The sequence below is a fragment of the Malania oleifera genome, chromosome 1 (genome assembly GCF_029873635.1).
Source record: "Malania oleifera isolate guangnan ecotype guangnan chromosome 1, ASM2987363v1, whole genome shotgun sequence".
NCBI lineage: Eukaryota > Viridiplantae > Streptophyta > Magnoliopsida > Santalales > Ximeniaceae > Malania > Malania oleifera.
In genome coordinates this window covers 11,542,352-11,611,626 of record NC_080417.1, presented here as the reverse complement: position 1 = coordinate 11,611,626, position 69,275 = coordinate 11,542,352, and the positions used below count along the sequence as shown (strand labels likewise).

Genomic DNA, 69,275 nt, shown 5'->3' with positions numbered 1-69,275 from the left:
ACAATTCGTACTACTACACATATACTGAATCAGAAACGAAAACTGAGCCTTACCTCGATTTTAGCCCGATGCCCGAAAACCTCCGAAACGAGATTCTAATCCGCTAGAAACGTAGAGAATCTTTTCCTGATCCTCGCAGTATCGTTGAATTTACGAACTGGGCAACGATCGGTAAAGAAAACTAAAGAGAGAGAGTGTAGGGAGAGTTCTAGAGAGAGAGACAGAGAGAGTTTAGGGAAACTTAGTCCCAAAGCAACCCAAAATCTCATTTATAACTTCTTTGACCCGAGTGGATTCGTCGACGAATTGATGTCCTCGTCGACGAGTCGGTGGCCTCGTTAACGAGGCCTCGTTAACGAGCTAGATATTTCAATTTCTCTGAACCTCTCGGCATTCACTCGTCATTGAGCTTCTAAATTTCGTCGATGAAAATCCTTTAACCTTCGTCGACGAATTATGGCCTCATCGACGAATTCTATGCGAATTCCATTTTCACCCCTCTTTGCTTTATAAGTCCATATATCACAGTTCGGGTTCTTACATCATTGCTTTCATAAATTGCTTATTGCTTCTGCTTATATCCACTTGAATGACAATGAAAGTGTTCTATTAGTGAATCGTAGTGAAAACTAGGCTGACTAGTTAAACAAGAGGGTTTTAGCTACCGTTGCATGGTCCTTTCACAAAGGTGTAAAATATTTGGTTCGTGATGCTAAGCATTGCAAAGTAAAAGACTAGTAAACTATAGATAGAGCTTTAGCGTGTACACAAATAAAATCTTTTTTTCTAAGATGAAACATTCCGACCCAATAAACACTTCCTGTCACGCCCCGAACCCCGAAATGGGACCTAAGGGTGAAAATGTAATCTAATTTGTCCCTGTATCCGATCAAATATCCAAAGATATAGTATAATGGATGAGAGTCCACCCCAGTGGGGTTCCCAGGCACCCTAAACACATCCAATCACAAAACATATACGCAGCGGAAAAAAGTCATCTATATATACATATGCAGTACCATACTAGAGTCTATACAAGAGTAAAACATGACTCTACCAAAATGTACAAACTGGGTGCCCAACACATCCCAAAATGGCAACTCATCAAAAAAACAGTCCTAGCACTTACCTAAGCGCTAAACGCAGTACACCGGCCACTACACTCCCTACACCAAGACGCTAGTTCCGGTTACTCGAAGGACCTGTGAAAATGTACATACAGTAGGGGTGAGACACCTCTCAATAAGGAAGAACACAAGTTATATTGGTGTGTGGCATTTAAGTGTTATCATGATACACTAACATGCATGGATCAATAGTCAAAACAATCAAAATAGTTCTAGTATTTTCACAGACCAAGAAATACAATCTGGTGTCCTCACACCCATCAGATCGAAGCCGGATTGTTTGGTGGTATTTCACACCCTTTGGTAAAAACCGACAATTTGGTGATATTTCACACCCTTTGGTAAAAACCGATGATTTGGTGATATTTCACACCCTTCGGCAAACTCCGGTGCCCCCGGTAACCTGGCATAGCATCAGCGTTGAACCGATGCAGATCTGGTGTTCGTACACCCTTCGGCTTGAAAGCTGGCCAATCTAGTGGTATTGCGCACTCTTTAACAAAAGCCGGATTTTCAAACCTAGAACAATTTGGAACTCCATTCCTATTTCACCCAGATACAACATATGCATGCTCATATAACCAAACAAACCACACTCATTTGGTAATCAAAATCATGGTTTTCCAAACAAATACAGTTTAAACAAGTCAAGGCACGAGCATCCCAATAACATAGTATAAATCAACATATACTCACGGTTTTTAACAAAACCAAGGATGCAGCTCGTCGCCCCCTTTTTCCTAAACCTGTAATAATGAAAAACTCATAGTTTTCCACGTTAGATCCCCCCAAATGAGTAGCCAAAACACACAAAAGACTGTGGACCACAGTTCTGCCGAGTCCGATTTCAAAAATAACCAATATAAATATAGTTCCCTTTACCTTTTCCTCGAATACCAAATCCCAAACTCCAAGGCCCCTAAACAGCGAACCGAGTTCCAAAACCTACAAATCACACTACAGTTACCTACAAAACTACTGGATCAGAATTGAAAATCGAGCCTTACCTCGATTTTTTGCAAAGACCCAAAAATCTCTGAAATGAGATTTCGATCCGTAGAAGTTGTAGAGAATCCTTCCACGATCCTTGTGGTAACTTCAGATTCTCGATTCCATCAATGATCGGCGAAGAATTCTAGAGAGAGAGAGAGGGAGAGTTATATAGAGAGAGAGAGAGATAAAATCTAAGTTTCTTAATGAAGAAGTAATGAAAATTCTCTTTATACTACCTTTGACCCGGGCAATTTCATCGATGAAATGGTGTTCTCGTCGACGAATCTTTCACTGACTTCATCGACGAATCGGTGGCCTCGTCGATGAATTTGTGATCACCGATTTTTCCGAGACTCCTCGGCTTCTCCTCGTCGATGAGCCCCTGAATTTCGTTGACGAGAAATGCATGGCCTTCGTTAATGAATTCTGGCTTCGTCTACGAAGCCTGTTTAAATACCAATTTACCCCTCTCTTATTTAGTTAAACCCAGTTTTCATAGTTTGGGTTCTTATAATCTCCCCTCCTTACAAAAATTTCGTCCTCGATATTTGCCATCTCTTATTCATAAAGTCATATCCGGAATACACATATACGAACTACCAACAATAAACTGGCGACTACTACAGTGCAGTCCCATCATACATATACACATACATACCCTCACTTATGGCGAAGGAATACCGTGGTTACATATACAACAGTTTCAGGAGTTCACAATACACACACTCCCGACGACTAACCACCTATCCCAACCCATAGTAGGATCATGTACAAGTGCTCAAAACAACTGTGGATACTTCCGGCGTATTTCCATTTCCAGTTCCCAAGAAGCTTCCTCAACCTCGTGGTTTCGCCACAATACCTTTACTAACGGTATCTCTTTGGTACGAAGTTTTTGAACTTTACGGTTCAGAACCTGAACAGGTACCTCCTCATATGCTAAAGTATCCCTAATTTCCAACTCATCATAACTAATAACATGTGAAGGTTACGTGAAACACATCATGGACCCTCGAAAGTGCTAGAGGTAATGCAACTCTGTAGGCTACCGGACCCACTCGCTCAAGTCAAGTACCTCGAATGGTCCAATATACCTCGGGCTCAACTTACCCTTCCTCCCGAATCTCATCACCCCTTTCATCGGAGCGATACGTAGAAATACCTTACCTCCCACTTGGAACTCTAACTCACGGCGGCGAACATCTGCATAACTCTTCTACCGACTCTGAGCTGATCTTATCCTCTCTCAAATCAAACCCACCTTCTCATACGCCTGCTACACGAGTTTAGGTCCTAACACCTGACGTTCACCAACCTCATCCCAACACAAAGGAGATCGACACCTCCGACCATACAAAGCCTCAAACGGAGCCATCCTGATACTAGATTGGAAGCTATTGTTATAAGCGAACTCTACAAGTGGCATAAACTGTATCCAGCTACGACCAAAGTCTAACACACAAGCTCGCAACATATCTTCCAGTATCTGTATCGTCCTCTCCGACTGTCCGTCAGTCTGGGGGTGGAACGCTGTACTGAAAGTAAGCTTCGTCCCCAATGGACACAATGGAGAAGTAAACCTCGAATCTCGATCTGATACAATGGACACCGGTACCCCGTGCATTCTCACAATCTCATGCACATACAAATCTACTAGCCTACTCAAAGGATAGCCAACTTTCATCGGTATGAAACGAGCAGATTTCGTCAATCTATCCACGATCACCCAAATAGAATTCTGCCCGTGAAGCGCTGGTGGCAAACTGGTCACAAAATTCATGGAAATATGCTCCCATTTCCATATCGGAATAGGCAAAGGCTGCAACGGCCTTACCGGCCTCTGATGTTCAGCTTTAACCTGCTGACACGTCAGACACTGCTCCATGAACTGAGCAATATGCCTCTTCATACCAGACCACCAGAAGGTCTCGCGCAAGTTCCGACACATCTTAGTACTACCAGGATGTACCATATACATAGAACGATGCGCCTCCTCTAGAATCGTACTTCTGACCTCATCATCGTTCGGAACACACAGTCTGGTCCCAAACCTCAACACACCTTCCTCAGAGATGTTAAACTCTATAGTTAGTCCCTGCTGTACCTTTTTCCTAACCTCTGCCAACTCTGCATCACTAGCCTGTGTGGCTTTTATACGCTCAAATAAAGTCGGTTGAACCACCAAGCTAGCAAGATAAGCCTGATGATCACCAACCACCAACTCTATACTTGAGATTTCCAAATCCCGTCTGATGTGACAATGAGTTACAACTGCAGATACAGCCGTAGGCCCTGACTTCTGACTCAACGCATCAGCCACAACATTAGCCTTTCTCGAGTGATAACTGATCGTGCAATTGTAGTCCTTAATCAACTCTAGCCAACGTATCTGCCTCATGTTCAACTCCTTTTTCGTGAAGAAATACCTGAGGCTCTTATGGTTAGTGAAGATCTCACACTACACCCCATACAGATAGTGTCGCCAAATCTTCAATGCATATACCATAGCGGCCAATTCCAAATCATGCGTAGGGTAGTTCTTCTCATACTCTTTCAATTACCGATAAGCATACGCCATTACCTTACCTTACCACATAAGCACACATCCCAAGCCTTTCAGAGACGCGTCGCTATAAATCACAAACCCACCATCCCCTGAAGGAATGGTCAACACTGGAGCAGTAACCAACCGGTGCTTCAACTTCTGAAAGCATTGCTCGCAATCACTGGTCCACTCAAAATGGACTCCCTTCTTCGTCAATCGTGTCAAAGGTTTAGATAATTTAGAGAAACCCTCTACGAATCGACGATAGTAACCCACTAGTCCTAGAAAACTCCGAACCTCCTGTACATTCTTCGGCCTTACCCAGTCGACCACAACATCAATCTTGCTAGGATCAACTAATATACCATCCCCAGTAACCACATGACCTAAAAATGCAATCTGACTCAACCAGAATTCAAACTTCTTCAGCTTAGCATACAACTTCTTCTCCCACAGAATCTATAACACTAACCTCAAATGTTCCACGTGCTCTTCCATACTCCTCGAGTATACCAGAATGTCATCAATGAATACCACTACGAATTGATCTAGGTACCCATGGAAAACCCTGTTCATCAGATCCATGAACACCGTCGGAGCATTAGTCAACCCAAATGGCATGACCAAGAACTCGTAGTGGCCATATCTAGTTCAAAAAGCTATCTTCGCTACCTCCTCTGATTTGACCCTCACCTGATTATATCCTGACCGCAAGTCGATCTTCGAAAAGACCCGTGTCCCCTGCAACAGGTCAAAAGATCATCTATACGAGATAAAGGATAGCGATTTTTCACAGTTACCTTGTTAATCTCATGGTAATCAATGCACATCCACATCGACCCGTCCTTCTTCTTCACAAACAATACTGGAGCTCCCTAGGGTGAAACACTAGGTCGAATGAATCCCCTGTCTAGTAATTCCTGCAACTGCTCCTTCAACTCTCAAAGTTATGTTGGAGCCATCCGGTACGGAGCTTTAGAGATCGGTGCCTTACCAGGCAGCAACTCTATCGCAAACTCCACCTCATGATCTGGAGGTAAACCGGGTAAATCATCTGGAAATACATTCAAAAACTCGCTGACTACCTGAATGTCCTTGAGCGTCAACTCATTCCGCGACATTTCCTACACACAAGCTAGGTACCCCTGACATCCGCCGAAGAGTAGCCTCCTCATCTGTAATGCTGATAGAATCTGTGGCGTTGAACGCACACACGATCCCACGAATTCATATTCCTGCTCCCTAGGTGGTCTAAACATTACTACCTTCCTATGACAGTCGATCACCACGTAACTGGAGAATAACCAATCCATCCCTAGAATAATATCAAACCCCGACATGTAGTATACCACCAGATTCGTTGGTAGTAGCTTTCCTTGAATTTTCACTAGGCAGTCTACCAACATCTTCCTACAGAAAGATACACTCCCAGATGGCATAGTAACATATAACACCTCATCCATATCTCGAGTCTCAACCCCACACCATCCCACAAAATTCACAAATACAAAGGAATGGGTTGCACCCGAATCAATCCAAACAAAAACTTTATTTGAAAGTAATAATAAGGTACTTGTCACCACGTTACCTGCATGCTTAGCGTCCACTAGAGTAAGAGAGTTTACTTTGGTCGGAGCAATATTTGTGTGAACAGTTCCCCGAGGTATCTGATTGCTTCCTTAGTCCCTACTGAATGCAGGCACATCTCGCCTCGGTGCACAACAATCACGAGCCATATGGCCAGGTCGACCACAGTTATAGCAGTTACCCCCAAATGACTGGCACTCACCCTCGTGCCATTTATGGCATCTGGCACAACGTCCACGAGTCTGGCTCCCCTGAGAATCCCGGCGCTTGGTATTTTGGCGGTAATCTGAGCCCTTGCTCCTCTTCTTCCACGATCCTTGACGAGATCCTGTATGAGAACCAGAAGGTACTGTCCTCTTCCTCGATTCCTGATCCGCCTTATCCTCTCGGATACCAGTCTCGATCACCGTGTCCTTATCCACCAACACCAAGAACTCGCGGATCTGAAGCATACCCACTAGTCTGCGGATATCCTTCCTCAAGCCCTTCTCGAACCTCCGAGTCTTCTCATACTTGCTCGAGATCATACATGGTGCAAAGCGGGATAGCTTTATGTACCGAGCCGCATACCCCTGCACCATCAAGCTCCCCTGAGTTAGCGCAGAAAACTCATCTGCCTTCGCTTCACGTATTGAAGCCAGAAAGTATCTGTCAAAGAACACCTCCTTAAATCGGCTCCGCGTCATCTCCTCAGGACCAGCTCTCTGCTTCTCTAGCAGATTCATTGCAGTCCACCATCGACCTGCCTCCCCAGACAGCTGGAAAGTAGCATAGAGGACTCGCTGCCTATTCGTGCAGTGCAAAACCTCCAGAATCCTCTTAGTCTTCTCCACCCAATCCTCTACTATCGTTCGGTCAGGTCCTCCAGAGAACGTCGGAGGATGCATGCGTGTGAACCTCTCAATGGTGCACCCCGCAGTAGTAGGAGAGCGCTCGTGTCTCCTGACACTCCGCCCGATCTCCCGCAATACCTGCCTCGTCAAACCTCGAGGCACAGAAGGAGACTCATCACTCGCAGTCTCCTCGGAGCCACTTCCCAAGTTATTATCCTTGGGCTCCATTCTACAACACAATAGGAATCTATCAATATCCCTACGACACATACAGTTAACACCATGATCTACACTAATCGTGTTAACTATTCCCTATCAGGTCTAGGTCTGTCCTATCACACCGACACGAAAGTCATCAATGATCTGCCCTACTTTTATTGGAATCGTCATCCTAGGAAAAACACGGAATATCATCGACAAATCCCAGTCTAGCAACCGAACAACCCTCAACAAACACTACCCATGTCAACATCCTATACTTTGGTATGTACTCACAACTAAGCCTAACCAAGTCTACAAGATCTAGTAACCTGGTTAGCTCTGATACCAAGCTGTCACGCCCCGAACCCCGTAATGGAACCCAAGGGTGAAAATGTAATCTAACCTGTCCCTGTATCCGATCAAACATCCAAAGATACAGTACAATGGATGAGGGTCCGACCCCGTGGGGTTCCCAGGCACCCTAAACACATCCAATCACAAAACATATACGCAGCGAAAAAAAGTCATCTATATATACATATGCAGTACCATACCAGAGTCTATACAAGAGCAAAACATGGCTCTACCAAAAGGTACAAACTGGGTGCCCAACACATCCCAAAATGGCAACCTATCAACAAACAGTCCTAGCACTTACCTAAGCGCTAAACGCAGTACACCGGCCACTACGCTCCCTACACCAGGACGCTAGTTCCGCTTACTCAAAGGACCTATAAAAATGTATGTACAGCAGGGGTGAGACACCTCTCAGTAAGGAAGAACACAGGTTATATCGGTGTGTGGCATTTGAGTGTTATCATGATACACTAACATGTATCGATCAATAGTCAAAACAATCAAAATAGTTCTAGTATTTTCACAGACCAAGCAATACAATCTGGTGTCGTCACACCCTTCGGCTCGAAGCCGGACTGTCTGGTGGTATTTCACACCCTTCGGTAAAAATCGGTGATCTGGTGATATTTCACACCCTTCAGCCAACGTCGGCAGTCTGGTGATATTTCACACCCTTCGGCAAACGCCGGGGGCCTTGGTAACCTGGCATAGTATCAGCGTTGAACCGGTGTAGATCTGGTGTTCACACACCTTTCGGCTCGAAAGCCGGCCAATCTAGTGGTATTGCGCACTCTTCGGCAAAAGTTGAATTTTCAAACCTATAACAATTTGGAACCCCGTTCCTATTTCACCAAGATATAACATATGCATGCTTATATAACCAAACAAACCACACCAATTTGGTAATCTAAATCATGGTTTTCCAAACAAATACAATTTAAACAAGTCAAGGCACGACCATCCCAATAACACCGTATAAATCAACATATACCCACGGTTTTCAACAAAACCAAGGATGCAGCTCGTCGCCCCATTTTCCCCAAAATTGTAATAATGAAAAACCTGTAGTTTTCCTCGTTAGATCCCTTCAAATGAGTAGCCAAAACACACACAGGATCGTGGACCACAGTTCCGTCAAGTCCGATTTAAAAAATAACCAATATAAACATAATTCCCCTTACCTTTTCCCTGGATACCAAATCTCGAACTCCAAGGCCCCTAAACAGTGAACCGAGTTCCAAAAACTATAAATAATAGTATAGAATATGCTCACAAGACGATTACCGACAAAACTACCAGATCAAAATTGAAAATCGAGCCTTACCTCGATTTTTCGCCAAAACCCAAAAATCTTCGAAATGAGATTCCGATACGTAGAAGTTGTAGAGAATCCTTCCACGATCCTCGTGGTAACTTCAGATTCTCGATTCCATCAACGATCGGCGAAGAAATCTAGAGAGAGAGAGAGTAGGGAGAGTTCTAGAGAGAAAGAGAGATAAAATCTAAGTTTCTTAATGAAGAAGTAATGAAAATTCTATTTATAGTACCTTTGACCCGGACAATTTCGTCGATGAAATGGTGTTCTCGTCGATGAATCTTTCACTGACTTCGTCGACGAATCGGTGGCCTCGTCAATGAATTTGTGATCGCCGGTTTTTCCGAGACTCCTCGGCTTCCCCTCGTCAACGAGGCCCTGAATTTCGTCGATGAGAAATGCATGGCCTTCGTTGACGAATTCTAGCTTCGTCGACAAAGCCTGTTCAAATACCAATTTACCCCTCTCTTATTTATTTAAACCCAGTTTTCATAGTTCGGGTTCTTACACTTCCATCTTACATTTTTGCTTAATTAGGTGAAGGAAAAAACTAGGAGCAAAGATCTTTTCTAATTTTATCCTTTATAAAAATGAGAATGACAAAAATTTCAATACCTAAATGATTAAAATTTTTAAAAAAATAAATTATATTTTTGTATAACAATAAATTATATTTTTATTTATAATTATTGATTAAATATATTGCAAGAAGATATTATTTATATTACATTAAAAGCTTTAACTTATGCAAGTGCTTATTAATTTAATCAAAATACGACAGTATTTTGGAATAATTATAGATAGTTATATGAATAAATATGATATTTGTAATATCAAAGAAGAATAATTATAGGTATTTAAAGGAATACTTTGAGATAATGTGAACCATGATACTGCGTAATCCCTTTATAATATTAAAGATAAGAGATTAGAGATTAGAGATGATATTACTTTTGTCAATAAAAGTTATAATAATTGGTAGTGAACACCTATTACACGTATGCTTGCAAATTTCTTTTTCTAAAAAATTGTAAAAAGTGAAGAGTTTAAAAATATTTTGATTTTTAATTTATATTTATTAAATAACCAATAAATCCAATGTCACGCCCCGAACTCGCAGATGGGTCCTAGGTGTGAGAATAGTAACTTAACCCGTTTCTGTATCAATTAAAACATACATGATACAATACAATAAGAGGGTCTGACCCCGTGGGATACACGAATGCCCTTAAAACATAAACATACGCATCCATACTCATCAAATACACAACAGAATACGGTCTTTCTATACATGTACGGTACCATACCAGAGTTTATACAAAACTAGGATATACATTCCCATAATTACAAACATACCCCGGGTGTCCACAAAAACCATCACAAAAACTCGTACCTAAACAGGCACTAACAGCAACTAACGACAACCCTGCTTCCAAATGATAAGATGCTAATTACGGCTACCTAAAGGACCTGAAAACATTTAACTGTACATTCGGGGTGAGATACCTCTCAATAAATAAGAAAGCAGGTTATATCAGTGTGTGGCATACCAGTGTTATTTTATATAAAACATAACACCATACAATACGATACAAAAAACATTTCCATACAGTTCCAGTATTTTCAAAATTCCATTCCAGTACATACAATACCCAAACATACGATCAGTGTCGTCACACTAATACGTAACTACTCTATGAAACCTGAAGCTTCACAGCGATTACATTGCCAATACAAGCACCCAATATCCCATGGAAACTAAAGCCCCACAGCGATATCGTTGCCACTACGGTGTAGCGCACACCCATCGGTGACCAGTCAGAACACACAGGCGATATTTCAAACCCTCGGATATAGAGCTAGACACTCTCGCCCACAGTTTGGACATCGGTACATGGCACAACATACGGTAATTAGCCACCACATAGCTGTTTCGGCGTACAGTAATTAGCCGCCACTAGTCGATTTCACAAAACCTAGAATCATTTTGAAACTCACGTTTCTATACTCATCAGCGTACAGTAATTAGCTGCTACATAACTGTTTTATAAAATAGTTGGAACAATTACATACAACCATACATTCCACACTCATTTGGTTTACGACAAATCATATCGTTTTCCAATTCAAGCATACAGTTTTATATAAATATGGATAACAGTCATTTTAATAATATAGTTTAAATAAAACAAACGGTTTTCCAAACAAAGCAGAGATGATACCCGAAATCCTCGAATTTTCTCGAAAATCGTAACCCGAAAATCCCGTATTTTACCCGATAGATTTCCCCAAATAAGTTACCAAAACATACATACGATCATAACCTACAGGTTTACCGATCCCGATTTCAAAAAGTAACTGATATAAACTGAATCCCCTTACCTTAACCCGAAATCCAACTACGAACTCTACGGTCCCCACAACTACGAACCGAGACTCCAAAATTTATAAACCACAGTACAATACATGCTTACAACTCATACTACTACACATATTTCGAATTAGAAAAGAAAACTGAACCTTACCTCGATTTTGGCCTGAAACCCGAAACTACTCGAAACGAGATTCCGATCCGCTAAAAACGTAGAGAATCCTCCCCTGATCTATGCGGTAACGTCGGATTTACGAATCAGGCGACGAACGGCAAAGAAACCTAGAGAGAGAGAGTTCTTCAAGTTCTAAAAAGAGAGGGAGAGGATATTTTGAGATTACTTAGTTGCAAAGTAATGGAAACTGATATTTATAGCCCTTGACTCGGCCGTCCTCGTCAAGGAAATGACGCCCTCGTTGACGAGACGGTGACATCGTCGACGAGCCTAAGATTCCCAGTTTTCCGAAATCTCTCGGCTTCTTCTTGTTGACGAGCCTCTAAATTTCGTCAACGAGAACAGAAGGGACTTCATTGACGAACTAGGGCCTCGTCGACGAACTCTGCTCAATTTACCAATTTACCCTTCTTTTACATAATTAATCCATATATCACAGTTCATGTCCTTACATCCAAACTCACCCATTTATTAAACAGAAAATAAATGATTACCTATTAAGTACCTATTTAAAAAAAAAATATATATATATATATTTTAATTTCCTTTTTTTTTTCTCTACCGTTTCACCAAGTTTTAGTCATTTATTTTATTTATTAATATCTTAGCAAAAAACTTAAAGTTTCAAAAACAGTAAATCTCTTTGATTTTTTTTCAAAAAATATGATTTAAAATTTTAAAAACAACGCCAATATAAATATAGTCTGTCACTTATATTGTGCACCATTTTTTCTTCTTTAAATTTTCAATAAATTCAGTTATGTAACTTGTAATTGTAAAATATTATTTATCTCAAAGTCCAAAAATAAAAAATAAAAAATAAAAAAATTAATTTTTAAGAGACAAATAATTGACTCAATGTATTAAATTCAAACCCGTCTAATTCATTTAAGTTGGGTTCGAATTTATCTATTTATAAATGAATTCTCTCCTCCCAAACCTAAACCCAATTTAAAGTGACCGATAACAAATCCCTAATTGCATCTAGACACGTTCGCGTTCTTTTCTGGGCTCCGGCCATCCACCCTACTCCCCCGACCCAAGCCGCAGGGCAAAACTAGGGTTTCTCTTTCTGCTTCCAATTCCTGTTCGATCGATCAGTCAGACATGGGAGGAGGCAATGGCCAGAAGGCCAAGATGGCACGAGAGAAGAACTTGGAGAAGCAGAAGGCGGCCAAGGGTATTTCTCCTGCTCCTACTCCCAGCCACTTTTCCTCTCTCTCTCTCTCTCTCTCTCTCTCTCTCTCTCTCTCTCTCTAATCAGGTTTTGTTTTCCCGTTTGGAAATTTTGGCCCCATAATTTCGCATCATCGTCTTCTTCTTCCTCTTCTTCTTAACCTTGCTTTTTTCACTTTGAAATATTCAGGAAGCCAGCTAGAATCAAACAAAAAAGCCATGACAATCCAGGTACTTTTCGTGTTCATGCTCTCTCTCTCTCTCTCCCTCTTAGATTGATGGACTGTTTGGCCTAGCGTCGTGTAAGTATTTTCCCAGTTTTTAACTCATATAAACTATTGAAATTTTGCTTCTAAGAGCATGACTAACTTGGAAACATCTTAGTTGCTTTTCTTTTTCCTTTTTTTTTTGTTGGGAGTAATCTTTGACAGATTTAGTATGTTTTTTGAGATTGGATGCAAAACTAACTAATTAAGTCTCTGAATGATGTAGGACGGTTCTAAGTAGCCCTAGTCCTACGTTGATCCTCGTTGTAGCACACAAACAATATCACAATCTATGAGAAGAATTGAATTAACCAAACATGAACATCACAAACATATTCTAATGATCACAAGTTATTGAGATTTTGAAAACACATATGATTTGGTTCAAAGCCCTTAGTTGATCATTTCATTCAAGTAATCAAGTTCACTTTAAAAGATGTTATATTAGAAGTCTTAGATTACAAGTCCTAGCGTACATATCAAATATCTCTAAGCATGGTACTAGCAAGCTTGTTCGTGTTGAAAATTAGGAAAATTCAAAGAGATTGAACAAGGTTTTTCAATCAAGGCTTTGGGTAGAGTTTCAATGTTTACAAGGTACTTGTAGGGGCTGTTTTAGATGGTCACAAATAAGGAATTGAAACGAGCTTACCAAAAGGTTTGGAATGTCAAACACAAAGACATGCGAGTACTTGATCACACCACGAACAAGCTTGATGATCCTTAGGAATCTTGAGACAAGAATGAAGCTTGAGGTGGTTGTGACTGTGAGCTATGAAAGAGGTGTGGGTGTGTAGTGTTGATGATGATGTTGATGTTGTGGCCTCTAACCACCAAATCTCCGGCGAGACGGAATGTAGCCTCACACTACTCACTCACAAGGAGAGGAACAAGATTCATAAGTTCAAGTAAAAGCTTCTATTTTTAATTGATAATGCAAGATGCCTTTTACAATACAAGTAATGACATATTTATAGCCTTACATGCACATGTCTTGCTCATGACTTCTTAAAAGATTAAAGAAAATTCAAAAGTAAAATAAAACATTTAAAACATAGGTAATGAGGTTCTTAGGAAATAGTTTGTCATAGGAAATAGGTGCCTAGGAACTAGAATAATTATGATAGTGGATTTTAGGAACTTAAAATGAAACAAATGCTTCTTGAAAACCTAAGACTATTTGACTTGCAAGGTGTCGTCCTCTTTCCAAGCTAGCTTCTAAGAGAAGCTTCAATTGCTGCAAATAAAGTTCACATCAATGGTGGACTTCGGGTGGTCATCCATGTGTCACAATATCCACGAAAGATACTCTAGGTACATGTTGATTCCCATCACTCAACATATTGAATCATTAATTCCATAAATATGAGGTGGTGTTTTAATGTTACACATGGATTTTTTACTTTTATGCAATTATGCCCGAGATTCAATATTGGCGATCTATATCTTTAATGAATGCCCGAAAATTGGCCTTGTAATCATGCTTCTAATCATCACTTTTACTCATGTTTGGCTATTGCATTTTGTGGAATTGGACTACAAAGATTTCATGCGTGTATTAGTTGCATCTATGTTTCTGTGCATTGCAGCCTGTGGATTGATTATTTTGTGCATCGAGATGGAAGTAGGGGAGTGGGGCATGTTTGAAATAAGTCACATTTTCATTCTATGTTTAAATCTAAGTTTTACACATGCCCATGGTAATCTTGAATCTATAAGGGAAGAGATTCTTCTTTATAGAGGAATTTCTCTTTGTAGTTGTGGATGATTCCTAAATATTGATGTTAGGCTAAAAACTCTTGCTAAGATGAAAACACAGGAATGTGATAGACAGGTCAATTTGGATATCAAATAAAATATATGAGATAATGAGGAAAATTAACCAAAAACAGTGGGAGTTCCTACTTCAATTTGATTTGTGACTGAATGTTATTAGTGCATAATTGAAACTTGTAATTAGTAGGTATAATCAAACATTAAACCCTGGATTTTTTTTGGCAGATTATTTTTGATTGACATTCATGGTATCTGCATAAGACTTGGTGTGATAGTTCAAAATCAGTCATTTGTGCAAATTTTGTTTTAAAAATTCTGTTGTTGTTGAGGATTATTTTGCTTTCGACTCTTGGTATGAATTGATTGATTGGCCATGTACCTGTTTTGACATATGCTCATATTTAGTATAGTGTGCATGGGACAATTATTGATTTCATTGTCAATATCACTCTTGTTCTATCAAAATTCAGGACACTTGAGACTTCCTTAATATTATTAGGTGTGATATGCATGTACTCTTCATACAAAAGCACTAGTAAAAAAGCTGTAACAAAGAAAAATAATCAACACCGAATTAGTGTGTTAAGCTATAGGATGGCATATATATAAACATTGTAAATAAGCATCTGTCTGCCTTTTGTAGCCAGTAGTTTTTAATGATTGATCTGAAATGGACCTTCTATGTTTCCATAATTTGTAAGCATGCCTTCTGTTACCTAGTTTCTGTGCTTGATTTGAAATGGCTTTTTGGGTATTCAGAATTTGACTCTGGAAAGCATGAATGAATTTTTCACGAGGACCATTCCCGCAAAGGGAATGATATTTCAGCCATTAGGAATTCTATTCTTTTTTCTTCAGGTGTGATATGTGTTTATTATTATTATGACAATTCTATGGTGTCTCTGCGACACAGTGCAAGGTATGCATGCAGACCTTCATATGCACAACTTCGGAGGTGAAGTGCAAGGAACATGCCGAAGCAAAGCATCCTAAGTCTGAGCTCAACGCATGTTTTCCTCATCTTAAAAAATGATTAGATTTTGTGATTGCCCTGGATGAACTGGTGGTCAATATGCATAGGTCAAAGATTGTGAAGCTGTGTGCCTAAGATGGTTGGTTGTGGATTGATGGAGGCAGTCAGTTTATTATTTATATGATCTATAGTTTTATACTGGTAGATGCTCATGCCCCGCCCCAGGGGTGGGGGTGGTGAATTCATATTAAGAACCTGTATTTCATGAGAATGAATACAAATATATAACGTCGAAAAATTTATTTCGGCTATTTATGTGACTTAGGCTGTTTCGCTGCCTCTGCATGCTAAGAAAAGAATGAATTTTAGGAAGTCTTTGGTTCGCAAGGTTAAACATATTTTCATGCAATGATATTTTGAATGGAATTGCTGTCTCATGGTAATCTTTTGGTAATATTTTTGTAAGATTCCTACCAATGTTTATAGGATTTTTATGTCAATGTTGGATCAATATGACAGTTATTTTGCAATGACTATTAATGTATATATAATTAATATATGAAGAATATTTATATTTTTAATATAAAACTACTAAAAAAATGTGGTTGATTATATCTGTTTTAAAATTTCCAATAATCTTAAATTTCAAAAATTAACATTTAAATAATTAATTAACCAAAATAATCGTGGGAATTATAGTGTGCAAGTATTTACCCTTCTATTGAATTATTAAAATATAACAATTTAAAATTTATATTATTAATAATTTATTATTTTTAATGTAATAATAGTGATAATATATTAGGAGGGGGTTTACGGTTTAACTAGACAAAGTAATGAAGGCAATTTGATTTAAGAAAAAAAAGGATTTCAATGAGAATGTGATTCTTATGAAAACTTATTCATGGGGAGGTTGAGAATAGGATTGCCTTGTTTAGTGGGATTCTTGCCGTGTTAGATTTTGAAGTTAAAACAAATGTTAATGTTTGAATGAATGTTTTTGGACATTATATCATTAGGGATCTTAAAGATGTGAAGAAATAAATGCCCCTATAAATTTGTAATACAACTTATGAAGAAAAATGTGTTATATCATAAATTTAAAGAATGAAATGTTTTTTTGTTAGTCCACCATGGAATAAATTAGACCAACTATTTTTAAATTTAATTGTGGGATTGCCTGTTTCTATATTATTTAATATTTTGATGGAGTGATAATTGTTTTATATTAATGGTCCTTTTTTTTCAATAAATAAATATATTTATATGTAATTTGCATGTTATTCTATTCTACCCATACAAATTGTGATATAAAATGAAATGTAGGATTTAGTGATATGTTTGGTTAATGAGATGTCCTTTTCTAAGAATAAAATTAATCATAACATGATGGTTTGACATCTTATAAGAAAAAATGAAAATACAATTTTTTTTTTATAAATTTAGTTATTTACCATGAGATTGTTTACTATGGATAGAAAATGTAATATTTTATATGGATGGCCTTTTTAATTTTTAAATTACTAATTTTATATAATATTCATTAAAATTTCATTTCATTTCATTTTATTTATAAAAGTACGTTTCAAGAAATCACAATTGTATTACATCCTGTTGGAAAGGATGGGTGTAACTTTAGCAAAACTAATCCACTAAAATTCGCAATTTTTTCCATGCAGATTGTTAACATAAGTATGAGATGTGGGGGGCAAAAAATTCTTGGGTGTGTTGAGTACTATGTATTAAGCACATAAAATACCATTCATTTGGTAGAATCTATCAAATGAATGGTTATTATGAGTTTGCTATATCTAAGTTCAACACAAAGCTAATGGGCACTTGCCTTGTTTTCTATCCAAAATTAACAATGGCTTGGAGGCTCACCTATGAAGTGAGCGAGTGCAATTCAAATTTTAGGAGACATGGGTTGTGCGAGTTAGAAACAATTTGATAATCTTTTTATGTGCGATCTACAACACACTAGAGCATGAGACACTCACATAGAAGTATGTCTCATTTTATGTGTGTTCAAATGCTACCATGACATTGTATGATTGCAACTTCCACCCAAAAAAAAAAAAAAAAAAAAAAAATCACTCATAATTTGTTATTGTTGAAACATTGAAGACTGTAGTATGCTACTAGTCCTAAAACAATACCCAAGAATGAACAACCATGACGAAGCAAACGTCGGAAATATAAGCTAGAGATTTCATTTTAGTGTCCTACTTTTTATTAAACATTGCTTGTGTAAAGTTGTGTAGGATTATTTGATAGCTTCAAATTTTGGAAAGCTAATTTTCAACTTGCTCAAGTGAATGCATAATGGGTTTACATGCACATTAACTTGCTTTTGACCATGAAGCATCGAGTGACATTTTTTTTGGGGGTAATATATACTAACAACTCCTTAGACAATTGATCATTTTTCTCTTGCTAGAGTTCTAACTGCACAAAAAGCTCTATAAGCTCTGTCCTCCTTGGCGCATGTTACACTATGTGAATTTATCATGGCAAGTGCCTTAGGAGCGAACTTAAGACTACCTATGAGGGGCCTCCTATGTTAGAAGCTCTACGAACAATTTTATGAAAGAAAGACCCCTCTCTAGTAAACACCACACATAGGACCAATCATTTGGTCAATATGGTTAATTCAGTATATCAAATTGTCTAATTGAAAATTTCAGTAAAACTTTTTTCCATTAACCAAACCAAATTGAACAAGTTATTGTATCAAATTAAAAAGTAACCAAATTATGACATAATAATTTGATTAATCAAATTGTTTCAACTAATGCTTCAACCTTCAGCTTAAATAAGTGATCTTTACCTCTTCAACTAATCGTTCACAAATTATTATTGTTATTGTTGTTGTTGTTGTTATCTATAAGTTAAAATTTGGTTAACCAAATTATGGGATTGAATGAAGTAGTAATTGAAAACCAAAAAGAAAAAGCGACTTCAATACCAAATTGGTTGAATTTCAAAACTTAACTGAATTGAATTAATCAAATTTGCTTAGTTAATTTGGATAAAATCAAATTATGTTCAGCCCTAACCACATGCTACTAAGTATAACTGCTACATTTGGCATTATCCCATGATATGTCCATTTGTTGGATAGTCCATAATTACTAAAAGTGTCTAGAAAGCTTTGATGAATGAACAAGGCTTAACCCAAGTGTTGAATAATTAGAGAAGTTTAGACTGAGACATGGTAAATTCACCCTTTGGCACCTTGTTAGTCACTTCCACAACTTGGTAAGGGCTAGATCGTGATAATTGGGTACCAAACCTAGTTATGATTGAGGTATTGTAGCAACATTAGTCATTCTTAGTAATGCTGAGGCTTATCAGCCATGAAGATTGGTCCCAACAGATAGAGTTCAAAATTTATCCAAGGACCATTAGAGATTGGTAGGCTTACAAGCCACATCTTGCAAAATATTTCCTTAACCTTAATTTAGTCAAACAACCAAATGTTGTAGGTGTGGATTGGAAAGGCATGACTTGTGCAAACGACGTAACTATTAATGTATATAACACTTGTCCCACATCGATTTGGTAAACATACCTTTCCCTTAGACTAGACTATAAATAGGATACCCTTCTTGTATACAACTCACTCTCTCTCTCTCTCTCTCTCTCTCTCTCTCTCTCTCTCAAATGTTGTAGGTGTGGATTTATGCTAGTATGGAAAGGCATGACTTGTGCAAACGACATAACTGTTAATGTATATAACACTTGTCCCACATTGATTTGGTAAACAAACCTTTCCCTTAGACTCTCTCTCTCTCTCTCTCTCTCTCTCTCTCTCTCTCTCTTAGTGGTCCTTGGCCTATCAAGAGTTGAGTATGCTCTGGGCCATTAGAGATCGGTAGGCTTACAAGCCACATCTTGCAAAATTTTTCCTTAACCTTAATTTAGTCAAACTACCAAATGTTGTAGGTGTAGATTTATGCTAGTATGGAAAGGCATGACTTGTGCAAACGACATAATTGTTGAACACTTGTCCCACATCAATTTGGTAAACAAACCTTTCCCTTAGACTAGACTATAAATATGATACCCTTATTGTATACAACTCTCTCTCTCTTAACTACCAAATGTTGTAGGTGTGGATTTATGCTAGCTAGTATGGGAAGGCATGACTTGTGCAAACGACATAACTATTAATGTATATAACACTTGTCTTGTCCCACATTGATTTGGTAAACAAACCTTTCCCTCAGACTCTCTCTCTCTCTCTCTCTCTCTCTCTTAGTGGTCCTTGGCCTATCAAGAATTGAGTATGCTCTGTGATTGCCACTACAAGTAGGAAAGATGGGCTTGGGTGAAGAATGACTATGTCTCTTGAGTGCCCTTGTCCCCATTTTGGTTCTTTCACATTAGAAATACTTCTTGTGCAACCTCAGTATATCAAGAGTTGAGTATGCTCTATGATACCTGTTCGACTGCCTTTAGCCGTTGCCTACCTCTAGCCGTCGCCGCTACCTTCGATTGCCACCGCTTGTCTCTGGTCGCCACCTCCAACTGTAGCCGCCCATCTCTAGTCATCGCCTCCGACTAAAGTTGCCTTCCTTTAGCCACCTTTCTCTGGTTATCGCCTCTGACTGCAGCCGCCCGTCTCCAATCGCCCCCTCCGACCGAAGTTGCTTGTTTCCCACCACCACTGCCCTCATCAGGCCACTATCGTTGCCTCCGCACGCTATGTAGCATCTTGAGGCTTCAAAACCTATTGCCACCGTTATGGAAGGCCCCAACTACACTGTATGGGCTCAGGCTATGTTGAGCTTTCTCAAGGGTAGAAAGCTTTGGCAATATGTCACTGGAGACATCACCGAACCAGAGAAAATTGATGGCGAAGCCAACATCAAATACACAGACCTTCTTGAGGAGTGGGATAGCAAAAACCACCAAATCATCACTTGGATTCGCAACACGTGCATACACTCCATTAGTCTCCAATTTGGGAGATTCAAAATTGCCAAATCACGGACTTTCTGGAGAAACGTTGCACCACCATGGATTTGTCTCATCAATATCAACTTCTGGGCACCCTACATCGCATGGAACAACAAGCTAGGCAATCCATCAATAATTTCCTATCTGAGATGTACTATGTTTGGGATCAACTTGCTTCATCAGAACTAGAATTTATAGATGCCACTAATGCTGAAAAATTTTCCAACTATTGGGATCGTCAAAACTTGGTTCTTTTTCTAATGGCCTTTACTAATGAGTTCGAGCATGTTTGTGCATCTCTCATTCATCGCAGTCCCTTACCTACTTTGGATCAAGCTGTCACTGAACTTCTCTCGGAGGAATCTCGCATTGCCCCTCGTAAGACGGCCCCTATAGATGTTGTCTTCGCTACTCCAAGGGGACCTCACCCCAACAACAAAAGGCCTCCATCTAGATCTTCAAAGAAATTATGCAGTTACTACAAGAAATCGGGGCACATTCTCTTGGAATGTTCGGTTCGAGTTTGCCATTTTTTTTTAGAAACAAGCGCCTAGTCATCTTCAACGTGATTGTTTCCAAAACCCCAACAGGCATTCCCAGCAATACCCATCTCGTGGTACTCCTTCTAGATCCAGCCACTACTGCTGAATGTTCATCATCCACTACTTCCATTGAAACGCTTTCTGCTTCTGACATAGAGCAAATTGTCCAACAAGTGGCTTATTCTGGTAATCCATCCTCAATTGCTATGTCAGTCACCTCAGGTAATTCATCTTGGTTTCATCTTGGTTCTTTGACTCTACATGTGGTAAACACATGACACCTGATTCCACCCTCTTTTCCACCAAACGTCTTGCTAGCCATACTCCGACCATTCAAACTGTTGATGGTTCTCCCATGAACATGAGCCATATCGGAAAAATTTCAACATGAAACACTTCTCTTCCTGATATTTATTGTATTCCTCAACTCACTCTTAATCTTATATCTGTTGGTCAATTATGTGACTTCGGTCTAACTATCATTTTTTCCGCTTCTGGTTGTTGCGTACAAGATCCACTGACGGGACAAACTCTTGGGGATAGGCTGTAAGGTTGGACAACTCTTTGAGCTCATTAATCTTTACATTCCATCTCGTTTCTCCTCATCAGTTCAGACGACAACTCCAATATCATCCACACCATCCATCAGTCTTTGGCATTCTCATCTTGGTCATGCTTCTGTTGGCTGCCTCCAAACCTTAGTGTTTGAGCAATTTTAATTGTCTTCCTTGTCAACTTGCAAAACAATCGGCATTGCCATTTCGCAAAAGTGACTCTTCTCTTATGCACCATTTGACTTAATTCACTCTGATGTTTGGGGCCTATTTTCCACTGCTACTGTGGGAGGCTCTCGATATTTTGTCATTTTTATTGATGATTACTCCCGTTACACCTGGATATTTCTTATGTGTAACCGATGTGAATTACCCCAGTTATACTTTGATTTTGCTACCATGGTCAAAACTCAATTTTCTTGCAATATCAAAGTGTTTTGTGTGGAAATGCGGCTGAATACACAGACTCTCGAGTCCTTTATTTTCTTCGCCAACATGGCTCTCTTTCTCATCGTTCATGTCCCAGTTCCTTTCAACAAAATTGGCGTGCTGAGCGCAAACACTGAGACATTCTCAATACCATTCGTGCTCTTCTCATATTTGCTTCATGTCCTAAACGTTTTTGGGGTGAAGCTGCTCTTATAGCTGTTTACACCATGAACCGTGTGCCTTGTCCCATCATTGGGAATCAATCACCCTTTGAGCATCTCTATGGTCACCCTCCCGACTATAACTGTAACGACCCGAAGAATAATGATATTTAAATAATAAAGAGGGAGGGAAATGGAAATAGAAACAGAAGGAGGCAGCAGACTTTGTCGACGAACACTGGGGATTTGTCGACGAGGGTACAAGAGGGTCTCATCGACGAGGGCATGTTTCGTCGATGAGAAAATACCGAAAGAAGGTTTTGAGCGATTCTGAATTTCGTCAACGAAGGGGAGAGTTCGTCGACGAATTTCCTATTAGACTTGTCAACGAGATGACGTGGCACATCGATGAATGCCGCAGTATAAGTAGTGCAAAACCTCAGATTAATGCAGAAATTCAGTGTCGTTCTCCTTCATTTCTCTCTCCTACAGTTCCTCTCCCTTCTTTCTTCGATTTTGGTCCTGTCAGATGCCGAATCGACGATCTGGGGACACCACGACGCTCCTGGCGGAGTTCTTTTCAAGTTTGCCGGGGCGGATCATCGGTGAGATCGAGTTGAATTTCTTCTCAGAATCAGGGTAAGGTCTTTTAGTCAGTTTTTGATTTTCTGGCAGTTGTAGGAAATGATGAAAACAAAGAAATAATGATATTCTATTATGGCAAATGTTATTTTCAGGATATTGAGTAGGAAGCCCTGCGGGTGTTGAACCAGTATATAGTAGGGGTTTTTTAATAGTCAGGTAAGAGAAATATGCTATGCTAGGAAACCTTTTTACGATTTTAGTACGAACTATATGTTTTTACCAAATTATTATTCAGATTATATATATTTATAGTTTCCAGAGCTTGATAATATTAATATTTATTTGTGTGACTTGAGTTGATAACAGAACAGTACTATATTTATAAAATTTGTGAATACCATGTTTATAGTTATTAAAAGAAATACCATGATATTTGTATGTTTATAGAATGACAAATTTTTCAGTATACAGTATACTCAGAAATACGCATTTTCAGTAATTTCAGAATAACACGTTTATCAGTACCATAACGCCCCAATATACAGATATTCAAACAGCAGTTCAGTTATACAAAAAACAGATTTTTCGTCAGTTTATTTAGAATTTTAGATAAATTCTATGGGGATATGGTTATTTTAAAAATCACAGTAAAAATAGTATATTACAAATATTAGTACCTATATAGTATCAGACCCTAATGGATCAGACAGTAGAGCACGTTATCGTAGCTACATATATTTAGTTCAGAGTGCAACCACTTTACTTAGATAGTAAGTGGTATGAGGTTGATCATGTCCATGTCGGGACAGACTCTTTATCGGTTATGGATTGAGGGGGCCGATCAGACTGTCGGAGTTCAGTTGACTTACCCTAGTCGACTAACCAGGATAGGTCCCACCTTCGGGCCGCACAACCTTGTCATAAGGAGTTAAATCATGACATACAACCATCTAGAGAAATTTCTCAGATATTATGAGTACTATCAGACTTTTAGAAATAGTAGTATTAATATGAAAAGTAATTTCATACAGATTGACATGTTCAGTTATGTTGTTAATGATTTTATTATACGTTTTGTAATATTAGCACCTTTGGATTCAATTATTCATATTATTCTAAAATCAGATTATTTTTACCAAACTATAGCTCAATAGCCACACCCTAGTAATAACATGTTTCATCTTACTGAGCGTTGATTCATCCCAGTGTTGAATTGTTTTTCAGGTGAACCAGCTAGGCGAGCGGAGCAGACTCGCAGGTAGAGAGGCTGTTGTACTGCCCTTTTTGAGAGTGAGTATTTTTGGGTAGCATGTTTTTGTAAACCCTTGAGATCAGTAAGGGTAGTTTTAGGAAAACAGTGATGATTGTATGTTGTGGGTTGGTTTGACACTCTGGTATTGTATTATGTGTGATTTTATTTTATATGATTGACCTTCTGCTGTTTAGGTTAATGATTGAATTTAAAATTAGGAAAAAATATTTTATTTTATTAGAATGTCTTTTCAATAACACTCTTAAGGTATTTGGTTGTGCATGTTTTGTTCTACTTTAGCCTCATGAGTGTACCAAATTGGAACATAGATCCCGTTTATGTTGTTTCTTGGGATACGGTGTTGAACACAAAGGCTACAGATGTTGGGATCCTTACTCCAAATGTCTCAGAGTGTCACGTCATGTTATTTTCTGGGAACACAAGATGTTTGCCTCCATATCCAAGTTTCAACTATCACACAACAACACCTCTCTACTCTTCACTGATCTCTCAGCAGATCTTTTTCGTGATACCCTTGAGACAAGATCTTCTTCTGAGTCAACTTCCCCAGCAGCACATTCTATCTCTTTATATCAATAAGGGTAGTTTCGGGAAAACAGTGATGATTGTATATTGTGGGTTGGTTTGACACTCAGGTATTGTGTTATGTGTGGTTTTAGTTTATATGATTGACCTTCTGTTGTTTAGGTTAATGATTGAATTTAAAATTAGGGAAAAATATTTTATTTTATTAGCAGGTCATTTCAATTTGATATTAGAGATTAGGTTGTTATGTTCTGTAGATTTTAAAGCACAGTGGAAGCAATACTAGAGTATAGGGAAGAATTTTAAGTTTGTTTTGTGGTCTAGGTACAAGATTTTTCGTGGCGGTTTTTGTGTTTTTCTTGGGGTGACGATTTCAAAAAAATCATAGTAAACTATCGTCGGGTCATGTGTCTAGGTGCTAGAACTGGATTTTGGGTTAAGATTGAGGAGAGTAATTAATTATAAATATAGGATTTGAGTAGAATGAAATAGGTAGGGTCTGTGCAGAAGATAAGGTTCTTAAGTGTTTTCTTGTCTTTTCAGGATGGATCCAGGAAGTAGCGGTATGAACCCTGGGAGGGATGGAGTAGGACCTTCCAGTATGGGAGGTGCCGATACTGATGCTGTTCTACGCAGTGTCACCCAGCAGGTGATGGCTGAGATGGCCAGGAGCTCAGGGGAGCGTAGCTGTTCGATAGAGCAGTTTAAGCGGATAAAGCCCCCATCTTTTGTTGGAGGAGATGACTCGATTATAACTGAAAATTGGGTCTAGGATATTGAAGAGACGCTGACTATGCTTCCATGTATGGATGAACAGAAGGTGGTATTCGCAGTGTTTAAACTGACAGGAGAGGCGAAGCGCTAGTGGAGATCAGTGCGACTGATAGAGGAGCAGAGGCCGGTTCTAGTGTCAGTGACTTGGAATCGATTCAAGGAGCTATTCTTTGAGCGATATTTTCCTTCTGTCGTTTGGAGCGCGAAGGCAGTAGAGTTTCTGCATTTGGTATAGGGGCAGATGACCGTATCCTAGTACGCAGCTCGGTTTATCGAGTTGTCGCGCTTTGCTCCACATCTAGCACCTGATGAAGAGAAAAAAGTCAGGAAGTTTAAAAAGGAATTGAGGCAGAACTTGTTTGAGTAGGTGATTGGCTTCAGAGTTCAGACATTTACGGAGGTTGTAGACAGAGCTGTGATAATTGAGAATGGTATTAAGAGGGGTTTAGCAGCTCAGAGTCAGAGGAAGAGATTGAAGCCTCAGGGTTATCAAGCTAGCTCCAGTAGAGGTCCATGGAGAGGAGGTCATGATAGAGGAGATCAGAGGCAGAAGACAGGACCTCACGAGTACCAAGGTATGCAGACCTTCCCAGTGTTCCACACATGTAACGCCCCGAACCCTTAAACCCGGGTCCCGCGCGTTATACCTGATAAAATCTTGATAATCCATAATCCATAATATATGTAGCGGAAAACATAACCATAATCTCCATATAACATAATACTAGAGTTTACTAATTTTAACTACCAACCATAATAAATTAATCATTCACTTGTATTCGAATATATACGTGTCTCCAAAACATTATCCACTAATACTTGTATGTTTCACAACCATCCATATCTTATAAAACTTAAAACATAAATCACAAAATATAAAATATACATATCAAAATTACATAAAAATATACCATTTTTTCTTTTTATTTACCAAAAATGTTATAAATTCTCGAGCTCTTTAAGCTTGATCTTGAGCAACTCCTGAAAAAGATAATTTCATATTCGGGTGAGACACATCTCAGTAAGGGAAGAAATAATATATTAAACTCAGCGTGTGGCCATCATGAGATTATACATATCATTTTATAATATTTGGAAATCATTAACATAATACTGAAAGTCATTTATTGAACCTAACAATCACATGCAAAGGTTTACCCATGATATTACCCAAGGATAGAGGTGATTACCCGCTCATACAAGTAGCACCCCTCTGCTCTGATACTTAGGTAACCCAAAGGTCCCTACTAAAGCATACCAAAGCACTCACCTTATTCAGTAAGCCCTCAAGTGTTAACTTGATCTCGTATTCACGCATTCAACAACAGTTTACCGATAAAGGCCCTAAGGATAGGGAATTCTACTTGCCCATACAAGTAGGTTCCCTCTGCCCTAGTGCGTTATGCAACTACTGCCACATCTGAAGCTACTAGTGTACTTGCCTTACTCAGTAAGCCCTCAGGCGAAGAGTATGTCTCACCCAATCGTAACATGTTTTTACATTCATGGATACTTTTAATATCATAATACATCATTCTTTTCATCGTTATTCAATCATTCACATTCTTTCATGTTCATAACTTAACATTTCCTTGTGTTTCACTTTAAGTGACTCTTTCCCATTTGTATCATTCACATTTCACATTTCATTTCATTGCATTGTCATTCCTTGTCATTTCATTTTATAACATTTTCATTTCATTCCTTTGTACTATAGTCGCTCTTTAGCCGTCATTTGTTAGTCCACATAGAAATGCACTAGAATCTGTTACAGTTAGTCCACATAGAAATGCGCTAGAATCTGTTAACCCGACTTTCAGCTGTCGTACCTTTACATGGTTGCATTTAACATACAAAAGCAACATTATTCATATCATATTTTACTCTCATTGTTTTACTTACTTAGCCTGCATCTCATACATTTAACATATAATTTGCACAGATTCTCATACTACACAATTTAGTAGTAATATTCATACAATGCCTGAAAAATAAGCCAACCAACATTTAATGCTTATATACTGAAAATACCTTTCATTTCTTATATAATTATCCTGAAAATATTTCTCACTTTCATCAGTTCATTTTCGCATATACGTATCTAATAAACAACCATAAATTCAAAAAAAATAATAATTTAAATGGTTAGCATTTTACCCATACTAAAACATATACACTTACATGTAGCACAATTTATTATTTATTAAATTTATAATAATTTTGATTTAATATATATTTTTCCCCTTACCTGATTTCTTGAACTACGCCAACAGGGACTCCGAAAAATACCTACGGCGCTCACCCGAACCCTGAATCAAAAATTCTAACTCCATGTAATTAATCTTGAATAAAATATTATTTTAATATTTTATAGGCCCTTAAATACCCAATAAATAAATATACCCTTAAATATAGTCAATTTACCAAATTTCTCAAATCCCACTTTCACTTTGGAGTGGAGTTTAGAAAACCCCAATTGAAAAATTGCCTACGTCAAAATGATGACGATGATGATTAGGACTCCGTGGTGGTGCCTGATCGTCGATTCAACAGTAGATTTAACCAGAAATTGAGAAATTAGGGAAAATATACCTTTCCCTAGGAATGATGTCTATGATGCTCCTACGACAAATCCATTTCAGTAGAAATGTTGGTGGCGGAGATAGGAATCTAATGACACCTTTCGTTTCTCGATCGGTCGAATATTCGTCGAGCAATGAGAGAAAAAAAAGAGAGGCGGAGACGGAGACGACGGAGCTTTCATGGTAGTCCCTATCTCTGCGCTATCCAGATTCTTCTTCGTCTTCTTCTTCTTCTTCTTGTTCTTCTTTTTTTAACCTTACTTACTTAACTTATATATATATATATATATATATATATATATATATATATATATATATATATATATTAAGCTTACATATATATTACACACACACGCACACACACACACACACACACACATATATATATATATATATATATATATATATATATATATCTTTATTCCATTTTTTTACTATTTATTTATTTAATTTAATAACATTTAATTAATTAATAATTATTTTTTTCATACTATTTATTTTTATTTGTTTATTTAATACATTAATTTAATAGTGTTTAACCACTTAATTAATTAATTATTTTTTTTTAATTTTTAATTTTTTTTTTCGGGTTATTACAAGACATGCGAGAGACGTCATTCGTGGGAGTGCCTGGCAGGGAGAGGTGTATGCTACCGGTGTGGGAGACCCGGTCATATGACACGTGCATGCCCAAGGTCGTAGGACCAGGTTTCAGCTCCCAAACCTTATCGGGGAGGACATCAGCCAGCTCGGAAAGGATATTCGGTGCCTCGTGGAGGCCGGGAGAGGAATGTAGCCCCAGTGTGAGTTTACGCTCTGACGCCGGGTGATGCTGAGACTGCTGCGGATATGGTGATAGGTACATTTACTGTTTTATCATATGCAGTTATTGTTCTATTTGACGCAGGTGCCACTTGTTCATTTGTCTCTGCATCTTACGTTAAATTATCTGAAAGTGAGACCCAATTGTTAGATATAACATTGTCAGTAGCTACACCATCAGGGTTAGTGATGAGATGTCAAAGGGTACTTAGAAGGCATCCAATAGAAATTCAGGGGAGAGTGTTACTAGCAGATCTGATTGTATTTGATATGTGTAGGTTTGATGTAATACTGGGTATGGACTGGTTGACTGGTAATCATGCCAGCATTGATTGTTGTCAAAAAGAAGTAATTTTCAGACACCCTGGTGAACAAGAATTCAGATTCGTTGGTTCACGGGTACGTACTCCACTGCAGCTGGTATCAACTTTACAAGCTAGCAGATTACTCTGGGACGAGAGTAAGGGATGCGTGGCTTTTATAAAGGAAGCGTTAGAAAATGAATCGAAACTCGACAGTACCCCATTCGTGCAAGAATTTCCATATGTTTTTCCTAAGGAACTACCAGGATTGCCTCCCGAACACGAGGTGAATTTTCTTATAGATTTGCCTCCAGGGATAGCGCCGATCTCTAAGGTTCCCTACCGTATGACTACAACTGAATTGGGAGAATTAAAAGAACAGTTGCAAGACTTGCTGAACAAGGGGTTTATACAACCCAGTGTGTCGCCATGGGAAGTTATAGTATTATTTGTAAAGAAGAAAGACGAGTCTTTGAGGATGTGTATTAATTATAGGGAAATCAACAAGGTTACTATTAAGAATAAATATCCTCTACCCCATATAAACGATTTATTTGATCGGCTCCAGGGTACACAAGTATATTCCAAGATCGACCTCAGATCAGGGTATCATCAGGTGAGAGTAAAGGCAGAGGACGTAGTAAAGACAACCTTCAGGACCAGGTACAGGCACTATGAATTCCTCGTTATGCTGTTTGGTCTGACGAATGCCCCAGTTGTGTTCATGGATTTAATGAATAGAGTTTTTCACCAGTATTTAGATCAGTTTGTGGTGGTTTTTATTGATGATATACTGATATACTTGAAGAATTTCGAGGATCATGAGGTGCATTTGAGGCAGATACTACCGACACTTAGAGAGGAAAATCTTTACACCAAGTTTAGTAAGTGTGAGTTCTGGCTTGAGAAGGTTGCATTTTTGGGCCATGTGATCTCAAAAGATGGTATTTCAGTAGATCCCAGTAAGATTGACGAGGTGGTGAATTGGGCCAGGCCGAAGAACGTGCAAGAAGTCAGAAGTTTCTTAGTGCTAACAGGTTATTACTGTCAATTCGTTGAGGGGTTTTCAGTTTTATTAAGACCTCTCATACGTTTGACCAGGAAAAATGCTATATTTGTGTGGGATGAAGAATGCGAGCAAAGTTTCCCAAATTGAAGCAGCGGCTCGTCATTGCACCAGTTCTGACGATTCCTTCTGGAGGTAATGGTTATATTATCTACAGTGACGCGTCTTTGAGAGGGTTCAGTTGTGTACTGATGTAGCATGGTAGGGTGGTTGTTGATAGGCTGATGAAGACGACTCATTTTCTACCTATTAAAGTTAGCTACCCTATGAGTAGATTAGTAGAGATTTACATTTAGGAGGTTGTTCAACCTCATGGAATGCTAGTATCCATAGTCTCGGACTGTGATCCAAGTTTTACATTGTGATTCTAAAGGAGCTTGCAGAAGGCATTGGGGACTCAGTTAACATTCAACACTGCTTTCCATTCTCAGACAGATGACCAGACAGAGAGAATGATTAAGATACTTGAGGATATGTTGCGAGCGTGTGTACTGGATTTTGGGGGTAGCTGGACTCAATTTTTGCCGCTAGTTGAATTTGCTTATAATAACAGTTATTAGGCTAGCATTAGCATGACACCATACGAGGCGTTATATGCTAGAAAATGCCGATCTCTTCTTTTCTGGGATGAAGTTGGCGAGAGGCGAGTTTTGGGTCCAGAGATAATTCAGCAGGCATGCGAAAAAGTTTGACTCATTCAAGATAGAATCAGTGCAGCACAGAGTCGACAGAAGAGCTACGCAAATACTTGCCTCTGGAAACTGGAATTTGAAGTGGGTGATCATGTATTTCTGAAAACCACAACATTGAAAGGGATCATGAGGTTTGAGAAGAAGGTAAGTTAAGCGTTAGGTTCATTGACCCATTTGAGATACTTGAGAAGATTGGGTTAGTTGCCTATCGGCTCACTTTACCGTCATTTCTATTCAGGATTTACGACGTGTTTCATGTTTCTATGTTAAGGAAATACGTCTCAGATCCTTCCCATATCATTAGTTATGTAGAATTGGAACTCAGTGTGATCTAGCATACGAAGAAGCTTCGGTGCGGATCCTAAATAGAAAAGAACAGGTATTGCGCAGTAAGAGGATACCGTTAGTGAAAGTCTTGTGGATGAACCACGCGGTAGAAGAGGCCTCGTGAGAGCTTCAAAATGAAATCAGACAGAAATATCCCCACTTATTTGGTGAACACAGCGGTGATGTATAATTAAGGTAATTGTAATGTAGTGTATAGGATAGGTAGTATTTTGATTTTAAGGGAATTTTCTTTTATAATTGTAATCTCCTAGAACTACCCATGTAATCACGGTATTTCTCTGTCATAAGTGAGGGCAGATAATAAAATAAGTAGATCATTTTGCCTTTAAATGATGATGAGATATATAAACAGTAAATTTCGAGGACGAAATTTAATAAGGAGGGGAGAATGTAACGACCCGAAGAATAATGATATTTAAATAATAAAGAGGGAGGAAAATGGAAATGGAAACAGAAGGAGGCAGCAGACTTCGTCGACGAACGCGTTGCATTTTGGATATAATAACCCAAGGAATTTTCTAATGGCCCCGTCGACGAACACAGGGGATTCGTTGACGAGGGTATAAGAGGGTCTCGTCGACGATGACATATTTTGTTGACGATAAAATACCGAGAGAAGGTTTTGGGCGATTCTGAATTTCTTCGATGAAGGGGAGTGTTTGTTGACGAATTTCCTATTAGACTCGTCGACGAGATGACGTGGCTCGTTGACGAAGGCCGTAGTATAAATAGTGCAAAACCTTGGATTAATGCAAAAATTCAGCGTCGTTCTCCTTCCTTTCTCTCTCTTACAATTCCTCTCCCTTCTTTCTTCGATTTAGGCCCCGTCAGACGCCAGATTGACGATCTGGGGCCACCACGACGCTCCTAGCGGAGTTCTCTTCAAGTTTGCTGGGACGGATCATCGGTGGGATCGAGTTGAATTTCTTCCTAGAATCAGGGTAAGGTCTTTTAGTTAGTTTTTGACTTTCTGACAGTTGTATCAATGATAGAGACAAAGAAATAATGATATTCTGTTATGAAAAATGTTATTTTCAGGGTGTTGAGTAGGAAGCTCTACATGTGTTGGACCAGTATACAGTAGGGGCTTTTTAATAGTCAGGTACGAGAAATATGCTATGCTAGGAAACCCTTTTACGATTTCAGTACGAACTATATGTTTTTACCAAATTATTATTCAGATTATATATATTTACAGTTTTCAGAACTTGATAATATTAATATTTATTTGTGTGGCTTGAGTTGATAACAGAACAGTACTATATTTATAGAATTTGTGAATACCATATTTATAGTGATTAATAGAAATACCATGATATTTGCATGTTTATAGAATGACGACTTTTTCAGTGTACAGTATACTCAGAAATACGCATTTTCAGTAATTTCAGAATAACACGTTTATTAGTACCATAATACCCCAATATATAGATCTTCAGACAGTAGTTCAATTATATAGAAATCAGATTTTCAATCAGTTTATTTAGAATTTCAGATAAATTTTATGGGGTTGTGGTTATTTTAGAAATCATAGTAAAAACAGTATATTACAGATATCAGTTACCTATATAGTATCAGACCTTGATGGATCAGACAATAGAGCACTGTACCGTAGCTACAGATATTCAGTTCAGAGTGCAACCACTTTACTTAGATAGTAAGTGGTATGAGGTCGATCGTGCCCACATCGGGGCAGGCTCTCCATCAGATATGGATTGAGGGGGCCGATCAAACTGTCGGAGTTCAGTTGACTTACCCTGGTTGGCCAGCCAAGATAGGTCCCGCCTTCGGGCCGCACAACCCTGTCATGAGGGGTTAAATCATGACATACAACCATTTAGGAAAATTTTTCAGATATTATGAGTACTATCAGACTTTCAGAAATAGTAGTATTAATATGAAAAGTAATTTCATATAGATTGGCATGTTCAATTATGTAGTTAATGGTTTTATTATATGTTATGTAATATCAACACTTTTGGATTTAATTATTCATATTATTCTTAAATCAGATTATTTTTACCAAACTATAGCTCAATAGCCACACTCTAGTAATAACATGTTTCGTCTTACTGAGTGTTGGCTCATCCCAGTGTTGAATTATTTTTGAGGTGAACCAGTTAGGCGAGCGGAGCAGGCTCGCAGGTAGAGGGGCTGTTGTACTGCCCTTTTTGAGAGTGAATATTTTTGGGTAACATGTTTTTGTAAACCCTTGATATCAGTAAGGGTAGTTTCGGGAAAACAGTGATAATTGTATATTGTGGGTTGGTTTAACACTCTGGTATTGTATTATGTGTGGTTTTATTTTATATGATTGGTCTTCTACTGTTTAGGTTAATGATTGAATTTAAAACTAGGGAAAAATATTTTATTTTATTAGTAGGTCGTTTCAATAACACTCTTAAGGTATTTGGTTGTGCATGTTTTGTTCTACTTCAGCCTCATGAGTGTACCAAATTGGATCCTAGATCCCGTTTATGTTGTTTCTTGGGATATAGTGTTGAACACAAAGGGTACAGATGTTGGGATCCTTACTCCAAATGTCTCAGAGTGTCACGTCATGTTATTTTCTAGGAACACAAGATTTTTGCCTCCATATCCAAGTTTCAACTATCACACAACAACACCTCTCTACTCTTCACTGATCTCTCAGCAGATCTTTTTCGTGATACTCCTGAGACAAGATCTTCTTCTGAGTCAACTTCCCCAGCAACACATCCTATCTATTTATCAGATGAGTCATTACCACCTAACATGTCTCCAGATACTCCACCTAAGTCATCCACTTTGCCCACTTCTGAGCAACCTCTCTCTTCTGATGGATCCACTCCAATAGCTCCCGATCTCCTTCCTTGACAAAGTGATTAGGTAAAAACTCCTTCTATTCATCTTCGTGACTTTGTAATGTCCACTATTTTTACTCAGCATGAACCTCAGTCTTATTGTGAAACTAGTTCTAACCCTCTTTGGTAGAAAGCAATGGATGAGGAACTACAGACACTCGAAAACACTCACACTTGGGATCTCGTGGACTTGCCAATTGGCAAACATGCTCTGGGATGCAACTGGGTTTACAAAATCAAAACTCACTCTGATGGGTCTATTGAGAGGTACAAAGCTTGCTTGGTAGCAAAAGGTTTTACCCAAGAGTATGGGATCAACTATGAGGAGACCTTTGCCCCGGCTGCCCGTCTCACTTCACTCCACAACTTAATTTTAGTTGCTGCCATTCGTCATTGAGGTCTATTTCAAATGGATGTCAAGAATGCCTTTCTTCATGGTGAACTCACTGAAGAAGTTTATATGTGTCCTCCTGGTTCTCATCATCTTCCGCATCAAGTCTGCAAACTTCGTCGGGCTTTGTATGGTCTCAAGCAAGCTCCTCGGGCTTGTTTTTCCAAGTTTAGAACCATTGTTGGAGATTTTGGATTCACTCCCAGCCCGCATGACTCTGCCCTTTTCATCCACAAATCAGACCAGCGGACTATACTCCTTCTCCTCTATGTTGATGATATAATCATCACCGACGATGATGCGTCCAAAATTTCGGCTTTCAAAACCTATCTCAGCCAACATGTCGAAATGAAAAATCTTGAGAAGCTTAGTTACTTTTTGGGACTTGAGATCACTTCTAACTCCAAAGGATATTATCTTTCTTAAGCCAAGTATGCTTCAGATCTTCTTACTCGAGCATGACTCACATATAGTAAGACATGCACCACTCCTCTCGAGCTCAACTCAAAACTCACTCCTATGGATGGTATACCTTTGGATGACCCCACCCTATTTCACCAGTTGTTTGGGAGTCTTATTTATCTTACAGTTACTCGCCCAGACATCTTTTACGCTATCCATATTGTCAGTCAATTTCTATCCTTTCCTCGCACACCCCATTATGTCGCAGTGCTTCACATTCTCAGGTACATTAAGGGGACCCTATTTCATGGTCTCCATTTCTCTACCCACTCTTCACTTTGAGTTTCGTGCCAACTCAGTTGCAGATTGGGCAGGTGACCCCACTAATCGTAGATCCACCACTAACTATTTGTAGAGACCCGAAGAATTATGGTATTTAAATAATAAAAGAGGGAGAAAAAGGGAATTGAAAAAGGTGTCACAATAGGTCCTCGTCGATGAACGCAAAGTGGCTTATTGAGATCGTCGACGAGGACACGTGTCTCGTCAACAAGAAGATACCGAGGCTATTTTTAACTCTAAATTTCATCAACGAGGAATAAGCGTTCGTCAATGAACTTCCTTTGTGGCCTCGTCGACGAGTGCAGGTGTATAAATAGCCTAAACTTGATTTTTCCAGCAGAAATTACGCCAAAACTCTCTCTCTCTCTCTCTCTCTCTCTCTCTCTCTCTCCTATTCGTCCCTTCCCCCTTCTCTCTAAGATTTTAGGCCGGATTCTTGCTGGTTCGACGATTCGAGGCCGCCACGATACTCCTGGGAAAGTTCTCTTTAAGTCTTTTGGAGTAGATCGTTGGTGGGGCTAACGTGAATTCCATTCCAAATTCAGGATAAGACATTTTATTTAATATTTGGTTTTCCTGCAGTTATAGAAAATGTCGTACTCAAAGAAATACTGAAGTTTTGTTTAGGGAGATGTTGTTTTCAGGGTGTTGAATGGGGAACCCTGCGGGTGTAGGACTAGACATTGTAGGGGCTTTTCAATAGTCAGGTAAGGGAGTAAATTAAAGTAGTAATTTTTCATGAAAATTATTATTATTATTTACTAGTAGATTTATGTTCATAAAGTATGTATTATATATGAGCATATTTTTGAAGATATATATTTGGGGAAATACTGCTTTTACATAGGAATATGTATTTTTAGTATGAAATGTCAGGAAATGAGATTTCAGAACCGAATCCATGATTTTATTCAGTATTGTGTCGCATGAATATTATTTTACGCATATTATATTATGTTAAGTCAATTTGACGGAAAAAACATGTTTTAGTTATTTTTAGGAATAACATGATAATACAGTAAACTATGATTTCAGAATATATGATAAATAATACATTTATTCAGATTAGTATGTATGATATGTTTGGCACAAGGCCGTGATTGATAGTAGGCGCAAGGTCGTAGATATGCACGTATTTGGCGCAAGGCCGTAGTTATGAATGTATTCGGCGCAAGGCCATAATTATTTATGTTATTATAGAATTTAGAAAATGCTATCAATCTATTTATGTTAAAACAGTATATAATCATATAATATATGTTATCAGAACTCGGATGATAGTTCAGATTAGTTATTAGGAGCACGATACTGTAGCTATACAGTTTAGTTTAGTTCAGACTTGTGCTAACTGCCCCTGCAAGTAGAGGGGGTGAGAGATGGATAGTCGATGTGACTTTCATTGTAGAGTTGTAAACGTCCACCTGGCAGTCTGGACTAGGGTGCGGTGGGCCCATCGTACTTATAGACATTTTTGACTCGGTAGTGGTCGGTCAGCCATTGTCGGGTCCCGCCTTCGGGTTGCACAATCCGTCGTGGGGGGTAATATATGACATCAACTAGCTATTCATCTTGGGTAAATTTCAGAATTACTAGTTATATCAGATGATTTTATGAACAGTATGATTCAGTATAACTATGAGATTATTTGTTATTCAGCTATGATATTGCTAATGTTTTTAAGCTGCAATATGTACTGTATATTTAATATAGCACCTAAATATTCATGTTGCCACACAACTGTATTTAGTTTACTTCCCTTACTAAGAAGTGTCTCATCCCAGGGAACCCAGAAAGGCAGGTCGACCGAGCCCTGTGCCGTTGAGGCGGTTGTGTTACCCCGTTAGGAAGGCGAGTCTTTTGAACTAGGGTCAGTGGGGTTTTGAAGTAGATCCTAGTTTTTATCTTTTGATGTTTTGAGGATTGTATATTTATACAGTATATGGTGGAATGTAGGTAACTCTGGTATACTATGTTATATGGTTAAGTGGATGAAATTTATGTTTACTGCTGCCTAAGTTTCCGCTGTGTATGACAGGTGTGTCCTCGTTACCTACCGGTTTGGGTTGACTTTGTTATATTTTAAGTTAATGATAGTTAATATGGTTGATTATGTAGTAGATTAAGCAAGTCGTTACACTGTTGCTTCTTCATTAGTGATTCTCTTATTTCTTGGCGCAGCAAGAAGCAAAAGGTCGCTGCTCGTTCAAGCACAGAAGCTGAGTATCGTGCTCTTGTTGATACAACTTAGGAACTTCTTTGGTTTTGCTCGTTACTTGAAGACATGGGCGTCACTCATTCTACTATAACTATCATCAGCTGTGATAATCAAAGTGTTATCCAGATTGCTCACAATGATGTATTCCATGAACGCACAAAACACATTGAGATTAATTGTCACTTTGTCGTCATCATCTTACTTGTGGCACCATTGGACTATTATTAGTTTCTTATGCCAATCAAACTACAAATATCTTCACTAAGAAGCATCCTCTTGGACGCCTTCAAAATTTAGTTTCCAAACTCAAATTGGTCTCCATTTTGCCACCTTGAGGGCTCTTAATATATATAACACTTGTCCCACATCGATTTGGTAAACAAACCTTTCCCTTAGATTAGACTATAAATAGGATACCCCTCTTGTATACAAATTACACAATTCAATACAATTCTCTTCTCTTGTATTGTCTCACACTCTCTCTCTAAAAAATAACTATGCTTATTTGTCATTGGATGAGTGTGATTGCTTTGTGGTGTGGAACTTGGATATTTGTGTGATTTGTTAGAATGCAATGTTGATTTTGGACATGTTGGCAGTGTCTTCGAAGAGAAAATAATGCATGAGGAAATGAGGGAAAGAAGCACAACATAATATGAGTTTGTGGATTGACCAAGGGAGATACATGCCTTGATTCTCCTCACCTTTGTGCTTTAGCAAGCATTATGGAAAAAAATTTTCTACCAACAAAAATTCTTGTGATCGGAACCAAGTGTGTAGTCAAACACAAGTGTAATGCCTTTGTGTTTATTACCCAGTGCATTAAGGCAAAATATTGCAAACAAGGTGTATAGATAGGAAAGGCTTGTGCTTGACACTATTGCAAGCTACTTATATTATGTAGGTAAAACTAATAAAATTTAAGTAGAAAATTTTAGGCAAATGCACAAAAGGTCTAGGTTGTTACACAAAATATTTTTATCCCAAGGATGAGGGAACTTACCATAAAGTTTTCATAAGACACTGCCATAGGTCATTGTGGACATTTGCTGTACTAAATGGGAAAGTTTTGCAGGCTAAGACATTGTGCACATTGGCTTGCCCTTGACCATGAAATATCAGGTGGCATTCATGTCATAAATACCTAATATGATTCTTTAGATAAGTTGTTGATTCCTCCTATTATAATCATAAGGGTCTAAAAATATTTTTACAAGAAAGTGATGGTGAACTCTATTGCTCCTTTGTACATGTTGTATCAAGCATGCCTTGACAAGTGTCATATAGGAGGGCTTATATTTGCTTTTGGAGAGAGTGAAGGGCTCCTAAATTACCATGGATGCCAGATTCTCAATTGACGTTACTATAAATGGAAATACCTTTTTAGCCTCGAGCACTAGCTACCGTTGCTATCACCCTTGCCAATTATTTGATAGTCCACAATTGCTAAAATATCTAGAAAATTCTAATAGATGAGAAGGCTTAGTTCCAATGCCAAAGAGTTTAAGAGTGTCACACAATTGTCCTATTATAAGTTCAAAGTGAGGCATGATGAATTGTCCGTTCTTTTTTTTTTTTGGCTCACTAGTCGTTGCATGACAAAGGCGAAATTGTGACATAATGGCTTATTGGAGGTGGACAACTTAGGGAGTAGGATTACCATACCAAAGGTGTAGAATAAGGCATGCATGCTATGTCCCCATAATATGTCCCATCCATTTGATAGTCCATAATTTCTTGAATATCTAGAGAAATCCGATGGATGAATAATGCTTGGCTTAAATATGTATGCGTTAGCTACCATGTGGTTGCCTCATAAAAGGTTAGGAGTAAGACATGATGGATTTGCCCTTTTGTCCATTGCAAAATAAGGGTGAGAATATAACATAGTGGCTATTGGTGGCAGACAACTTAGGGTTGAGGATAACATGGGGAAGGGGCAAAATTAGGTGTGCTTGGATGTTTGATGCTCTTGCATGCACAAGGAATGGATAGGAGTTAAGTGTCATCATCCAAGCTCCACTTAAAGGTGACACTAACTTCATTGTCACTAAAACACCCTAGAATGTTCAGTGTTGGTTAGTTGACCCCAAGTTGGGTAAGGAGGTAAAGGTCTATAAGGTCCCAACCACCTTAGACTCTTGGTCATTAAGAAAAGAAAACTAATCAAATTTACAAAATCTAACTTAAATACATTGATACTGCACCATGTAGCCTTGTTTGTATAATTGTTGTTATTGTGATAAAAATTTCACTACAGTTGTTAGCTATTGTGGTTGGATATTTAGGTATTATTTACTTAAATAGTCTTTGATTTTTTATTTGTTTTTACTTGTGAAATGGTAATTAAAGATTTAGATAAAACAATAAAAATAATAATGGTAATAGGTAAATCAAGAGTTAAATATAACGCTTAATTAAATGTTATATATAATGTATACAACTTATAAGTACAATAATATATAAGTTTTCTTAAAAATTAAATCAAAATTAAACCTTCAATTAACACTAAACACCAAATTAGTCTTTATTTTGTTTAAAAAAATACATATAGAATTTGATCTTTTTTTATAAACAAATGATGATGTAAAGATGTTACTTCCTAAAAACTGCAGTTAATATTTAATAATAGCATTTAGAACATAATTAAATAATTTTGAGCTAGAAAACTAAAAAAATGAGCCAAGACTTGTGTGTGCGAGTGTGTGTGGGTTGTGGTGGTGGTGGTGGGGAGGGAATGGAAAGAGGGGAGAGGAGGGGAGGGAGGTGTTTTCAGCCAAACTTGGTGAGTAATGACTGCGTCATGAGTTGAATACTTTCCTAGTGTGCACTAGTTGTGGTGCACAAGCTTGGATTAGGCAACTGATATTTGATTGCAAATATATACACACTCACAAACATCAAATACATAGTAACAAGTGGTAAGCAAGCATGAAAAAGAAAAGTGAAACGCGTGGTAGAAAGCAAAGCAACAGATTCATTTCATTACACATTCATAAGAAAAATATGTTTTGTAGGAGAGATAGTGTAGACTAAACACACGTATGTGCTAGTGGATTATATAAGACGAATGAATACTCACTCACCTCTTAATAGTTTCTAATGCAATTATAGCTCTAGCAAAGGAAAACGTCATATCCAACTTCCTAAATTTTTACATAGCATAATGACCAAAACACAAATCATATGCAAATACATACATGATGGATACAAGGTGAATGCTCACATAAAACGAGCACCATAGGCAAGGACAAAGTCCTTGGACAAGCTTGGCTTATAGTACTCTCCCACTTATATGGTCAATGCACTTGTAGACTTTAACACTAAGCACTACTAAACTTTGTTCGCAAATGGATACATGCTAGTTAATTTCTTCCTCACCTAGGCCTTCACTTTGCTAAGAATCATGTTTTGGATTGTTTGTAAGAATTTCTTTAACTCTTTGATCTTTATTAGTGTTGTGGTTCATTGACTACATGTTGCATCATTGCTATTAGCATAGTGTGGTTGGAGGTAAATAATTTGGAACATTGGGTGCACTTTCATCAAGTTGAAGGGCATTCTTACAGGAACCTATTTTGACTTGGATCCATATTGGGACTGATCCCTTATAATTGTGATGTAGTCTTCTATACTAGCCTTCGAGAGAGTAAGTTGTTTCGAAAAACCTTGACATGCACCAAGTCTTCCACGTTGGAGGACAACATTATTCTCCATTGATTTGCCCTTTTTTCATTCTTTCAGTGGCCTTTTCTAGGTGAGCATGGGTAATCTCGACATTCTTTCTCTTTTTTTTGGTGCAGAAGGCTGTAGGATTCTTCCCTTCATATGGTATCATCCATCTATATGGGACAAAAATGGCCACCGATTCATGGCAAGTTCGAAAGGACTATTATTGGTGATGGAGCTCATTTGAAAACAAAGCCACATTGAATAGATGCACCAAGTCTTTCTTGTTGGCATTGAAGAAAGGATGCTAGTGCTCCTTAAGTAGCTATCGCTCCATTTGGCCATTAGTCCGGAGATGGCTTCAGGAGATGCCCAATTGTTATCCAATGGGTTAGAAAAATTATTTGTGAATTCATGCCATAGTCAATAATTATGTCTTAAGAGACCATTTCACAATGTGTTTTAAAAGGGCCATGCTATCTCCTTTGGTGAATGATACCTTCATGCAAGGATAAAAGTGTCATACTTTAAAAACTTATAGGCACTCATAATGATAGAACCAATATCCCCAACTTGAGGTTAGTGAAAATATAAAGGCACTAGACACTAGAAGTGGCTCCAACAACCTTACAATCTTCTTCTATTCAATCTTGTCTTCTTCCTAGACGAGTCAAGTTCATGCATATTCAACGACATCATCATGCATGTATCACCAATAATATCCTTCTAGGTGGCTTTCAAAAATGAATCAAGGCACCCTTATATGATTGCCTTCCTCAAGTCACTAGCTTGATGAATAAAGAACCAATTTTTCATATGTTCAAAGTAAGCCATCCTCTACCCAGAATTGGTGAATTTGCCCTCTTTCAATAGTTTCATGATGATTTAGGAGCTGTCAAGTATGCTATGGTATACATGGCCGCGAGCTCGACCTTCCAAATCAAAGCATTAGCAACATATTTCATTCGTCCAACCTATTATTCTCTTCTAGTAGTGCCATGATGATTGGGAGTTGTCAAGTATGCTACAATCTAGATGACCACGAGTTTGATATTCCAAATCAAATCATTAGCCACTTAATTCAGCTATCCAATATGGTATCGAAAATGAAATCAAACTCTTCCAATAATTCTAGCCAATAAGCTTGGGAGATAACTTAGGTTGTCTAAAGGAGCACCCAACAATTGAGTTATTCATCTACAATTAACTTTGACCAAAGTAGGTAGCCTTATAGCACTCAAAGGCAATGGATCACAACTTACAATTCTCTCATAATCTTGGTACTCTTGTTTGACTTTGTGAAGCTTCTAACTCTTGAAACCAACAAAATGTCCCTTTTTGCAATAAGACACCATTAAGGTCGAGGTCGAATGCATAAATTAATACCTCAAAGGGCTTCATATTGAATATAAGAGCAAGGATTGGATCCTCCATCGTGATTCCCTTCAAGTCATCAATAGCTCCTTATAGTCCTCTGCTAGTTCCAACCATAACCCTTTTTTAGAAGTTCATTCAGTTAATGGCATAACTCTCCTCAAGTACCCTTTAACAAATTTTGAATAATAGTTGACGAGGCCAAGAAAGATAGAAATTGTTTCACATTTTTCAAGACCTTCTAGTCTTGGATAGCCCTCACTTTCTCCGTGTCTATTTAGATGAACTTGATATGCTCCTAGGAAACTGATCACTTCTTCTTTTGGCATATATGCTGTTCTCCTTAATTTGGTCAAACACCTTCCATAAATTCTCTTTATCCTCTTCCAAACTAGTCATAGGCAACAACATCATTACTATATTCCACAAAAAAACTTTTAGAGTAGTCATGAAACACTTGGTTCATTAAATGCAAAAAGTTTCTTGCGCGTTAGTTAGCCTAAAAGGCATCATCAACAACTCAAAGCCCCGTAGTGAGTTATGCAAGTAGTCTTTTGTTCATCACCATTTTTCTATCCACACTTGATAGTAGCCTTATCATAGGTCAAACTTGGTGAAGTACTTGAAGTGACTAATTGATGAAACAAATCTATAATAAGAGGAATAAGATACTTCTATGATAGCCCACACATAATCGTAGGCTTATATTGTGTTTCTTCCACTGCTTTAAAAGATTATATAAAACCTACATCTAGCAGTACATTGAGTTTCACCTTAGGTAAGTACTCAATTTCATGATCACCTTGTCATGGAGCCAAGTTACTTAGTAGCTTATCAAGCATACAACTTTGATTCTTTTAACACATCTTGGATGATGTTGGGTACTTTGTAGAGACCCAGAAATTATAATAATTAAATGATAAAGAGAAGGAAAATTTTAAAAGAACAAAGCAGGGTTTGTCGACAAACACCCTGGTTTCGTTAACGAACTTCCTATGAGATTCGTGGACGAAGTTCAGTGTTTCGTCGACGAAGAGATACCGAGGGGGGTAATTTAGACTCATTGGTTTTCGACAAGTTCTTTACCTTCGTCGACAAACTCCCTTCTTTGGTTCGTCGACAAGTACACGTGGCTCGTCAATGAAGTCACGTGTCAAGTCACCTATAAATACGTGGAAATCAGGTTTTCAACGAAGGATTTAGTCTCTCTCTAGAAACGGATTCTTTGACTTCTCTCTAAGATTTCGGCCTCGTTTCTCCTTGGTTTGACGATTAGAAATTACCACGATAATCTTGGGGAGATTCTCTACAACTTAGCTGGAGCAGAATTTTGGTATGAGAAGTTTGGGCATCATCCCAAGGTCAGGGTAAGTAAGATATTTTAGGGTTTTCATAGTTATTGGGTCTTTCTGAACCCAAATTTTGTATTAGATGTTGATATACTGGTATTTGGGATGATTAAACTAGGTGTTGTGATTTTAGGTTTTAGATTTCCAAACACCGCAAACATGAGTTAAGCATCCCAGTGGGTGTTATATTAGGAACCCAGGTAAAATGATATATATATATATATGTATGTATGTATGTGTGTGTGTGTGTGTGTGTGATTAAATGTTGATATACTGGTATTTGGGATGATTAAACTAGGGTGTTGTGATTTTAGGGTTTGAGTTTCCAAACACCGTAGACATGGGTTAAGGATCCCAGTGGGTGTTATCTCAGGAACCCAGGTAAAATGATATATATATATATATATATATATATATATATGTGTGTGTGTGTGTGTGTGTGTGTGTGTAATTTCAGGGTGTTGAAATTACGAACGCTACAAGTGTGAAACAGAGAAATAATAAACAATTCTCAGGAAGTTCGGTAAAAGAAATATGTTATGTTAGTAAATTCAGAAATTTTTATCAATAAATTATAATATTTGATTATGAGATACAGAGTATAAATTATACAGTTATAAAATTTTCAGTATAAGAGTTCTATTTATTAATTGTGTGGCTTGAGTTAGTATTTGTTCAGTACACTTTTTATACAGTTTTTAGAATATCATGATTTACAGTATTTATGCACATAAATATGTTTTATCAGATTTATAAAATCATGATTTACAATATATACACAGGCATCTTTTACAATATTCACAGAATACCATGATTACAAATTTATAACACTCAGATATTACATTTATTTAGTTCAGATATTACAGATCATACAAATAAGATATTACAGATATTTTAGCCTAGATAATATAGTTTATTTAGATCAGTTTTACAGTGTTATGGTTATACAGAATCATGATGAAACAATAATATATATATATATATATATATATATATATATATATTTATGGAATAGTATTATACAGTATCAAACCCTGATGAATCAAATCAATTATCAGAGCATGGTACCGTAACTATTTCAGTTCAGAGTGCAACCATACATCTCAGATAGAGTATGGAACAGCCGATTGTGCCATAGTAGTGTAGAGTGCTCCCTAGCGTTCGAACCAGGTAGAGCGGGTCTTTCATGCTACAAGCATGTTTATGCATATAGTTAGACTACCACTAGTAAGCCAACCAGTGTTTAATCTCGCCTACGGGCCGCACAATCAGTCATGAGGGGTTAAATCATGACATACAGTTTTTCTGGGAAGTTTTTACAATTATTTATATGTATACAGATTTAGAAAATAACAGCAGATATATTATAATACTAGAAGTATAAATAAATTGAAAGTTCAGATATTACAGTTGTTTTTTAAGCCACATAGGTGTGAGTTTTACTGTATATTATTTTATATGCTATCTTAGTTTCAGTTATTTATCAGTATATTATTCATGTAAACTCAGTTGCCACACACTAGTAATAACATATTTCGTCTTATTGAGAGTTATCTCATCCCAGTAATTTAACATATTTCAGGTGATCCAGCTTGAACAGCAAATCAGGGTCAAAGGTAGAGGGGATAGTTATACTGCCCTGTTAGAAGGGTAAGTGGTTTTGGGGAGATGTATTTATCAGTAGCATATAGGAGATCTGGTGAGGGATTTTTGGAAAGATGTTTTGGAAAAAATATTGAATTCTGGTATTGTAATTATGGTTTAATGATTTTATGTTTTCTGTTGCATAGGTATGTTATAGTATATTTTAATCAGGGGTATCAGAGTAAAATGATTTTCAGTATATAAAAAATATAGCATAAATTTTCAGGTCGTTACATACTTGCTCTTGGGCCATTTCCTTTTCCATCACTAATCTTTAATCCCTTATTAAGTTACATCATAAAAAGGAACTTATCATCATCTCCCTTTTTAACACAACTTGGACCATGAAAGGGCGATCATCCTTTAAGCTAGGGAATTTTACAAAAGGGCATATAGTCTCTTATAGGAATTTTATTCTTAGTATCACTTGAAAATCATCCACCGAAATGACATAAAGTTAACATGCCCCATCATTAGTCAAATTCATAAACAAATGCTTGGCTACTTCCAATGTAGGTTTGATAGTTGAGTTCATCGCTTTTATGCCACCCAAGTTTTTGTTGAGTTTCAAATGAAGTCTCTATGTTTAGCTATGCAGGATGATGCAATAGGTGCCAAGGACTAGCATAGCCTGAGAGCCCTTCGCTTTGATCTTCATGTCTACCAACATCAGACACTTAGTTGGGCTACCTTTCAATTATTTCATCTGCTTATGTAATTCATTGATTTACTACAACACACCCATTGTTGTGATTTCCCTTAACCCTCTTATCATTTTAACTCATTCAGCATAAAAACTTGCAAGACATTAAGTGAAGCGTCGTGACAACAATATACAACTTGGTGGGGGCCTCAACATAAAAGCAAATAATACCTTTACCAAATGGATGCATTGGAAGCTTGAGACATTTAATTCCTTGGTAGATATTGGCTTATTGTAGCTTTCATAATCTTAGATTTAGCCATGTTTAAAGACTTTTTGTCATCCTCATCGATAAAGTACTCTTTTAAAGACTAAAGGAAATTTTTTTTCTAACGTAATCAATCAAGCCTTTTGTCACCACTAGGGTTGTAATCAAGTCCTAATTTCTTATATAGCCCAACATATCCATGCTTTTTATATGTTCAAGGGCAAAAATATAACATGTCTTTCACCACCATCCCCAATGTTCAACATTAAGGCACAGAACTACTTCCCTATTCCTTTGTTGTCCTAGTATGCTTAAGGTTTCATAGTTTAAGCCAAGCATTATATTTGATATTCCTCATTCCTCAACCTTTCAAGGTATCAGTCACCATCTATAAATTAATTTCATTGTACTTGGCTCAATACCACAATTTATCATCCTATACTATAGCCACGAATAACTTATCTTTTCAAGTTAAATTCAATCACATGTAAGTACTATATCCACAAAAAGGGAGTTTTTCAGCTCCTATGCATTACAAGCACCATTGAATGCTCAATGATCTAACACCATTCTGCCATATACCATCCTAACACAAACTGGAAGATCTTTTGTGGTGTTGAGCTCCTGCATTACTTGGAGTCTTCCATCATATCAAGATCATAAACTTGTTGCTTTAGGACCTTTCAAAGGCAACACGACATTCAACAATTCAATCATCTCCATAGCCATTTTATTAACATGGATGACTTGACTCAAATTTGTCAATTCACTCCTTATTAGTGCAATGATCCTTACAAGCATGATTTGATTGTTACTAATTGAAGCAATGCTGGATGATGAAACAAGCTCTAATAACGACTATCATGAGTTGGACACTTCCTATAATGTAAAGGTTGTGTGACACTAGTTGCAACATGCAAGCTTGAACTCGTAAGCTAAAAGTTGATCGCAGATCCATCATACAAACACATCCACAAATATCAAGGAGAATAAGTAGCAACCAATAAAAATGAAGAAGAAAAGTGAATCACTGGAAATCAAAGCAACCTAGTTCATTCTAATAATAAATTTGTCAGTATCATGTGTTAAACAGGAGAGAGAACAAAAGTTTAAAATAAATACAAAGCTCATGATAACACAAGACACTTCCCTAAAAAAATTTCCATGTGAATACAACTTTAATTGAGAAAACATCATACTCTGCTCCTAATTTTTTTACATGTTGGATACAAGTTAAACAAGCACAAGACAAGGGACTAATAAACAACAATAAATCCTGAACATGCTTCATTTGAGACATTAAGCCGTGTGGATGGAAATCAAAGCACAATTTGTTGACAAAAATGAACATATTGCAACCCAAACTTCATGTGCTACCCTAATCAAAGGCTTCTTGATGACAAATTTATTTGAAATCCTCAGCAGTTTTACCACCAACTCTCTCTCGTTCTTACAAATAAAGAGATAATGCAGCATTTGAAACTATTTAAAAATAGTTGAATGACTCAAATTTAAAAAAATCTAAAGTATACATAATAAATTTGGAGGATCCACTTTCTCCATTAAAAATTTCATATGAAAGCCAAGAGAAAAAACAATATGCATCTTTCAAAAAGATAGAAGAGGCACAAAGAAACACATCAATTTAAATGAGAATATCAACACAACCATTGTAGGGCAGCCTCAATGTTTTATGCTGTAGTATGTGAATAATTGCAAAGATGCTACATTATCAAGCGAAGACAACTGATTTTATGTATGAGAATACAGGTTAACAGGCTACTGCGTCCGCATCCTGCTACTCTCGGCAGCTCTTACTTGAAGAAAATATGGATGGGCCTGAAGCAAAAAACACACAAGCGTGGGAAAAACTAGTTAATGCGCCCCATCGCAAGCCAAGTGTTTGTTATTATTATTATTATTATTATTATAAACGGAACAGCTTGCATTAAAAATATTTTTATCAAGTTCAGGATTTTGAGGGGATATTTGCAATGAGGGTAACTTATCACCACTATAATTAGTTGGCTTTCAGAAAACTGGTCCATTGCCATAAATCCCTTGTTCAAACCCCAGCCCGATGTGCAAACTTCCAATTAGCATGAGTTTATTGGAAAATTATGATGTAATAAGATTTTAAGCCCAAGTACAAAAGAAATGTGTCGACAAATGGCAGAGATGTAAATTGCGGGTGCTGCAACACTTAAATCTAGGGAGACATAGAACAGCTACTGACCAACCCAGTACCCAAATGTTTCTTCTAATTGTTTGTTGGTGGCTGGGTCAATAGATTTCTTCCCCTACCCTCTGCTTTTCTCTCGTTTTGGGGTGCACATAGGGGGTGTATCAGGGGAAGATGATTTGCCACTAATAATGCACATAGTAAAATCTCCTAGTGTATGGAAAAAGTGGTACTTCATGTAGAATTACCCTTTAGTCAGTCATTAAGAAATAGAAAATAGAAGGGAAAAATTAGCATAATAAAATAAGAGTCATTATCAAAGATAACAATAGTACAGGAACCCAAGTGCAGAAAATTAGCCCATAGAGGATTACCATTGCTTCTCTTGCTGTAAGCCTTTCCAGATGATCATAACGCAGAAGCTTATCAAGAAAATCAATGGCCTGAATAAAAATAAAGTCAATAACAACTGTATGATCATTGCTCTGTGGAATAAGCCAAAAAATAAAAAATCTTTCAGAAGCTCTTAATAATAATGACCTCTTGAGAAACCAGGTGATGATTATCTGCATGAATAAATTTGGACCAGGGTTTCCTGCTGTGCCTAGAGGAAAAATGAACCAAATCGTCAATGTACATTGTTCCCCACAATCAATTTACGTAATGGAGCCAAGGAGAAACTTCAATCACATAGGTGAGCTGCAGCAGTTTGAAGGATGAAAAGTTGGAAGCAGTTGCCACCTTAGATGCTCCATTAGAAGGCCATGCTTTATGGTAATAACCAAATGTGCTGATTAATGAATTGTGCATTGAAGGAGAAATTCTGTTTAAACATACCTCCCTACAAGGGCATCAAGTTGAGGATCAAGCTCCAATCCATATTTATTCAAGTATGCAGTCAACTCATCTGTGCCTAGTACCTGAAATAACATCTTACATCAGATCATGATAATGTGGCAAGTGGCAACCAATCGACTTAAGGTCAGCTTTCAGAAATTCTATGCAAACCCTAAGGTTTCCCAAGTCAGTCCGAAACAAATGCTCATTTTTGTCCTTGAATCAAGTAACAATTAAAAAAAAAAAAAGATTAAAATAATGAAAATATAAAATAAAAATTAAAAATACTGTAATAAAAAATATAATTTATTTAATAATTATTTTAGTTAATTATATATACAAACAAAAAAAAAAATTTAGAGAGGAAAATATTGCAACATGAAAAAGAAAGAGAAAAAAGAAGGATAAGACATCTGCCAAAACAAAAGAAAAGAGCAAAATAAAAACTCCAGAAAACAAAGATAACAAGTCAGCTTTCTTAAAAAAAGACACCTGCTGTAAATCTGCCACAGGAAGACAGCGAAGGAAGCCATTCACTAAAGCCCACAGCGACGCTAGGAACACCACTCTAATCCAAAGCAAGTTAAGAAGAGTGTTTAAATTCTTAAAAATTCAAGCATTTCTCTCTAACCAAGTACACCAAAGATAGTCATAATTGAACACTGCCACAATGCCTTCTCCCTTAAACTTTCTGAACCTTTTAAAAGTCAAAGAGCAAAACTCACCCATGGAGGAAGGGAAAACCCAATTCTCTCTGAAAATACCAAACAATTTATTCCAGAGGGGCCAAGAGAAGTGACAATGGAAGAACAAGTGAGAATAAGTCTCATCACTCTTGAAGCAAAGGACACACACATCAGGTGATACAGCCTTGTATAATCTACGTTTCCGAAGCAAATTATTGGTGTTTATTTTTTCAAGATTGCTGTCTACAGAAGGCCTTAAACTTAGAGGGAACTTTAGCTTTCCAAATGAGGGAGTAAGGGGCAAAAAGACAATATTATTATACATGACAATTACCAATCAGTTTGATTATTATATTTCAAAACTCAGTTTTTAGTGCTTCAAGAGCAATATTATTATACATCACAATTGGAAAATAGCAAAAGTAGTTTTTGAATGACTTTTCTTTCTCAATTTTAAAAGAAAAATGGTTTTTTTATTTTAGTTATATTTTAAATTTCACATGGTTTTTTTTTATTCTAATTAAAAACTACGCCTAAAAGATGAATGATTAATCTAAAAAAGTGAATTCTGGATATTAAAGTACCACTGGAAAAAATACTCATGCTTCGCAGCAGGTCAATTTAAGCCAAAAAATTACAACATAGTTTTGCACAACATATTCTTTCTTATTATTATTGGTAAATAAAAACTTCTATAGCTGGGCATCAAGGGCCACCCTGTAGTACAAAACATCAACCACTCTGCAGAGTGTCACAAACAAAAAGAATTACATTATGATCATTCACCATTTGAAACTATGCCAGCCGGAAACAGCAGCAATCTATTGCTCTTTGCAAATCTTAAAGGGTATATTTCTATCTTTGAAGGCTTTCGGATGTAGGACAAGAAGCAAGACCTTGGGAAGATCCATGTTGGAGACTACTTAAGAAGAATTGGATTATAATTATTGGGTTTAATTAGTAGTTTCTTATGTATTTAGTTTAATTAGTACAGTATTATGTGTATTTTGTGGGCTTCTTTGTAATATTTGTGTAAAATAGGGGCATATTTGTAATGCAACGTAGTTTTAGGAGTTTGTGTAATTTCACGTAAAGAGGCTTTCTTATAAATAGCGTGTGAAAGTCAAGTTGTAGTTAGTTGTTGATGAATTTGAATTGAAGTGAACATGAGTTTTCCCCTTGGTATCTCCTCTCTCCTCCCTTCCCCTTCCTTCTTCTCTTCTAATTTCTCCATGGCTGCAGAACCTTGATGCCGCCCCTGCATCACTTTCTTATTTCTTTCTTTCCGAGAACAACAAAATATGCCACGAGGGATGCGATTCAAAGCCTTCCGCTTCTCCTTGGTGGCTCTGATTCCTTTCCAAGCCAAAATCTCCCCTCCTACGGAATTTGCAGTAACCCACTGATATCTAGTCAAGGACAGGGCCATGTTCCAAAAATTCCTTGTCAAGAGGCAGTGGAGAAAAATGTGGTTGACCGATTCTGCATCAGCCAAAGAAAGAAAACAGCTATTTGTAACTTTAAGCCTCCTTTTCCGTAGATTGTTTAGGGTTAAAATATTTCCATGTGTAGACTCTCAAACAAAAAAGGCAACCTTAGCGGCTATCCAAATATGAATCCAAGGGGAGTTGTTGCAATTTGTTCCCATTGGAGACTGGAGAGAGCTTCTTGTAGAAAGATTTAACAGTGTAAACACCATTTTTGTGTAAAGTCCATTTTGGTTCATTGGGGATGCTTTGGTATTGAAAACTATACAGATTGCTGTAAAAGTCAGCGAGTGCATGAAGTTCCCAATCTACCACATTCCTAGTAAAAGGAACATTCCAAAAAGTCCCTGATCACTGATTTGGAGATGATGACTAACTAGGGCATCTTTATCACAAGCCAAATTTTAGATGGAAGGAAGCTCTAGAAGTACTATTGTCACACCACACATCATGCCAAAAGTAAACGTTGGCCCCATTTCCCACTTGAAATCTCACATATTGGAAAAAAGTATCCCAACCTTTCCTAATGGACTTCCAAATTCCTGCTCCATGGGATCCCCTACTCTTGTGTTATCCAACCATGATGCTAGAGCTCATATTTAGAATCTATGATTTCCCACCAAAGTGGTCTTTCTCCTTCATGAATCTCCACAACCATTTCTCAAGCAGGGCTCTATTAAAAGTGAGGAGGGATTTCAACCCCAAACCTCCCGAACATATGGGTTGTTTAGCCATTCCCCATCAAACAAACCTGAGACAGCCTCAAACCCTAACAAAATGCATTAGAGGTTGAGGGTATGAAGTAGGTAATCTTCACAAAAAATGATAGTATCGTCTGAAAAGAGGAGATAAGAAACTTTCGTAAGCATTCTAGTAGCAATTGGCTTTTTCAGACCTTTATCCTCAATATAGTTGTTTGTCACATTCCTGAAAGGGTTGCAGTTCCAAAGCAACAGGATATAAAGACTCTGGCAACTGGCATTAATACCTTTTAAGAGGTGTTTATATATGGAAATAAAATGCTTTCTAAAGCAATGGAATTTAGCAGGTAACTGCTAATCATTTACTTTATGAGAAAATGAGGATGCAGACATCATAGTTAGCCATAATTGTCCAGATTTCATCTTTTCCATTTTTTTTTTTTTTGATATAATGCATTTCATTTCACATCCAATGTGACACAAAAAAGAGTTAATTTAGATTTGAAACAGTCTCAGCTAGCATACGTAGAAAAATGCTCCTGCTAAAAGCAATATACTAGTCTATGATTCTACAAAGAAGTGCATCATAAGAGAACTGTGAAGTTACGGCCCAAGACGAACTTGGCCCAAGATGTTCAGTGTCACAGACCGAATATTTCACACCTTTGTTAAAGGACCGTGCAGCGCACAGCTAAAGCACTTTTGTTTAACAAGCCAGCCTAGCATTTACCACAATTCACCAACAAAAAACTTTCACTGTCATTCAAGCAAATATAACCAGAAGCAATAAGCAACTTATGAAAGCAATGACACTTAAGCAGTAAACATTGAAGCAACATAATTCATTATTAACACCTCCATTAACAATGTGTGTCTAGTGAGGGAGGCAAGTAGGCTAAACAAGTTTACAATAGCTAGTGAGTTTTACAAGTTGATGAACATTCACCCTCCCCTAAAAAGCTTCCTACACTATTCTTACTCTAGCACTAGGAAACATCAATATGACTGAGGAGTCATACTCCCCTTTTTAACCTAAGGAAAAACTATCTCTGAAAAATAACCCTACACTAGTATTTACATAAAAACCACCAAACAACTTTAACCTTTATTTTTTTTAAAAAAATTATAAATAACATGTGCCAATAATTTTCACCATAAAAAATTTCTTGCACTCTAAATGACTGGGATGGTCAAGATACATAATAGAAAAAAGCAGGAATATAAGCAAAATTCTTAGGTAATGATCATTTCGCTAAACACCATAATACATACTTACCTTTGCTATTTTGACAAGCTGATCGTGATTGTCGTGGCCATAGAAGAATGGTTCCTTGCGAAATATCTATTCAAAGAATATCAAGCATAATGAGTATGTGAACTGCATTAATGAAAGAAAAGGACACATAATGCATGGCAATTCCTGTGACGTATTGCCACAGGTATCCTAAGTGGAAATTTCCAGTTGTTACTCTCACCATTCCTGCAAACATACAGCCAAGGCTCCACAGGTCCAAAGAATAGTCATAGTCTTGCAAATCAACAAGAAGCTCAGGCCCCTTGAAGTACCTGAGTAACAAGAAAAGGAATCATTTGATGAAAGTCTACAAATTCGACCACCAAATACCAATAAGGATTCTTATTAAAGCAAATAAAATCCTAAGTGGAGTCTTGCAAATTAGATCATAGGGTCTTATGAGCTACAGATGCAAAGCAAGTGTCATGTGCCAGGCAAGCTAATAAGGGTGTTGAACATTTTAACCAAAAACCTCAGAGTGAGACCACAATCCAGCTGCGCATGTGTCCACATGCTTCATGGAGCACGTAAATTATATTTTTCTAATAAAAAGTGAAGGAAAGATTATGTTGGAAAAATCTAAGTTATAAATTTTAGGCTAATGAGGCATTCTCATGTATCTAACAAGTAACAAGCAACTGGGGTGGCAGATGTCTTTGCAGGTTTTGGTAACTATTATCTCTTTCTTGTTTTGGATTTGCAAATTGCACAGGCACCCAAGACACAACACATACCCACCAACTGAGCACAAGGTCCATGCTCTTGGTCATTGATATCTTTTTTCATTTTGGATTTGCAAATTACATAGGCACTCAAGCCACATCACATACCCACCACGTTAGCACAAGACCCATGCTCTAGGTACTGAGTACTAATTTCCCTTCCAGGATAAGTTGTCTTATTCATAAAAATATGAGACATATTGTGCTAGAAAAATTTCACCTTCAACACCTCCTCCCAAAAATAAAAAATAAAAAAAAAAGTTTGTGCTGAAAAAATTTCTGCAAACTAACTATCCATTTGTCTTGATAGTCAAGGTGAAAACAACAACTATATTAATCACCTTTGATGCCCAGTAAATTATTGAAGTAGGAATGAGGACAAGGATGGCTCAGTGGTAAGCGCTCATCTTATCCTACAATTGGACAGGTTTAGACCCCAATATCCCCTTCCCCAGTTAACTATCGATATATATCTAAAAGGAAATGCAACACCTAGCACACAAATCTCCCATGCCGTGTCCAGACTCCAGGGTTTGGGGAGGGCATGACATATGCAACCTTACCTCTCTACTGGCGAGACCGTTTCCATGAATTGAACCTATGACCTTCTGGTTTGAGTGTAACACCCTTGCCATTGGATCAAGGCTCACTTTCAAAAACATAACAACCAATGCAGCAGCGCACAAAGCTCCCACACCATTGCGATCTAGGGTGGCATGATGCACGCAATCTAACCTACATACTTAGAGAGATTGTTTCCGTGACTTGAATTTTTGACATTAAAGTTTGGGGGCAACACCCTTATCATTGGGTGAAGGATCACCCTCTTTCATATATGTACGCGCGTGTGCATTTGTGCTTTGATTTATGAACAAAACATGGTTCCATAACGACACACACAATGCATGGGATACAAACGTGTGTAAATACGATCAACTTTCCAAGTTCCCAAACAAGTGTAGGACAAGTGCAAGCATACATCAAATGACAAGCATTTGAATACTTAAAACATGTGCATAATATTATTTAAAATAATAAACAGTTTAGAAATTAATCAAATTATGGTTGTTTCTAAATATTTCACACCAATGATTTAGTTTTAGACTAAATCAAGGGAAAATAAAAAAACTTAAAATGCCTGCAGTGTTTAGTTTCCAAAAATTGCACACTCAAGAGTCTAAAGTCTAAAACTATCAGAAAATCTTGAGAGTTGACTAAGTGCTGAGAATCAAAAGGTAAAATAATTAGTGATGTCAAGAGTATTTACCTTGAGGCCACACGAACATTATATTCCTTGCCAGGATGGTAGAATTCAGCAAGACCCCAGTCTATCAAGCGAAGTTTTCTCAATTCATGATCTATCATGACATTGTGGGGCTTGACATCTCTGTGCATTATTCCTTGAGAGTGGCAGTAATCCAATGCCTGCAACCAAAAAAAAAAAGAAAAAAAAACAAAGTTAAAGGCAAGAAGGTGCAGTTCCCTGTAATTCAGATTATTTACAGATGTTAATAGTCTTCACATGCAAATTAAAGTATCAAGTGCTATAAAAAATCTTATAATCTACCAGAGGATATAGTAAATACATGAAGCCATATATTACTTCAAAAAATAACAAAAGGGAGCAGCATATAGCTATAGTTATACAAAGAATTCCTCAAATATTCAAGTTTGGGAAAAGAACCTCCATCATAACACCTCCTCTAGTGTAGGAAAAATAGAACCTCCTTCATTTCCCTAAATCCTTCCTAGGAACACCTCCTCTAGTGTAGGAAAAATACCATCATTGCACTGCATTTTATTATCCAACCCATTATTATCAAAAATAGAAACACCCTCCAATCCTTCCAATGTTGCTGGATGAACATATGACAGGTCCCCAAGATCATCACAGGACTAAAAAACATATCCATATTGTTCCCGAATCTCATCCAACAGCAAACCCCCATCACACTCAAACTCACTTATATCATCACTATTATTTTAGAAACCAAGCTAAATAAGTCCTGATTACACACTGAATGTTTTATCCACTCTATGTTTGTCTTGTAGAACTGGAGAGAGGACTTGGACTTCGTCAAGAACTGTCTGAATGCCACCGTCCCCTTTTCTGGCTTCTGTGAATTGAGTCCAAAGGTATGGACCTGTTCACTGGTAGGATCGGACATGGAAGGGCCTGGTCACCCATACTCACAATGGAACCTCTTGGATGCAAGATCCAACTGAGAAATCCTCAGTTGAGGAGAACCCTCTTTTGAACTCAAAGAAAGGCCCAAAGCATTATTATTTAAGCCTTGGGCCTGTTCTATTAAATGGCCCAAATTTGTTAATAAAGAAAACCATCCTTTCTCATATACCTGTCTCAAATACAAGATGAGAACTAGCTGTCCCAGTCCATCCTTTGTGCCCTCATCTTCCCAGATTGCAACCCTAGCAGCCACTGTGACACTCGAAGCAACCACCGGAGCCCTATGCGTTTTCGCCTCATGGATGTTCTCTTCTGGACAAGCTGCAATGTTATCTGGAACCATCACTCCAGATTTCTTCACTTGCAAATCTTCCCCACACCAAAGACATTCTCTGATTGCATACGACCCTTTCTAACTTCCATTCCAGCACGACCTTACTCCACGACCTGGGAGTTGAAGAGCTTTCTGCACCTGCTTCTTCAAGACCAAAGTGAAACTCCTTCATGAACTCGCATAACTCATTTGTAAATCTTCGCCATCCATTACCATTTACACCTCCAGGAATAAAAACCCAAAAGTTCTTCCCTTTCTCCCTCAGCCCTAGCTCCGAAAACTTCCCCACCCTTATCCACCTAATTGCCATCCAGCATAAAAGACTTCCCTTATGAACGTTTCTGGATCACCTTTCCAGCCGAACGAAGGTTGATAAACCATCGGCAACCCAAGAAGCTGCCTCCTAGAGTTTAACCGACCTATTTCAAGATATGTTGTTCTCGAACACACACAATGAAGGGGTCTCCCATCCTCCAAACTCAGATCGAAGGATTTACCTTTGATCTGCGCCGAACGCCTTAACATCTACTGTTCGCACTGCCATGATTGATTTGGAGTGAGGATGAGAGAGTCGTTTTGCAAGGGACAAAGGGAACCTTTGTAGTTTTTAATACGTTTTCTCCATCATTTCCCTACTGTCATGAGAAAAAAATATATCTCAAACCAAAATATCCCAAGGAGAAACAAGCTTTTCCTAAAAAAAAACTGGAACAGGAAATATAATATCATGCAACAAAGGCCAGTTCTGAAATTTAAAGAGAACACCCCATATATGATCATACATGCATGTATATATATTCCTATTCCTCAGGGACACTATTTAATCAACCAAACCATGCATAGGGTGGTGATGAACAGGATGTCCTTTTTTTTTTCCTTGATAGAAAAATAAATTCATTTAGATATAGGAAGAATGTACAATCAGGAGAGAAGACATCTCCTTAACAAAATCTGAGAATCCTCAGAAAAAAACAAAAATAAATAAAAACACATAAAATAAAATACAGCAAATGAAAATCAGCACACCCTAAGAAGAGACTTGCCAATCACACTGAACATCTGAAATACACATCCCCTTGAATTTCCATTGCCCACACACCATAAAGAAGCCATAAAAACAACCTTTTCCCACACCAATTAATATGGTAACTTCTTCCCTGAAAAAATACGCAAGTTATGTTCCTTCCACAAGCCCCAGAAAACTGCAAACAAGCGCAATTCCATACTGCAATTCCTTCCTTCTACCACCCAAAACCCACAAAAGATATTGCCAAGAACTCCTCCACTGTTCTAGGACAAACCCAGCTTTCTCCAAAATAATTGAATAGCTTGCTCCAAACCTTCCATGCAAAATCGAAATGCAAGAAAAGATGTGAAACAGATTATGAACAATCAAAACAAAGCATACATATATCAGGAGAGAGAGCCTTTAAAGGTCTCTTCATCTGCAGCAAGTCATTAGTATTCATCCTATTAAGCACAACCAACCAAGGAAACACTTTGATTTTAGGGGGAATTTTGACCTTCCAGATTATTTTGTAGAGTGGAAAGGAGAAATTGGCACCAACCAAGAATTCGTAGAAAGATTTACAAGAAAAAATACCCAAAGAATCCAAAAACCAAGATCGACTATCATCTTCGAAAGATACCCAACAATTATTCAACATAACCAACAAAGAAGATAATTCAATAGTTTCCCTATCATTCAAGGCTCTCCTAAAGTGAAAATCCCAAGAAGGAGGTCTGCCCAGGTCTACACTAAAAGAAGAAACAGGATCATTTTGCCCTGAGCTCAAATGAAATAAGCAAGGAAAAGAGGTGGACGGAACAACATTCCCAGCCAAAGGTCTTTCCAAAAACAGATATTACAGCCCTTACCCAAAACAAATTCGCATGGCGAATAAAGAGTGGTTAATTATAACAGAAGATACTGCAGAGAGATCAGATCATGCTAAGTATTGAGCCAGTCAGAAAAAAGAAGGATGCCTAAGCACCTGTGGCCCTAAAGCCATTACTATTTTAGCAGAAGTTTATAAAAGTTGCACTATTAATAAGAACTCCACTGTTGTTCTTTATGGCCAAAATTGTGAGCAGATAATAATTTTTCAGAAATTTCAAACAACGAGATCAATATCACATCTAGAACACTGTCTTCAAGTGGAACATGAGAACTTTTTTTTTTTTTTTCCACTTTTCCCAAATGTTTCTTAGCAATTGAATTTCACCCACTACATTTTAGCATCCTTTTTGAGAAGTAAAGTTTCTAAAAAAAATCTGAAAACAAATGGATGTACCTCAAGCACACTTCGAGGTTCAGAAAAGTTTTATAACTGAGCATAGTTCATTAAGTTGAATAAGATAAACAAAAAAGGGAATAAACAGGGAAAACAAGTAACATAAAGTAAAAACCCCAATGCAAATTACCTTCAGAAGTTCATACATGTAATAACGTATGTCATAATCAGTCAACGTGGGGTACAAAACTTTGAAGTCCGTACTGTTCACGTACTCAAATATCAAGCTAGGAGTTTTTGAGTGCTGATCTCTAACAATATCGAGAAGCTTGACAATATTGGGGCCACCACAAAGGTTTTGAAGTATTTTTATCTCCCTCTTTATCTGCGCTAAAAATCAATAATGTATTACATTCAAGGCCAATCAGCTAATCTCAGAAAAATTTACAATCCTGTGATACAATGTGAATATCAAACTGTGCAATAAAATACTTGAAGTGACCAAATAATGGGTGAAAAAACATTACTTCTCCATGCGAAGTGCAAGACTGCTCATGTACTCCATAAGAGCATCAACCAGTTAGATTTACTACAACAGCAACAACTGCCACCACCAGAACCACCACCTTAGATCCCATTATGTCGGGTCAATTATATGAATTCTCTCTATGTCATTTTGCTCAATGTAGGACACCATCCTAGACCCGAGGGTCAGTCAAATCCTTCTTTGCTACTTCAGTCCAAGGGTAACTAAAAAAAGGAAAAACATCCTCTTTCCTCCTCCTATAAAAAAAAAATCACTCTCTCTCATTGGTGCACTGGTTTACAACATAAATGCCCAAAACATTTTGAAGGCTTTTCCCCCTTGTTTTCCCCGAAGGCACCGCTTCTAACTTGCAATAGATGCATTCATTTCTTTATCTTTTATAGTAACACTACCCATTCTCATTTTGACTACACTAGTTTTTTGCTCAAGTTGTTTTTAGTTGTCCAATGTTTTAAACCATATAGCATAGCTAGTCTTATGACTCTTACAGGTATCCTATAATTTTTTCTTCTACTTTAATTGCTCCAGAATATCCATATTTTGCTTATCTTCAAGCCTCTAGGCTGTAGATTCTAAAGCCTTGCCCTGTTCCAAATTAGACTCAATTCCTCCTGTCACCTATATTCTATCAAAATATCATGATTATCATCTACAAACACCATAAAACATAAAAATTCATCTTGAATACGTTGAGTAAATCCATTCATAATTAAAGCAAAAAGTTAATAACTCAAAGTCATCAGTAGCTGTAGACCTATTGTGATTGGAAATTTCCGGAATTTTCTTTATGATCCTAAGACTATACATCACTCAGTCTCACATATCTAGTTCAAATTCACATGCTACTTCCAAAGTACCCTATCAAAAGCTTTCTCTAGGTCAATAGAACTTACAAGATTTTCCTTTTCTTCTCCATAAAATTTTAGCATTCACAAGCTCTGCTTAATTATTTTTTAATAAGTAATAAGTTTATTGATATCAAAAATGAACACCAAGTACACAAGGAGTGTACATGGGGTAAACAAATCAAAAAAAGAATTTACAAGAATCTAGTAATCTGCTTAATTATATATTCACAATAAGTTTAATTTATGATTGAATATATCCTTTATTTTTATATATTAAATATTAAAGGTCTTATTTTTATATTAAACATAAACAAAGCGCTTGTACACCATTCTCTTGGTATTACATAAATTTATTAAATAAACTAGTCGATCATGCTGCCTCATCTCCTCCTAATAACATCAAAACTGATGCAATTGTGTCCTTTTTTGCTCATCTTTTAATGCATATTTAACTTCAAACACTAATCCACCAAGTGCATTTAAGTGTTTGGCCTTGTCCTTTCTAGTCAACCCTAAGTTTAAGACCTTTAGGCCTTTTACTTGGTTTTCAATAAATAAGCTTATTAAAACAATTCATTTAAATCTTCTTCTTTTAAGAACACACTATCGTCCTCACTATTTATAGGTTTAATTACTATTATTTAGATCTCTACATTTTCTTTCTTTAATCCTATTCTGTTTGTACATGTCCCCCTTCATCTTCAGTGTCTATCCTAGGGTAAAGGTCATCATACAGATTCGTCGACAATGTTTGGGTTCATTTCTTGCTTATCTATATTTTTCCAAGTTTTTGTTTTGTGTGTGTGTGTGTCTAAACTACCTTTTGGACGGCCTCATTCCGGTATCAACTCTCTTTATCAATTATGCCTCTTCCTCTAATTCACATAGGACCTCTATTGCCATGCCTTAACATGATTAGTACACTCATTTCATAGAAATTTTTTTTTTTGGATAGATCCTCATTCCATAGAAAAATTGTTTTTTAAACCAAAAATTACATGGAATATTTGTGTAAACCCAACAAATGACATGCCAATTCCTATAAATAAATTTATACAAAGCAATCACCTTCATTCATACTATAGTCCTCACAGATTTGAGTCATTAAACTTCACCTTTTTTTTCTTAACAGGCTTCAGAATCTTGATTATGCACCGTTCATTGTTGTTGACATTTATGCCTTCAAAAACTTCACTGTATTTTCCCCTTCCAACTTTCCGAACAACCTCATAGCCATCCTGATCTCTGAGAGAAAGGAAGTAAAAAGTTAAATTACACCTTAAAAATCATGTTTTTGGAATTGCAAAAATTGTAAGAGAACAGCCAGTTGTAGGTTCACTAGTCTAACTGTAATGAGGTTAATATTGTGAGATAATAGATTCATATGAGAAGAAGCATTGGCATCAACAGGATATAGCCGGCACCACATGTTAAACATTCAAATTATTTAAGCCAATACTCATGTCAACAACAATTAATTGGGTTCTAAGAATTTTTTGAAATCTAAAAGCATGGTGAAGCTACATTGTTTTTTAGGATAAGAAACATGGTGGAGCTACAGCATGATTTTAGTTAGAATGTTCATCAATAAAAGAATCAAAGGACAGTCAAAACAGCTTTCCTAGGAGCACTAGAAGCCAACTTTTGATTTAAGCGTAATAGACACAGAAAGCTACTCAAAAAACAAAGTGATTGTAGCTATCCTCGAGAACTTCTAGTTGCTGTTAGCTTATTAGGTGAAGATCTTACACAGCAGTTCATTTTCAATTATCAAAACATTGAGATCCTCCCCCCTACCTCTCTTTACACTCCAATGTCATTCTTATATCCAATCAAGTTTCCTTGTTTAATGTCAAAGCCTCCATTTAGTTGCGAAGAAAAGCAAGAAAATAAAAAGATAAAATAAAATAAAATGTTAATGCCAGATCAACACCCACCACAAATCAAGCAAAGGAAAAGGGCTTGACTGAAAAAGGGAGCTATTCCCTGTATAGTTGACCACACATCTCAGTATAAGGCATGGATAAGAGAGGATCTCCAGTAAGCGCCGCTGAGCAGTTTGAAGTGCGGATAGGGAGTAATCCCCTAAAATTTCGGTCGAGCAGTTGATAAGGTTTGCAGAGTGGATAAGGGAAAGGATAAGAGCAAGGTGGGATTAGAGGTTATCAATAGCAAGGATCAGGATTCTGGGTAATTAAGATAAGGATCAAGCCAAGGTTCAAGGAAATCCAAAGGATGCATTAAAGTATAAATAGAAGTGTCATGTTAGAGGCCTTTTGCCAATTCTCCAATAGAGAGATCGTTTTTATTTACCTTTCTAGCATTTTAATTCCTCTAGTATTCTTTAGGTTCCAATATTGCTAGTGTTGTTGCTTCTAATGTTATTATTTCTTTAGCATTGTATCTCTTTATATTTTTTAGATAACAAAACAAATCTATTACTAAAAATAATATTTGCGATGAAAGGAGGATAAGAAATCCTCTTTGGTAGAACAAAGAGCTAGACCTATTTTGGATCATGATTCAATCAAAATCAATTATTAATCCAACCAGTGCCTTGCTTACGTTCCTAATTGGGGTGACCTTAGTCACCTTACCCAAAGTCCCTCAATTTCATCATTTTCCTTCATTTATTTAAAAATGAGTTTGCTTTTTGGTAAACATTCTTGTTAGCACGCCTAACGGAGCATGGAATGAGTGTGAATGACTAGAAACACAAGGTTGAGGGATTGGTGGAGATGGCTCTGATGTTTTGCTGATGGTGTTAATTTTTTATGTTTTGGATGCGATTGGACATGCCCAAATACGTTTGGGACATGTTCTGAGGCAAAACGCTGTGTTTGATGAATGGAAACTTGGCCAGATCTACACCTCATCAAAAGTTGCACCAAGGTGTTCAAGTAACAACTGAGAAAACTTAATTCGGTAAATGAAATCATGCCTTCTGTAAAGCTCCTTCCTTCAGGTCCTCCATGTATGCTTTGTACTGGGATCGTAAGTACTATTAAAGACATATTGGAAATGAAGAATAGTTTCGGTCATGATATCTACTTTGTGTTTTATTGGTGGTGGAAAGCTATCGGGCATGGAAGATGAAGCCACGGTAGTTCACTAGCTAATCAATGGCCTCTTTGGCCAAACCTCTTTTGCCACCTCGCCTTAATGGTCACCCGACCAAACACGTTTGCAAAGGAGTGGTCAAATATTTTGGCTGCCTATCTAGTCCACCAAGTTTGTTGCAAAGGGGATGGTCCTTGAACGATAGCTAAAGACTCAAAAAAACATAACAAGACTTCAGCTCATGTCGTATGTCAGTAACCATTGCACCAAGTTGAACTAGCTAGCACAATAGTAGGGATTGTATACTTCGACCCACATTTGTTATTCTTTGCACTCTTTTATATAAATTTGGTAGTTGAGGTCTTTGTTTGAGCAACACACTCACCCACATGTCTAAGACAAGAAAATACATAAAAGGTTGGTCGGTTCTATCATCACACAGTGAACGTAGTACCAATTTTCCTTAACTAGAGGAGACCTCAGGTAACACTGCAAAGCGGGTAAGCATAGCAAGATGCAATAAAGACATTGTCAATAGAATCATGTTAAGCTCACACTCGTACATGGGACCACTAGTGCTCCCGAATTGCTTCTCAATATCAGTCAGGGTCACGAAGTCTCATGGTCCTATAAACATATGAGCAAAGACATGGGGACAGAGGGCAAGCTTTCTTCTCTTTGCTAAACAAGTAGACACATTCAAATATGTATTCATGACCTTGATGGAGACTGTGCAAAAAACAAACTTGTGCAACCAGTCACAATGAAAGCGTTGTGTCCTAGAAGGACATAAGTGAGCCACTTCCCCCTATGTTATGCTTCAAGAAAAGGGAGTATGAGATATTAACCTAGTTGATGGTGGGCAACTAAGTAGGGGTGGCAAAACAGATCGAAACTCAACGGGTGACCCGTGACCCGCCCGTTTAAAATGGGTTTAAGTTTATGCAAGTCAACCCGTTTATAAACGGGTCAACCCATGACCCGCCCGTTTATAAATGGGTCAAACTTGGGTTTGGGTTGGGTCACCCGGCGGGTGATCTGTTTATTTGGCTCCTAAACCCAATAACCCATTAAGTAATAGTGGATGCGTAACTGGAGTGATGGGCAAGGAATTGGTCTTCGGAGGGAGGAGAAGAGGAAGGCTGAACAGATGAAGATCATGAAAAGGGGAAAAGGGCGAAGGGCAAATCCGAAGCAATCCTCGCCATCCAAGCCCTAAATTGCGCCCACAGATCCAATCCAGCGAAGGTCCCCAACATCCTCTCCAAGAGCTTCCCCGCCATGTTAAATCTGACCTCATCGCCGCCTTCAAGGAGCTCCTTTGGCAGAACCAGTGCAGCCTCGCCGCTGAAGTTTTCTCCGTCGTCCGATCGGAGCCTTGGTACTGTACCGACCTCTCTCTGTACACTGGTTTGGTCGTAGTGATGGGAAGGAACCGGATGCCGGAGGAAATTGACCATCTAATTTGTGATTTGGAAGCGATGGGCGAAAGGTCGATCCCCTGCGACGATAAGGGCATCGTTCAAGTGCTCCAGGCGGTGCTCGGCGCGGACAAGGTGGAATCGAAGGTGAGGATTTACGGGATGATGAAAAGAGCAGGTGGGGGTCCGACTGGGTGGGGAATGAGATTGTGGTTAAGGTTTCTCTGCTGCTTGATTTGATTTGATTTGGTATGGATGTGTTCATCTTCAGATCAACCTACGGTTTTTTTTTTTTATATATATGAAATATTTAAAACTTTTTAACATAAATAAATTATATTTTTTAAACGGGTAACCCGTGACCCGCCCGTTTAATAGTTTTCATGGTTGTGACATGTTTAATCTCAAACCATTTACGACCCGTCCGGATCTGGCCTGTAAACCCGTTTTGTTTCCCCTACAACTAAGATATGATAAGATTTGCACAAGCTTCCTTACTTCTTAGTGCAAATAATGTCAAAAGATCCAATAAAGAGGGTAAAAGGTGGCCGAATTGGAAAATAAAGGACTGGGCATTAATCTCATAAAATGTACTCAAGTCCCTAGTAAAGCTAGGTGAAGGGAGAAGTTGCAACATGATGGTTGCAACAAGTTGAAAATATTGAAGCTTTGATGGGGTTGAGCGATTGAATATACGTCTACGAACATAGAGCATTCCTACTCATCACAAGTTCATGTTGAGTTCATCATGCTAGAACATCAATATTTCCTTATAGTGCTTGGGGATGTGGTTGTTAGACTTAAAGCATCATTGATGTCATTAGTGAGACAAAAAATAAAGCTATCTCCGTGTGGGATCAAAATATAGTGGGATTTTCTTGCAGGGTACCAGGCAAAATAGTTTGCAAGCACATATGAGGCTAACTTATCAATAATGTCAACAACTTTTTTGTTGGTAGGGCAAGAAGCCATAATTGTTGTAGGGGTTTGTGCAACTCATGTGTCTTTAATCATTGGTGTAATCTATAGAGATAAAAGAACAAATAATTGGTGGGAGATAAGAAAACAAACATTCAAGGTGACTATAGAACCAGGGATTCCGACAATTGGAGGAAACAATGAGATTAAATGAAGGGGGGGAGTCGAAACAATCAAATGGATAAAGAAGTTTGGAGTAGTTCAATCATGTGTCTTTAATCATTGGTGTAATTTATAGAGATAACAGAACAAATAATTGGTGGGAGATAAGGCAACAAACATTCAAGGTGACTATAGAACCAGGGATTCCGACAATTGGAGGAGGAAACAATGATATTAAATAAAGGGGGGAGTCGAAACAATCAAATGGATAAAGATGTTTGTAGTAGTTTATGAGTGTGGTTTTGACAACAGTAAAGCTTAGGTGGAAGATGAAAGTACTTATAGAAAGCCTCATGGTTATCGTGAAAATTAAAGAGATGAGGCTTGATGCATGACATAGTGACTAGTGATCAACATTTCAAGGGAAAAGGCACCTTGGAATTAAGACATTATGGGGGCTTGTTAAGGCCAAATGAACACCACCTCGTGTTGAGGAAAGTATCTTGACAAAGAAAATGGGGAGCTATTCCACATATCTTAGTATGATGCATGAATAAAAGAGAATCCCTTGTAAGCTAAGTCGAGCACTTCGAAATGAGGATAGAGCATAAGCCTTATAAACTTGGTGAGCAATTGAGGGAATCAAGGATAAGAGCAAAGCAGCACTAGATATAATCTGTAGCAAGGATTAGGATATTTGTCAAATTAAGATAAGGGTTGCACCAAGTATCAAGGAAATCAAAATAACGCTTGAAGTTGGAGTACAAATAGGAAGTGTCATGTTAGAGGCCTTTTGCCAATTCTCCCACAGAGAGACAATCTTATGCAATTTATCTCTGCAGCATTTTACTTTTTCTAGTATTGTTTAAGTTGGAGTATTGCTAATGTTATTATTTCTTAAGCATTGCACCTCGTTCGGATCGGGATTCTACGAGAGGGATTTTCTCAGCAGCCAAACAATAGTGGAAGACAACAAAAAATCTAAACGTGGAAAATTCAGTTTCCTATCCTACATTTTTTCAGCAGCCAAACAATAATGGAAGAAAATCGAATGCATGACACAATTAGAAATGAAATTTTCACAGTTACCCCCACTGAACGGTGAGCGACTCGTAATCCCAGTACGCTTTGGGACGAAGAACATTGACATCGGCATGGACTCGAGCTTTCGACATGACAGCGACTGTGAGGTTCGAACCGTGGATCCCCGCGAGACCAGTCGTGTTGTTGCTTCCGACGATGGTTGCGAAGCTCTTGTTGTTTGGAGCGGGAAATGAGGAGGATGGGCGTAGGTTAGGAGGCTGGACCAGGGGCGCACGCAACGCCACGAGGGCGCAGACTAGCAGGAAGCGGGGGAGGAGTGGGGCGTTGTGCGCATCTTTCATGTGCCGCCACTTCCGGTGCACCACCGCCCACTCCACGCCATGCCTCGTCAGAGAAAAAGCTCAGAGCTGGTTGGGGTTGTCTTCGTGTCCGGAACTTTGAGTGGGTAGAGATCGATTCTTCTGAACATCGAACGGTCAGGAACTACTCCTCCCGTCTGATTGCTCGGACCAAACGCAAAGGAGGCCAGTTAGACAAACCCACGCTCATTTGCTCAATGATTTTAAAATTTCTTTTGAATGGAAAAAAAAAATTGTTTTTGATTGAGAAATTATATTTAAAAATAATTTATTTTTTATGAAAATAAAAGTTTTTTAACTATTAATCATGACGAGAGGGCTGAAGACTAACACCATTTTTTTTTTTTGCGGAGAGTCATTTTTCTCTTTTAGATGGAAGAAACTTCCATATCTTTTTTTTATAAATATTATTAGATTCGTTTTCCTTTTACATATGGTTTCAATTAAAGGGAAATAGAAAATTATTTGATATTCCCCCCACTATGCACTGAATTGCTACCTTTTATATATCTTATCTTATTGCTTGTATTTTTCGACGCTAACTATTTGTTGCATTCTATGATCACATTTGTTGTACTTTAATATTTTCTACACTAATATATTTTGATACTTCACCAAAAATAGAATAATAAATAAATTGATTGCAAAAGTAACACCATGAGCCAAATTAAGTTTGAATCATGCGGTAAAATATTTTAGTCATTTTTTTAATCGAACTAGATGTAAATTTGCCTGTAAAGGAAACAATGACCTTTGGAGGACTTAATGTAGTGATTCCAAAAAATAATAATATATATATCTCTCAAATCTTCCGGAGAAATCAGGAAGATTGAAACAGAGAGTTGTGCCCACCTCTCTCTCATCACGCTCTCTCAACTCTCTCTCTCTCCTCAACCACTCTCCCTCTCTCTTTAAGTTTTTCTCTAATTTTCGGTCGATTGAAGAACGAAAAATACCCCTAGGTTTCATTCTCGACTACCAACATTTTAATCGGAGGGGATTTGTGATTAGGGCATCATAGACACCACTCTTAGGATAAGGTAAACTCACTTTCTCTCTTCAATTTCTTCCCAATATTGGCCAAATTGACGATCGAACACCATCATAGGGTCCAATTTTCGATCCTCGTTAATTTAATTGGAGCATATTTTTTATTTGAAGATCCTATGCACCACTCTAAGGTTAAGGTGAGAGGTACAAATTATGTCATTTATTTTAGAAATTCATCCGGTTAAATCATGGTATATAATTACTAGAATATTGTATATAGATTTCTAAGTAATTTTACAGGTATGAAAATTACGGTTTATTTATTAAATTGTAGTATTTGATTATATTAGATTTTTGGATATATTCTTGGGATTAAATTAAACTGTAAGATTGCATTATATTAGATTTTTTTCTGGGATTAAATTAAACTGCTAGAATTTGATTAAATAGAATATTTGGGAAATATTTTGGAATTAGGTTAAATTGTAGGGATTTGATCATATTGGTGCTTTTAAATATGTTAGAAATTAAATTTAAATATGGAAAGTGGATCATACTCGCGTTTTCTTTAGAATTTAATCGGTTAACGGGAATGTGTGAGTCCAGAGATGTTAAGATAGTAATTATTCTGAGGTTGAACTGATTAAACTAGGGTGTGTGAATACAGGGATTTATGCGAACACCGTAGGCACTGCTTTAAGATCTCTGCGGGCATTTCTCCAAAAATCAAATAAGGGGAATAAATTAGGTCAGCTTATTTTCTAAAGCTTAATAGTTTAAAACTGAGATTTTAAGTATCAAAATGT

General features: G+C 37.6%; 2 protein-coding genes across 5 annotated transcripts; one reads left to right on the top strand and one right to left on the bottom strand.

Moving 5' to 3' along the window:
* Positions 1 to 12,395: 12,395 nt before the first annotated feature.
* Positions 12,396 to 45,708, top strand: LOC131152664 (uncharacterized protein At2g23090-like). 3 transcript variants are annotated; one of them, XR_009136081.1, is made up of 5 exons: positions 12,404 to 12,684; positions 12,871 to 12,911; positions 24,156 to 24,221; positions 37,075 to 37,328; positions 37,472 to 37,701. XR_009136081.1 is itself a non-coding variant. In XM_058104456.1 (4 exons), exons 1-4 carry the CDS (start codon positions 12,612 to 12,614, stop codon positions 45,552 to 45,554), a joined length of 252 nt encoding a protein of 83 aa, XP_057960439.1. In that variant the 5' UTR covers positions 12,404 to 12,611; the 3' UTR covers positions 45,555 to 45,708. The 3 variants fall into 3 exon arrangements, 2 of the variants coding, with proteins under 2 accessions (XP_057960451.1, XP_057960439.1); XM_058104456.1 differs by lacking the exons at positions 37,075 to 37,328; positions 37,472 to 37,701 and adding an exon at positions 45,483 to 45,708; XM_058104468.1 differs by lacking the exons at positions 24,156 to 24,221; positions 37,075 to 37,328; positions 37,472 to 37,701 and adding an exon at positions 15,636 to 16,015 and having other exon boundaries at positions 12,396 to 12,684.
* Positions 45,709 to 47,930: 2,222 nt separating this feature from the next.
* LOC131152651 (casein kinase II subunit alpha-2-like) lies at positions 47,931 to 67,813 on the bottom strand. 2 transcript variants are annotated; one of them, XM_058104445.1, is made up of 10 exons: positions 67,166 to 67,813; positions 61,631 to 61,760; positions 59,311 to 59,505; positions 55,632 to 55,789; positions 53,824 to 53,914; positions 53,625 to 53,690; positions 49,475 to 49,557; positions 49,178 to 49,241; positions 49,012 to 49,080; positions 47,931 to 48,294 (listed from the first exon to the last, which is right to left on the bottom strand). In XM_058104445.1, exons 1-10 carry the CDS (start codon positions 67,459 to 67,461, stop codon positions 48,235 to 48,237), a joined length of 1,212 nt encoding a protein of 403 aa, XP_057960428.1. In that variant the 5' UTR covers positions 67,462 to 67,813; the 3' UTR covers positions 47,931 to 48,234. The 2 variants fall into 2 exon arrangements, with proteins under 2 accessions (XP_057960428.1, XP_057960422.1); XM_058104439.1 differs by having other exon boundaries at positions 47,931 to 49,080.
* Between the last annotated feature and the right edge of the window lie 1,462 nt (positions 67,814 to 69,275).

Excerpts from the sequence above, each read along its gene's own strand:
- LOC131152664 (XM_058104456.1), top strand. The coding sequence starts at position 12,612 with ATGGGAGGAGGCAATGGCCAGAAGGCCAAGATGGCACGAGAGAAGAAC. Across the intron at positions 12,685-12,870 it reads GAAGCAGAAGGCGGCCAAGG|GAAGCCAGCTAGAATCAAAC; the intron begins GTATTTCTCCTG and ends TGAAATATTCAG. Across the intron at positions 24,222-45,482 it reads TTGTACTGCCCTTTTTGAGA|GTGATCCAGCTTGAACAGCA; the intron begins GTGAGTATTTTT and ends AACATATTTCAG.
- LOC131152651 (XM_058104439.1), bottom strand. The coding sequence starts at position 67,461 with ATGAAAGATGCGCACAACGCCCCACTCCTCCCCCGCTTCCTGCTAGTC. Across the intron at positions 59,506-61,630 it reads AGCCTGTTAAGAAAAAAAAG|ATAAAGAGGGAGATAAAAAT; the intron begins GTGAAGTTTAAT and ends TTTTTAGCGCAG. Across the intron at positions 55,790-59,310 it reads ACATGTATGAACTTCTGAAG|GCATTGGATTACTGCCACTC; the intron begins GTAATTTGCATT and ends TTTTGGTTGCAG.